We start from the raw sequence: 72,089 nt of genomic DNA on the forward strand, positions 1-72,089 counted from the left end.
ATAACATCATTGTCAGTAAACAATTAAGGATATTGATACTCATTAGCTTACTACAGCAACAAGTTCTTAACTTGAGAAGTATGTTGCAATATTAATAGCAACAATAAATTCCACCTGCATTGTCTGCTAATGTTTGAGAAGTTGTGGAAACATATTAATTTCTTTCTTCCATCATTGCTAAAGTATGTAAAAAAAAGCAATATTTATTATAAGGATGGATACTCTGATGGAAATGGAGTAAGATATTGACACACTCCACTTATTTCCACACTGAATGTGTATGAATTATAACACAGCGAGACTTTGACACAATTTTGATAACATCTTTATTTGAAGTGTATAACAGCAACACACGTTCATTTAAGTGTTATTTCAGTGAAACAGTTTGTGCTTGTTACCATAAATTGCTGAACGCTCTGAGTAGCTCCATCACAATTGACATTTGTGTCTATGAATATATGAATTATAATACAGTGAAACTTAGACACAGTTCTCTCAATATTTGAACCTAATGTGTTTGAAGAACAACATATTGTAATTTGCCACTTTAACAGTATTGGACTGAGATTTTATCCACAGCATATACTATGGATTGGAGCTAATTATATAGTGTAGATGTAACCAGGGCCGGATTTAGGACCACATGGGCCTGGAGCTGAAAATGATCAAGGGCCTATTTTGAGAAGTACAGGAGGTGTGACACCTGTGTAGGTGTAGCCAGTGCCATGTGGGAATGTACACATGCTACACTATCAGCCCCAATGTCTTTCTAAATATGTAATAGAAAAAAAAGCTTAATTTTGTGAGGTAACTAGTAGAAAAATAACATTTTACTACTTATAATTTATGGCTGACCTTGTGGACAGCAAATGGCCAGTCAACATCATGCTGTCATGATGATGGGCCTATTTTTATGTTGAGGCCTGGAGCTGTAGCTCCATCCGCCCCATTGTTAATCTGGCCCTGGATGTAACTAGACACTCTTAACCAACAACAGGCTAATCTATAGCTTAATACATAAGTTTGCTATTACGTTGTTCTTGTGCATATATATTATTAGTATTTTGATGAGTACATTTCTATCTTTCATTTAGGTGTATCAATACCCTATAATATGAACAATAAATTAGTGGACCGGACTTTTTAGTATACATGTGTGTTTTGTTTAATAATTATTTTATCCCTTATATTTCACTGTTTATATAATCCCTACATTGGGATATTTTTAAGAAATGATCTAATAAAAGTTACATATTAATATCCTATACCAATTTTTTTGTACGCCCGTAAATCCAACTCCTATTCTCTTTCCTTATACTGTATGATTCAATTTAGTTGAATAGGGCCGCACCCCCAATTTCCAATTAACTATTAGGATTTTGTTTATATAGGGGGCCATATAATTTATTATTCAGTGTGCAGATACCTCTCCTCCTTCCCCTATCCTCTTATTTAAACATATATAATTAATAAAGATATGCAAATTTCCTGGACTCAGGTCTTCCCGCCTTGCTCAGAATACAAATCAAGGCAAAACGTTTTCATCCCGGTGTTGGACTCTCGCAGGTTTTGGATTCTATATAAGTCCCTCCCGCTGTGAGGTGGGAGCTATTTCACACCGACTCTGACTCGTCTGTGCTGAGCTGTGGGCCTGATTCAGAGTTGGGAATAGAGAGAGAGATAGCACTTAACTGTGTACCTGGGCAAACCACGTTGCAATGCAAGGGGTGTAAATCTATAAAATTTTTTGCATGTAGTGTAAATACTGGCTGCTTTTGCATGTAGCCCACAAATACTGCACAGCTTTATTATTACACTGCACTTTAGATGTCAGTATGGAAACACTCCTCCCAAATCTAAATCTCTCTGCACATTTTAAATCTGCCCCACCTGCAGTGTAGCATGGTTTCACCAAGATGATCAGTTGAGAGAGATATCTCTCTCTATTCACAACTCTGAATCAGGCCCTGTGTGTGCTAACATGTCCAGTGGCTGCTGTGCTGAGTCCATCCTCTCCACCTCCAGTGGCTGCTGTGCTGTGTCCATCCTCTTCGCCTTCAGTTGCTGCTGCTGTGTCTATCCTCTCCACCTGCAGTGGCTGCTGTGCTGTGTCCATCCTCTCCACCTTCAGTGGCTGCTGTGCTGTGTCCATCCTCTTCGCCTTCAGTTGCTGCTGCTGTGTCCATCCGCTCCATGAGCTGCGAATTAAAAAAAAAGCAGAAAAAATATTTTCTTATATTGTTTATACTACTCTTGGCACTGTTCCCCAGTGCCTTTGTTCACATACATATAAAAAGCGATGTGACTGCGCGCAGTGTGAGCTGAGCTGCAAATTAAAAAAGTTTGAAAAAATATTTCTTCTATTGTTTCTACTACATCTGTGCGCTATCCCCGAGTCCGTTTGTTCACATATATATTAACGCTGTGATTGCACACAGTGGGCCTGAATTAGACCCGGACGCTATTTGCATCCGCTCGCTGGCTAAAAGGGGCCGGCTATTTAAATCATGCACTCTCACTGCATCGCGTAAAGCCGCCCACTAAGTAATAGCGAGCGGCCGCACTATGCGCTCGCACCTGTATAAAGACACCCCTTTGCCACTCGCAACACACGTCATCTCCTGCAGTTGTAGGATTAATCGGGAACATCGAGAGCCATCGGATCTGTTCGCAGCGCTTGTGGTAGCCTTTTCCCACCACAACATTGCGAGCAGTTCAGGCTAAAATACAACCCAGTCACGTATGTAATGACCCTACTTTGCTAATTATGCACACCCCTTAAACGCCGTTCTGACGGTCAGGCACGCCTGTGATCGCACATCCACACCCCCGTTTACAAGCACCTTCCCCTGTTACCACCCGCAAACGGCACTATCTGTCACTCAAAATAGTGGCCCGACTGTGGGCTACGGGCGAGCACTTCCCCACCACAATGGCTGGTTCGCACACGTGCATTGCGACTCATATGCATGCGCAGATTGTGAAAAATCGCTCAATGTGGGTGAGCGCAGCATAGCGTCCGGGTCTGAATCAGGCCCAGTGTGAGCTGAGCTGCGAATGAAAAAAAAAGTAGAAAAAAATATTTTCTTATTTTGTTTGCACTACATCTGTGCGCTGTCCCCCAGTGTGTTTGTTCACGTACATATAAAAGCCCCGTATCTCCATGCAGTGTGAGCTGAGGGCCTGATTCAGAGCCGGATGCTCTTTAAGAGCGCTCGATCTGAATCAGGGCGTTTTTTTTTTTTCTGTAGTGGCCTCCAGGCCATTCACTAAGCTGTGGGTGACCACCCATAGCTTTTGCGAGCGGCCAGGTGATGGTCGCGATGGTCTAACAGAGCAGGAAGCTCTCCACTGACATCACTGGTGATGTCAGTGGTGCCTCCCACAAACAGCAGGTGTTTCTTCGGGAACGCCTCCGTTTGTGTAGCCACCCCCCTCCCCTCCTACAAAATGGGGCGAGCTGTTGATCAACATCGACAGCCGCCCCTTTTGTAGTGAGTCCCGGAGCGAGAGAATTTCTCTCTCGCTCCGGGGCTTGCACATTTTTGTTGTGCATTATTATCCTTCAAAACCAGACTCCCTGGTGCACCTCATAAGGGGTGTGTTACCCAATTAGAGGGGAGGGTAGTATGGCCAGCAGGACAGCCTCCTAATATTTGTTACTAGACTGATATGGAGTTAGCTGCTCTGCAGTGCAACTATTAATTTTCTTGGCTTCTCTTTTAACCCTTGTGAGGAATCCTTGGCTATTGACAATGTAATCTTATATCAATCAATTATAATTAATTAATCAATGAATCAATCAATTAATTAATGCACCACTTTTGTCAATTTTGGGTGCTTGTTTTGTAATAGCATTTTCCACTTTTCTGCCTTTTTTAGCCAATATAAAATAATGATTATTCAAGCAATCAATTAATCAATCTCTCTTCCACTACATACTCCACCTCCATCTTCCTGTACTGCCCTTGGGCCTCTGATCTAGTTCTTGATTAATTAAAACATTCTCTAGCATTGTATAGTTTATTTTAAACTGCCATCCTGTCTTCCACTGCAGTGCCACTTTGCTTCCTAGATGTGCCATGTTTTCAGTTGAACCTGCCACGTGTTTGTGCTGCCCACTACTGTCGCTTAGCTTAGTCAGCCAGCTAGCTTGGTGCAACCTTTTGGCCTAAACTGGATGAAAACAATATTGTAAACTGTGAGGTGGTAAAAACTGACTGGAAATGACTGGAAATTAATGTTATTGAGGTTAATAATACCGTGTTAACAAAAACAGGCCCAGATTATGTGATTGTAGTTGTTTTTACCAATTTTTTATGAAAATATAGATCCATAACCAAAGACAAGACATGTGAGGGTGGTTTTGACCAAAAAAAAATCCGACGAATTAGAATAAAAAACCAAAACACTGGGGTCGGCACACATCTCCAATTATTAACAATTATCTTTTTTTTTTTAATAAATATACATATTTAATTTAGATAGTACTGCACAGGAAGTATCATCACGTTACCAGAACAGGGAGTATTGTGTCATTACCAGAGCAAGGAATAATGCCACAATACTTGATAAGTAGCTTCTCCAAATGGGAGTTGTCATGGGTAGTGATCCCATCAGTATACATGGCAAATAAACTTTTCAGGACCTTTCAATGGCAAAAACATAAATTTACCCGCCACTGTGTAATATGCATAAAACGTCTCTTATGAGTGAGCGCTGCTAATAGGCCAGTGTTGTTTGCTTGCCGCCAGGCAAAAATGCACTGAAAAATATAGCTTTTAAAGCACTGGTCAATTGGATTGGTTTGTTGCCATGACATAATGAATTCCTTTGACTAGTAGAAGTGAATCTTCACTATTAGGTCACATGGTACAGATGATAATTTTGTACTATTTTAGGTATTTTGTGGTCTCTATCAATTAAAGCTCCAAGGATACTCAGGTAAGCGTATTCAAAATAACTCCATTAAGCATGAGTTAAGTTACTCTGCAGGGATGCTCTCAGGGATTCCCATGAACCCAGTGGCGTATCTAGGGCATTTGGAGCCAAGGGCAAATTGAAAAATGGAGCCCCCCCCACCCCCCCTAGGTGCACATGCCAAAGGCGATTGCGACAAAAAATTGGCGTGGTCACTTAAAAATTAGGGGTGAGCGGGTTCGGATTTCTGAAATCCGAACCCCCCCGATCCGAGTCAGGCTCGACTTTTCCCGCCTGACTCGGATCTGAAATCGAGGCAAAACGTCATCATCCCGCCTTCCGGGTCTCGTGGGTTTTGGATCCTATATAAGGTACCCGCGTCGGCGCCATTTTCTCACTCGGCTGTGGACAGTGAAGAGGGAGGGTAGGAGTTAGGGCTGGCTGGGCTGTGTAGTGTAGTGTAGTGCAGTGTAGTGTTGTGCTGTGCTGCGCTGTGCTGCTGTTGTCCATAAGGGCTGTGTCCACTCCTCCAAAGTCCATAGGGGCTGGCGGTGTTGTGCTGTGCTGCTGTTGTCCATAGAGGCTGTGTCCACTCCTCCAAAGTCCATAGGGGCTGGCTGTGTTGTGCTGCTGTTGTCCATAGGGGCTGTGTCCACTCCTCCAAAGTCCATAGGGGCTGGCTGGACTGTGTTGTGCAGTCAGTTGTACATAGGGGCTGTGTCCACTACAAAGTCCTGTGCAGAGTCCCAGTCCTAAAGAGGTGCTGCAGTGTTGTCCAGGGGGTGCTCTGTCCATCAGGGGTGCTCCTCCCAAATGCAAAAAAAAAAAAAAATATTTTCTGTGTTTGTGAATTGTGTGCGCAGTAGCCGCACGTGCATCAACAAAGTAGTGCCAAGCGTGCGCCTGTGTCATAAGTAAAGGGCCGGCTGGCTTGACCATTAAAGGGTGCTGTAACCCCCAAAGTACACTCCAAACAAAATAAAAAAATATTTTCTGTGTTTGTGAATTGTGTGCGCAGTAGCCGCACGTGCATCAACAAAGTAGTGCCAAGCGTGCGCCTGTGTCATAAGTAAAGGGCCGACTGGCTTGACCGTTAAAGGGTGTTGTAACCTCCAAAGTACACTCCAAACAAAATAAAAAAATATTTTCTGTGTTTGTGAATTGTGTGCGCAGTAGCCGCACGTGCATCAACAAAGTAGTGCCAAGCGTGCGCCTGTGTCATAAGTAAAGGGCCGGCTGGCTTGACCATTAAAGGGTGCTGTAACCCCCAAAGTACACTCCAAACAAAATAAAAAAATATTTTCTGTGTTTGTGAATTGTGTGCGCAGTAGCCGCACGTACATCAACAAAGTAGTGCCAAGCGTGCGCCTGTGTCATAAGTAAAGGGCTGGCTGGCTTGACCATTAAAGGGTTGCTGTAACCCCCAAAGTACACTCCAAACAAAATAAAAAAATATTTTCTGTGTTTGTGAATTGTGTGCGCAGTAGCCGCACGTGCATCAACAAAGTAGTGCCAAGCGTGCGGCTGTGTCATAAGTAAAGGGCCGGCTGGCTTGACCATTAAAGGGTGTTGTAACCCCCAAAGTACACTCCAAACAAAATAAAAAAATATTTTATGTGTTTGTGAATTGTGTGCGCAGTAGCCGCACGTGCATCAACAAAGTAGTGCCAAGCGTGCGCCTGTGTCCCATAAATAAAGGGCCGGCTGGATTGACTGCTAAAGGGTGCTGTAACCCCCAAAGGGCACTCCAAACAAAATAAAAAATTTCTTTCTGTGTTTGTGAATTGTGTGCAATGTGGCTGCACGTGCATCAACGAAGGAGCAGCGCCAAGTGTGCGCCTGTGTCCCATAAATAAAGGGCCGGCTGGATTGACCGCTAAAGGGTGCTGTAACCCCCAAAGGGCACTCCAAAGAAAATAAAAAAAATTTTTCTGGTGTTTGTGAATTGTGTGCACTGTGGCTGCACGTGCATCAACAAAGGAGCAGCGCCAAGCGTGCGCCTGTGTCCCATAAGTAAAGGGCCGGCTGGCTCATTTCATAAAGGGTGGTGTAACCCACAAAGTGCACTAGTCTCCAATAAAAATAAAAAATTATTTTCTGTGTTTGTGTGCGCCTTAGCCGCACGTATATATCAATATAACATAAATGGAGGACCAAACTTTCTCCGATAAAAATAAAATAGAGAAAGATCAAGAACCACTTCCTCCTAGTGCTGAAGCTGCTGCCACTAGACATGACATAGACAAAAACATGCCATCAACGTCGTCTGCCAAGGCCGATGCCCAATGTCATAGTAGAGGGCACATACAATCCCAAATGACAAAGTTCAGGAAAATTACCTTGAAAAAACATTTAAATCATCTGAAGAGAAACGTAAACTTGCCAATATGCCATTTACGACACGGAGTGGCAAGGAATGGCTAAGGTCTTTCCCTATGTTCATGACTAGTGGTTCAGCTTCACATGACGATGGAAGCCCTCCTCCCACTAAAAAAATCAAACGAGTTAAGCTGGCAAAAGCACAGCGAAGAACTGTGTGTTCTAAGAAGATATCACAAATCCCCAAGGAGAGTCCAAGTGTGGTGGTGGTTGCGTTGCCTGACCTTCCCAGCACTGGACGGGAAGAGGTGGATCTTTCCACCATTTGCATGCCCCCTGCAAGTGCTGAAAGGAGCACCCACAGTCCACTTGCTGATATGCAAATTGAAGATGTCACTGTTGAAGTTCAACAGGATGAGGATACTGGTGTAGCTTGCGCTGAGGAGGAAGTTGGCGAGGAGGATTCTGATGGTGATGTGGTTTGTTTAAATCAGGCTCCGGGGGAGACAGTTGTTCTCCGTGGGATGAAAAAGCCCATCACGGTCATGCCTGGGCAGAAGACCAAACATTCCACCTCTTTGGTCTGGCAATATTTCTATCCAAATCCGGACAACAACTGTCTTGCCATATGTACCATATGTAAAGGTGAAATAAGTAGGGGTAGGGACATTAACCACCTAGGAACATCCTCCCTTACACGGCACCTGCAGCGTGTTCATAAAAAGTTACTGTCAAGTTCAGAAACTTTGGCTAAGACCGTAAGCAGTCCAGGGACACCTAAATCCCGTTGTCCTGTTGTATCCAAGCGCCTGCAAACCACACCGTCAACTCCCTCCTCATCAATTTCCTCCTTAGTCAGGATCGGAAGTAGTCCTGCAGGCCATGTCACTGGCATGACTGACTCTCCTATCCGGGATTCCTCCGGAGGATCCTGCATTGCTACACCTCCTGCTGCCGCTGCTGCTGTTGCTGCTGCTGGGAGTCGTTCATCATCCCAGAGAGGAAGTAGGAACACCACTACTTTTACTAAACAATTGACCCTCCAACAGTCCTTAGCGAGGAGGATGAAGTACGACAGCAGTCATCCTGAAGCAAAACATATAACTGAGGCCTTGACTGCTATGTTGGTGTTAGACGTGCGTCCGGTATCCGCCATTAGTGCAGTGGGATTTAGACAATTGATGGAGGTAGTGTGTACCCGGTTCCAAATCCCATCTAGATTCCACTTCACCATGCAGGCGATACCGAGACTGTACAGAAACGTCAGAAAAAGTGTCCTCAGTGTCCTGAAAAATGCCATTGTACCCAATGTCCACTTAACCACGGACATGTGGACAAGTGGAACAGGGCAGACTAAGGACTATATGACTGTGACAGCCCACTGGGTAGATGTATCACCTTACGCAGCAACAGCAGCAGCGTCACCAGTAGCAGCATCTCAGAAACACCAGCTCGTTCCAAGGCAGGCTACGCTGTGTATCACCGGTTTCAGTAAGAGGCACACCGCCGACAACCTCTTAGAGAAACTGAGGGAAATCATCGCCCAGTGGCTTACCCCACTTAGACTCTCCTGGGGATTTGTGATATCTGACAACGCCACCAATATTGTGCGGGCATTACATCTGGGCAAATTCCAGCACGTCCCATGTTTTGCTCACACAATAAACTTGGTGGTGCAGAATTTTCTGAAAAGCGACAGGGGCGTGCAGGAGACGCTTTGGGTGGCCCGAAAAATTTCTGGCCACTTTCGCCATTCAGCGACTGCGTGCCGAATACTGGAGCACCAGCAAACACTCTTGAACCTGCCCCGCCATCACATGAAGCAAGAGGTTGTGACGCGGTGGAACTCAACCCTCTATATGCTTCAGAGGATGGAGGAGCAGCAAAAGGCCATACAAGCCTATACATCCACCTATGACATAGGCAAAGGAGGGGGTATGCACCTGACTCAAGCGCAGTGGAGAATGATTTCCATGTTGTGCAAGGTTCTCTAGTCCTTCGAACTTGCCACACGTGAAGTCAGTTCAGACACTGCCAGCTTGAGTCAGGTCATTCCCCTCATCAGGCTTTTGCAGAAGCAGCTGGAGAAAGTGAAGGAGGAGCTAAGACGGAGCGATTCCGCTCGGCATGTGGGACTTGTGGATGAAGCCCTTCATTTGCTTTGCCAGGATTCCAGGGTGGTCAATCTGTTGAAATCAGACCACTACATTTTGGCCACCGTGCTCGATCCTAGGTTTAAAGCCTATGTGGTGTCTCTCTTTCCGGCTGACACAAGCCTGCAGAGGTGCAAAGACCTGCTGGTGAACACACTGTCAGCTGAAGCGGAACGTGACACGTCAACAGCTCCTTCTTCATTTTCTCCCGCAACTGGGGCTGCCAGGAAAAAACTTAGGTATCCTAAGCAACCCGCTGGCGGTGATGCAGGGCAGGCAGGACCAAGTTTGGACATCTGGTCCGGACTGAAGGACCTGGCAACAATTTCTGACATGTCTACTGTCACTACATAAGATACTGTCACCATTGACAGAATGGTGCAGGATTACATCGGTGACAGCATCCAAGTAGGCATGTCAGACAGTCCATACCTGTACTGGCAGGAAAAAGAGGCAATTTGGAGGCCCCTGTACAAACTGGCTCTATTTTACCTGAGTTGCCCCCCCTCCAGTGTGTACTCCGAAAGAGTGTTTAGTGCAGCCGGGAACCTTGTCAGCGAAAGGCGTAGGAGGTTGCTTCCACAAAATGAGGAGAAGATGATGTTCATCAAAATGAATTATCAACTCTTCCAGGGAGACCAGCCTCCAGAACGTACAGAGGGACCTGTGGTGGTGGATTCCGGTGGGGACGAGTTAATACTCTGTGAGGATGAGGATGTACACAACACTGAAGAGGGTGAGGAATCGGTGGATGAGGAGGATGAGGACATCTTGCTTCCGTAGAGCCAGTTTGTGCAGGGACAGATTAATTGCCAGCTTGTTTTGTGGGGGCCCAAACGAACCAGTCATGTGGCAGACCCTGGCGCTGAAATGATTGTTTTTTTAAAGTGTGCATGTCCTGTTTATACAACATATCCAAGGACAATTCCATCTTGCACCTCTTTTCTTTCTTTGCATTATGTACTGTTTGGGGCCTAGTTTTTCAAACTGCCATCCTGTCTGCCACTGCAGTGTCACTCCTAGATGGGCCACGTGTTTGTGCCGCCCACTTGTGTCGCTTAGCATAGTCATCCAGCTACCTCGGTGCAACCTTTTAGACATTAAAACACTATTGTGAGGTGTGAGGTGTTCAGAATAGACTGGAAATTAGTGGAAATTAAGTTTATTGAGGTTAATAATAGCATAGGAGCAGAAAAACCCACAAATTCTGTGATTTTAGCTGTTTTTATGCTTTTTTTCAAAAAAATCCAGATCCAAAAAAATCCAGATCCAAAACACAAAACCCAGAACCCAAAACATGGAAGGGTGGTTTTGGCAAAACCAATCCAGATCCAAAACACGAAGAAAGATCCAGATCCAAAACCAAAACACAAAACACGAAAAGTGGCCGGTGCACACCCCTAGTTACTACAGAGATGAGAGTGGAAAATGTGCTACTACACAGGTGAGGGAGGGGAATGTCAAATGTGTTCACAGGGTGAATTAAGGGAATGTGTTAAAACACGGGCGAGGGAGGGGAATGTGATACTATAGGGGTGAGGGGGGTAATGTATTACTACAGAGATGGAGGGGAATAAGTTACTACAGGTGTGAGTGAGGGTAATGTGTTACTATAGGTGTGATGGATTGTATTTCTACAGAGGTGAGGGAGGGGAATGTCGAATGTGTTACAACACGGGCGAAGGAGGGAAAGGTTATTACAGAGGTGAGGGAGTGGAATGTGCTAGTACACAGATGAGGAAAGGTAATGTCTTACTATAGCAGTGATGCAATACTATAGAGGTGAAGGATTCATGTGTTATTGGTAAAACAGTGTACATCTGCTAGTAGCCTATACAGTATCACTGTTTTTATTTTACTTTAATTGATAAGCTCTCGATTTGCTTGTGTGTATAGCATGCCTAGAAACTTTGCCTGCAGTACAGTAGTAGTAGTAATAATAATAATAATAATAATAATAATAATAATATGTAGCTATAACCAAAAGACTCAAGGCGCTTTAAAGAAATCATGAACATAACACAAAGGTTTAAAACTGCAGAAAATACAGAAACAATGAATATAAAACAGAGTTTTAGGTTTGCAGAAAATTCAGAAAGCCATGAGCATAATACAGAGTTATGGCAGGCATTTCAGTTAATCGGTTCCAAGAATTATTCATCCTACACTCAAAGGTACCAAATGAGGTAGCCATCTTGGGCACACTACATAGATTACACTGGGTGGAATAGGCAACACTTGGAAGAGATGACACAATCACAGAGCTACAGAATACTGAAGAGATATTACACTATCCTTACAAAATCATAAATTCCATGGAGAGTTTATCCTACCCGCAAGAGTGCCAGGTGAGGCAGCCACCTTGGGACTACATTGTTTACAATGTGCAAAATAAGCAATACACAGAAATAAGGGTAAAATGGACAGACACTAACAAGATACTTACTGAATAAATAGTTCCACTTGTTGTTTATCCTCCCCATGAAAGTGCCAGACGAGGCTGCCGTCTGGGGAGGACACTACATAGTTTACAGTGAGCAGGATAAGCATCTCAGACTATGGGCCTGATTCAGAAAGCATCGCGACTGCGATTACGCACTCAATCAGGACAGCGATCACAGTGACTACGCAGACCCATCGCAGAGTGATTGACAGGAAGTGCCGTTTGTGGGTGATGACAGGGGGGTTGTCAGCAAAACGCAGGTGTGCCAGTGCATTCGAAAGCCATTGCAGGGGCGTACATAAATTATCCACTGAGACGCCATATGCAGCTTGAGTACTCATAGCGTGCGATGAAATTAGCAATTCCTGTGTTTGCTGAAAGTCTGTGTATTATGACCAAAAATGTAAACAATTTAGGTTTTAGATACTATAATTGACAGAACATGCAATTAACATTATTGGAGACAAATGGGTTTTAATACTTTCTGAATAAAGTAACCTTATTCTTATTTATGCAACCATAGAGATAGTTTGTTACAAAATACAGTGGTATTCTAATACGACTCATCCATTATAAAACAGAATATCATCATATTATTGCATAACTTGTTACAGCAAATACATATACTGTATATCCATTTAATTATGATTAAGTAAATATGAGGATAAGAAATAAGAGGACTTTTAATTATTATGTAAATAAGTTATGCAAAAGCTTCAATATTACTAAGAGAGGATAATATCTATCTAATTTCTTAAGTCATGTAGCCAAATAATGATCTGTTTCTATAAATGGCCCAAGGTCTTAGGATTCAAATGGTAAGAGGATTGGGGCAGTTTTAACAGGACACAATGGAACAAGGCATGAGCAGCTTAATGTGAGATTCGGCACTCCTCTTTAAAGTTGTAATGTACAGAGAATATGATATTCTGTGAAACTAAACAGGAATGTGTGAATCATGTAGAATCAGTGGCAGAGACTCAATTATCTGGCAATGCACAGTTTATAAGGAAAATACTCTTCATTTGTTGTATATGACATTTTTTGGTATGTCTGTACTTTTTGTTCATGAGTTCCAAGGATTATTCACCCTATCATGTTCCAGTGTTAATTGTGCTACTGAAATTGTAGACTTTGTCCTACAAATTGGAATAATGAAAAAAAGGTTATCAATTTTAGAATCTTCAGGAAGCCCCATTATTTTATACATTTTCTGTGACTGTTTTACTGGGGATACATTATCAAGTTACTCTACCCAAGTTAAATTTATTTTGATTTTCAGGACAAATAGCGCTATATTTGGTACCATAATTAAATACTGTAAATACAATTTTAATTTCTTGATATTTTATTAGAAATAATATAAATAAAATGACATACATTTTTAAAATAGAATGTTGGGGAACATTTGTAAAAATTTTCTATTTGGTGAAATAGATTAATTGGCTTCCAAGAAAAATTAACCCTAGTGTATATATGTGTGAGCATGTGGGAGGGAATATGGATTGCAAACTCCACTGGTGCAGGGACTGATGTGAATGGCCAAAATATTCTCTGTAGAACACTGCGAAATATGTCTGCGCTATATATAATTACAGCCCCAGCTGGTTCAGCCTGGTGCTGGGTCATGGAAAATAGGGAGAATCCCACAAAATTTTTTCCCTCAATCATCCATGACCAGATCAGGCTAAAAGGCTTGTTAAGGATTTAAGGTAGACCCCACACCTTTTTTTCATAGTGATCTGTGCGTGCTTCTCCCAAACACAAATGTCTCAGGCAGATCTATTGTTTGGGTGCATTCAAAGTTGATTTTGCGTCTACTTTCAAAACAACTGTTAGTAAATGGGTGCTTTGTATAGAAGACTATTTAAAAGTATTGATGTTTGGGTCGATGGTCTATTGTAATCTAAAGTCAGTTTTGCTTTTAGTAAATGTCCAATTTGCAAAATCAACTCAAAGTAGACTCAAAAAACAATTTGACCCTTAGTACATATACTTTCTGATCTGGATTTTCCGGACCAGAATCTCCCTTTCCTGCATAAAAAAAAAATTATAACAATTATTTTATGAGAAAACTTGGGGGTCAAATGTGTTTTTGTAACGTCACCACAATCATCCTCACTTGTATGTATCAAAATTATCCCAGAGCGAATATTTTTGACTCCAGTTTGACTGTTTTGCCTTCAATTTCTCGGCTCCTTTACATTTGGAGCAAGGTTCATCAAAGCCTTCGGAAGGTCTCTCTCCGGTCCAAGGAGTCTGCTGATAGGCATTGGAGGTCATGTGTGTTTAAGAAGGGCGATTTGGTTTGGCTTCCTACGAAAAACATCAAGCTTCATCAACCTAATCAGAAATTAGGTCCTAGGTTTATTGGCCCATTTCGCATCATTGCTCAGGTGACTCTGGTAGCTTTCAAGCTTCAATTACCCAAGTCTCTCCGCATCAACAATATCTTTCACTCTTCCTTATTCAAACCAGTCTTCAGCTCTGTCAAATTCAAGCCCAAGTTTCCATCCAGACCTGCTTCGATTGTGGTCCACAGTCAACATGAATTTGTCATTGAGAAGATCTTGGACTCTAGGATTTCCAGGGGTCATTTGCGGTTTTTGGTCCACTGGAAGGGCTATGGCCAGAGGAATGCTCCTGGGTCCCTGAGAGTGTCCTACATGCTCCTAGGCTGAAGAGACTTTTCTTCCCAAATTTTCCTGACAAACTTGGTTATGGGGCTTCTTCAACACCGATTCCAGGGAGAGGTACTGTTACAATTCACGGTCACGACTTGCTTCCCTCTAGCAATTTACCTCTTTCTGGCAGTCTGGTTCCAGTTCCGTTGGTTGCTAGGCGATCTGGACACCACAGAATGTCACGTGCTGTCCACACCTCGGCATGATTGGTTCCTTCTCCTTTTTGTATACGCTGGCCTTTTGCTGCCTCGCCGACTATAGCATTCCTTGTGGATTTCTCAACTCTGCTGCATGGTCAGCGTTCTCATCTTTCCTGGTTGTAGCTCATGCTGTTTCCCCGGCTTTCAGCTGCTCCGTCAGCCTCCTAGCTGCTACTGGCTTCCAAGCCGCCCCACTGGCTCTCCAGCCGTTCCTTCAGTCTTCAAGCTACCATCGGCTTTCAAAGCTGCATCACTGGCTTCCAAGCCACTACATCAACTCTTCAAATTGTACTACTGGCTTTAGCCACACCATCGGTGTACAGTGCCACAATGTCGGCTCCTAAAGCCGCCTCACTGGCTTCCAAGCCACTACATCAATTCTTCAAATATGTACTACCAGCTTTAGCCGCACAATCAGCGTACAAAGTCGCAACATCAGCTCTCAAAGCCGCATCACTGGCTTCCAAGCCACTACATCAACTCTTGAATTGTACTACTGGCTTTAGCCACACCATCGGTATACAGCCCCAGAATATTGGCCCTTAAAGCCGCCTCACTGGCTTCCAAGCCACTACATCAATTCTTCAAATTGTACCACCAGCTTTAGCAGCACCATCAGCGTACAAAGTCGCAATATCAGCTCTCAAAACCGCATCACTGGCTTCCAAGCCACTACATCAACTCTTCAAATTGTACTACCAGCTTTAGCCGCACCATCAGTGTTCAAAGCTGCACCATCTGCTCTCAAATCTGCATCACTGGCTTCCAAGCTACTGCATCATCTCTTCAAATTGTACTACCGGCTTTAGCCACACCATCAGCGTACAAAGCCACACAATCGGCATACAATGCCGCACCATCAGTGTACAACACCGCATCATTGGCTCTCAAAGCCACATCAATGGCTTCCAAACCACTTCATCAATTCTTCAAATTGTATTGCCGGCTCTCATAGCCGCACCATGGGCTTCCTAGCCGTACTACTGACTTTGTTCCCAGTATCCAGTATCTCCTGATATTCTCTGATTTTGAAGGTAATCAGTGTAAACCTCTACTACCCCAAGCATTAAGTCCAGGCGGGCACTTAAGTACCGGTGAACATCTTCCAGTTCTAAAAGAACAGCGGGTGGCTGTTAGTGGCAGAAGACCTCGCTAGCCTGGGTTCTAGGGGTTTAAATGATTGAAGCAGCAGACTCTGTGAAAACTAGGGATGTGTGCTGGACCATTTTTGCCGGATTTGGTTCTAATTCGTCATCCGGCTTTGGATTTGAATTTGCCAAACTGTGGTGACTGGCTTTGGATTTGGATTTGGATTTTTTTTACAAAAATTGACAAAAAAAGCTAAAATCACATAAATTGGTCCTTTTTTTCTTCTTAGAGTATCATTAACCTCAATAACATTAATTTTCAGTCATTTATAGTCAATTTAGACCACCCCACAGCTTATCATATAATTTTCAACATTATTGGCCAAAGGTTGCAGTGAGCTGACTGGTTACTAAATGACAAAGCAGTGGCGCAGCGGCACAGACACCACAATTTAAAGCACATCTAAGCAACATTGCCACACAGCAGTGGCAGAAATGAACAGTAGTGCACCCACCCAGTGGGGTACGGCCAGCTGAATCACAGTACTTGTTACATAGTGGGCTACGGCCCTAGGAGTCACAGTGCACAATCTTATTCACATCACACCGCACATAGGCCCTGATTCACATTACAACATAAAGTATTGTTTTATTTATGTTACAACACACAGCAGTGCCCCTTTTTCACAATGCCCACAGTAGTGCCCCTTTTACACAATGCCCACAGTAGTGACCCTTTTACACAATGCCCACAGTAGTGACCCTTATACACAAAGCCCACAGTAGTAATGCCCCTTATACAATGCCCACAGTAGTAGTGCCACTTATACAATGCACCCAGCAGTGGTGTCCCTTACACAATGGCCCCAGTAGTGGTGCCCCTATGCAGGACCCCTTAGTAGTAGGGCTCCTATGCAGTTCCCCCAGTAGTAGTATGCCCCCAGTAGTAGGCCCCCATTAGCATGCCCCCCAGTAGTATGCCCCCCCGTAGCAGTGCCCCCATTAGCAGGCCCCCAGTAGTAGTGCCCCCATTAGCAGGCCCCCAGTAGTAGTGCCCCCATTAGCATGCCCCAAGTAGTATGCCCCCCAGTAGCAGTGCCCCCAGTAGTAGTGCACCAGTAGTAGTGCCCCCAGTAGTAGTGCCCCCGTTAACATGCCCCCAGTAAAAGTGCCCCCATTAACATGCCCCCAGTAGTGGTATGCACCCCATTAACATGCCCCCAGTAGTGGTATGCCCCCCATTAGCAGGCCCCCAGTAGTAGTATGCCCCCCCTTAGCAGGCCTCAGTAGTAGTAGTGCCCCCATTAGCAGGCCCCCAGTAGTAATATGCCCCCCCTTAGCAGGCCCCCAGTAGTAATATGCCCCCCACTAGCAGGCCCCCAGTAATAATATGCCCCCCTTAGCAGGTCCCCAGTAGTAATATGCCCCCCCTTAGCAGGCCCCCAGTAGTAATATGCCCCCCCTTAGCAGGCCCCCAGTAGTAATATGCCCCCCCTTAGCAGGCCCCCAGTAGTAATATGCCCCCCCTTAGCAGGCCCCCAGTAGTAGTAGTGCCCCCACTTAGCAGACCCCCAGTAGTACTATACCCCCCATTAGCAGGCCCCTAGTAGTAAATATGCCCCCCCACTAGCAGGCCCCCAGTAGTAGTATACCCCTCATTAATGCCCCCTTACACACACGCATAAAAAAAAAAAAAAAAAAAACTTACCTGAATCCCCGCTCCCGCCACCATCCGCTCTGCTCTGCTGTCACGCGCTGAGGAGGGAGCCGGAAGACGGAGCTCATGAGTGAGCTCCAACCGGCTCCCTACATACAGCAGCCAATGAGAGTCCTACTGACTCTCATTGGCTGCTATTACAAACACACAGCTGCCGCTGGCGGCTGTGTGTTTGATCTGTGTAGGGCAGACCGCTATCACAGCAGTCTGCCCTACACTAGAGGAGCCCTGACGTCGGATTCTCTTGCGAGAATCCGACATCAGGGAGCTACGGCTCATCCTCCAACGGGGATCCGAGTCAGGCGGGAAACACCCGAACAGCATTGGATTCCCAACATTGGATTCCCAATGTTCGGAGCGGTTCGGATTCCACAGAATCCGAACCGCTCATCTCTAGTGAAAACAAATACTTGTGTCATTCTCAAAACTTCATTGTGACAACTAATTCTGTTGCTGAAAAAGGGAGAATGGTTTTGAAATTACCTTCCCTTAAAGTCCATTTCTTGATTAATGGAATAGAAATGTAAACAAAACACTTTTTTTGGGGAGGAAATAAAGCGGAAATCTTATTTGATTGATTTCTGCGGTTGTTAAAAACCTGGAGAAATCAGGATACTAAAAATTTCCCATACATCGATGTGACCAGTCGCAGATGTCTTGGCTTTATATATATCTTCAACAATTAGAGGCAATACGAGGCTCATATTTTATTTTGTTTGGTTTCCTAATAGGTGCTGGGAACTTATAATAACCATGAGTGGAGTGCTTACACTAGTTGGTGTTATAATTTCCACACAGTGGATATTTAATACACATTTTCCTGCATGAGAACACATGCACGTATATATCAGTTTTACACTATTTGTGTTGTTTTATTTTGCTTCCATGTTTCCACATTGCACGAATATAGTATGAAGATCCCCTGAATTCACAAACAGGGAGGCATAGGAATCTCAAGGAACAAAATTTTGTTTACAGTCAAAGGCCCTCATTCAGAGCCGGACGCTCTGAGCAGAGCGCTCGCTCTGAATGAGGGCCGTCCTCCATAAAAATGGAGCGTCCTCCTGGACGCTCGTATAGCTGTGGGTCACCACCCACAGCACATACGAGCGTGCAGGATGATGGTCGCGATGGTCTTGACCATCGCGACCATCGCCAGTGCGACCAGAAGCCTGTGGTCGGGTTTTTCGACCACAAGCTCCGGAGTGATTTTGGCTCTATCAGAGCCAAAATCACTCCCACTGACATCACTAGTGATGTCAGTGGGCCGGCTTCTGACGGTAGGCGTTCCCTTGGGAACGCCCCCGTCTGGGAGGCACGCCCCCGGCACGCCCACCAAAGGGGGCGTGCTGTCAATCAACATCGACAGCACGCCCCCTTTGATCAGACACAACGAGCTAAGGAAAGTCCTTCGCTCGTCGCGTCTCGCGCATGCGCACGACGGAGCTCCCTCCGTCGTGCGTATGCTCAGTGCACACCATCGACCCACTTGCGAGCGGACAGCCGCTCGCGAGTGGGTCTGAATCAGGCCCAAAGTTCTTTTAAGATATTGAAGTTCTTTTGATAACTGGACACTTGCACTGAAGGCGCTATTTATTCACTCTATATATATATATGTAACACGGGGTATAGAAATGAGGACTCCAGAAAGGCAGGTACTCGGTGAAGCAGTGTCTTTTTAATGGCAGCAAACACAGCACCCTAGCATATGTGGGCATAGGCCTGGATATACAAAGGCACATAACAGAAAATAAAAGAATTAACATAAAAGTAAATGACCCAGCACTCCTTGTGCTTAAAAGTCAGCAGTTACAATATCTGTGGACCTTCCAGGACCTGGCACCCTAATGCTAACCACCACCCCCTGGCCTGGCCAGCTTATCCAGCATCAGGAGCAAGGAGCGACAGGTGTGTGAGAGTTTTAAACCCTTCCTGTGTTCCGATGATTATTCCAGCCGGGTCTGTGTAAATGTAAAAACCTGGAATTCTACACCTCCACTGCTAATGCAGAACGCACAGGTTTCACTCCAGCCTCCCTTAGAGAGGGCTGATCCCACCAGAATGTGGGTAATTCAGGTGAGAGACAACCCCTCTCACCACAATATATATATATATATATACACTCAAATATGCATATATTTATATACTGTATATAGTTATATATAGTAAGAGCTGGACAGGCTAGGATTTATTTTTATGATTTTGTTTATTTTGCTACACAAATAAATGGATACTTGTTCCAAGGCCCTGGACTGGTGTGATACTGATAGGCTGCTGCATGCAGAGTGCGGCCGTTTACCCCAGGAAATGACACTCTGGTGGAAAATTTAAGAATTGTACTTAAACTGCAACCATAAAAATGTATGTGAAGAATTTTTATTTTTTGCTGGTTCGGAAAGACTGTTATGCTGTGAAATACCTGGTGCTGTCATTGTCAGATGCTTAGGAAAGCCAGATTCTGCTTCCCACCAACACCATGAGATAAGATGGAAGTAATTGTTAAGGCGCCCCTATGGGCTACAGAGACTCAGCAGGAAGTTAACAGGGTTTAGCAATTGGCCATTGAGGAGGCCTGGTGGCAACTGCAATTGGAAGATGGGATCTGGAGGCAACAGCAGTTGGCCATTGATAAACTTCGGAAGCAACAACAAACAGATGCTGAAGAAAAATAGAGACAGCAGCAACAAGACTGCAAAGCCTTAAAAGAGGTGATGCAGCATCTGACAGCACTGTCTGGAAATGCTTCCACAGAAGTCACAACTTGCTCCAGCTCCATGCAGGCTGTTCATGTTTTTGCAAAAGACGATCAAATGTTATAATGTTGAAGACTATTTAACAACTGTTGAAAGAACAGCTAAGAAGTTGGCCTAAAAATCAGTGGGCAGGCCTTTTCGCACCCTTCCCATCAGGGTAACCACAAAAGGCATATTTTTACTTGAGTCTTACTAATACCAAGGACTATGACAAACTAAATACTGAAATTTGAATCTGCTTAGGTGTAAAGATGTATGTTACAGCATAATGATGTTGTTGAAAGAGCCATGGGTACAATAAGCTTAAGTGTGGAACAACATGTGTATTCTATTACACATGGTAAAAAATGTCAGCAAAGGATATTATTTGTACCAGACCTTGGAAATAACTTAATCGCCATCAGTATCCTTGAGAAGAAAACTACAAAATCAACTTCGTAGAAGGCAAGTGTACTGTGCATAAAAAGAAAGGGACAATAATATGCCAGCAAATCTATGTCTTAGATACGGACCAGTGTTATGCGATGGCTGCTGCTGACTGTAGTCAAATTATGGAACTGTGGCATAGGCGATTGAGATATTTAAGATATGAGTGTGACAGTTCCATCAAGGGTAAGCAAACCCGATGTACCTTTCCAAAATCAGCAACTAGAGCTGAGGCACCACTGTCATTGGTGCAATCAGATGTATGTGGTCCTATGGAACATTAATCGTTTAATGGATTCAGGTATTTCATGACACTAAGAGACGATTTTACAAGGATGACCCATGTGTACTTCCTAAGAGCAAAAAGTGAAGTGATACACAAAATTGCAGACTACAAATATTTAGTAGAAACTCAAATAGATTACAAACTAAAGATTTTATGATCAGACAATGAAGGAGAGTACCAGAGCAAAGGTTTTTTGGACTTCATGAGAAAGTATGGAATGCAGCATCAGCTAACCATGGCATATACGCCAGAGCAAAATGGTGTATGTGAGCGTGCAAATCGTACTACAGTATAGTGAAAAGATCCTGTGTAATGCTGAATAATGCTGGTCTTGAAAATACATTTTGGGCTAAGGCAGTTCAAACGGTTGTTTTTTCTAGAGAACAATGCACCCACTGGGCAGCGAAAGGGAAAACACTGATTGAAGGGTGGACTGGTAAGATACCTGACATAAGACTATTTGGTTGCAAATCACAAGAATGCATGCAGATTTGCAGTTGCGATCGTTGCTGAATCAGGCCCTTACATCACAAGCACTGAGTGCATTTCGTGAAAATGTGGTGATTAATTATGCTTGTTGTTATTATTGCTTGAAGCTTTTATTATGTTTGATTACAGGAAGTTTTGAGAAAGTTTGAGATATTTAAAACTCGTAACAAGAGACATCTTGAAGCAAGGGAGGTGTTCACACAAAGTTAAATAGTTACAAGCTGTCTTTTAACTGAGTATAATTCATCTGACTCAACAAAATAACGTCTGTGTTATTGACTGTGCATAACTGCTCAGCCACAATAACATCACATGTCTATTGTACATAACTTGTCACCAGACTTAAAGGTCAACCCAATTAGACTTCAGGTGCAATACTTGTTTACTTGGCTCTATTAAAAGATTTGCATGTGCCCTAGCCTGTCACGTCACAGTGCTGTACCGCTGCACAGTGCTTAGCCCAAGATAGATTAATGCCTTATCGTATTTACTGCTGTTTCTCTTCTATCACCTATATCCTATTATCTTCAATAAAGCCTACTCTGGTTTGGAATCAATGTGTGAACTAACCTTCTTGTTCACATCTGCTACGCACCTACCAACTTATAGGCATCTGCTAATAATTGTAACAACAGAATTAATGGAACTCCAGTGGGTATATGGAGAAAAAGAGTCTCTAATTTTCAGGGTATATGCCAACATCTTAAGAGTTATGCTTACATAAAATATGATTATGATGCGCAGTTAGATATAGCTGGTCAGCTAATATTTATCAAACTTTGGGCCTCATTCAGACCCGTTCGAAAGCGCTGAGCGCTCGCAAGCGGTTCGATGTTGAGGCCCTGCGCATGCGCAGTGGCCGCACTGTGCGTGCGCAAGCCCCGGAGCGAGAGAAATTCTCTCGCTCCAGGGCTCACTGCAAAAGGGGTGGCTGTCGATGGTGATCGACAGCTCGCACCATTTTGTAGGCGTGGTGTGGGGGTGGCTGGCCAAACACAGGCATTCCCGAAGGAACGCCTGCCGTTTGGGGGTGGCCCTACTGACATCACTTGTGATGTCAGTGGTGAGCTTCCGGCTCTATTAGAGCTGAAAGCTCACTGGGGCTTGTGGCAGATGAGACCCTACCACAAGGGTCTCGTCGCAAGCTCCGATGGTCGCGATGGTCTTGACCATCGAGACCATCAACCTGGCCGCTCGCTAAAGCTGTGGGTGGTCACCCACAGCTTAGTGAGCGGCCAGGAGGCCGGCTCTTTACAGAGAAGCGTCCGCCCTCATTCAGAGAGAGTGCTCGCATTTTGCGAATGAGGTCCTTTATACACACGTAGGACTCCACTGAATTCTCATAAAATTATGATAAAATACTGCAGAGTGTGTTATCTTTATAAGCAGAATTGTAATAAAACATGTGGCAGGATGCATCAAGCTCACAATGCAGTCAAAACTCTGAAAACTGCTGTTTTCAGAGGTTTGACCCCTTTTCCCATATGCATCAAACTCCTGAAAGCTACATCTTCTGGAGATTGTACCCCATAGGCAACTCCTTCTCGTTGCCTAATAGAAGCCTATGGGCTTCTCTCCACTGCATTCCAATTGAATCCCTTCCAGTAGCCCTCGTGGCTTGCGCATGTGCTGTGCACCAGCCCAGCCTCTGGGAGATTCTTGGACTCTTCAGGGAGTCAGGGAGATCATCACTATTTCAGGGAGTCTCCCATTCATGGAGAGTTGGCAAGTATGCCTTACAGTCCCCCTAATACTCTATACATAATAGAATTGGCTACTTAGCCATACCTTACTGCGTATCATAATCATATTTTATGTAAGCCCTGTAGCCCCTAGGTAAAATCTGCCACTGGTACTGAACACTCTAAAAACAACAATCCAATAGATAGCTGCTTCAAACAGATAAATAAGTTGCTGAAATCCAGACCCAATGACAGGGGGTACAAAGGGTACACCCATCCCAGGCCCAGAGATTCAGAGGGGCTCCGAGGTTCAGGGGCACAAAATGGGGCTATGGCGCCTAATAGTTATTTATGAACTAAATGGTGCAGCGCAAGTAGGCAAAACAAAATTGTTAAGCCACCCCAACACCCTCCATTTACCCCTGTCAATTGGTACGGTCCATTCTGGTATGGCGTATTATAAGAATGACAGTGATGTGCGATATCATTGCGCACAATGCTGAGCCGGGCTCCGGTGTTACCGCCCTTCTCAGCCCAGTAAACCCAAAGAGGAGCACTGTAGCCGAGCAGGGAGCAGGAGTAACAGACACTCACCAGGCACAGTAACAGTAAGGCACCATCGAGCATCAAACTGCACGCCTGTAGCACCACCACTCTCCCTCTACAGACACCCACCCATGAGACAGAATGACTCTGGGGGGTAAATTTAGTAAAGTGAGAGTTTTTAGAAGTTAGTTTTAGAAGAGATGATGCCAATAGCAACCAATTAGATTCTTCTTAACATTTAACTAGCACCTTCTAGAAGATAATAGCTAGATTCTGATTAGTTGCTATGGGCAACATCTCTTCTAAAACTCACCTCTAAAACACTCACTTTAGTAAATTTATCCGAGTGAGACTGCACCAAAAGATTGTGTGGTAAGTCAAATCAAGTATATGGCTATTGTTCCAAATGCAGCGTGTGTGTAAATAAATATGTATGTATGTATGTATGTATGTATGTATGTATGTATGTATATATATATATATATATATATATATACACACACACACAGTCAGGTGCAGAAATATTGGGGCATTGACAGAATTTTCATATTTTGGTCTCTATTCACCACCACAATGGCTTTGAAATGAAACAAACATGATGTGCTTTAACTGCAGACTTTCAGATTTAATTTGAGGGTAATTACATCCAAATCAGGTGAACGGTGTAGGAATTACAACGGTTTCTATATGTGCCTCCCACTTTTTAAGGGCTAACGCCTTAATGGAAGTGTTCCTTGCGTAATACAGATATGGTATGCCATGACGCCACGTGGTTAACTGCAGATTCAGCATTCTCACAGAGTGAGACTGCTGTCACACTCAAAATGAGAGCTGCTAATTCACAGAATTGTGTGCTCATTTAAATATATTAAAATAAACTGACACCGATTTTTTAGTTTTTTAAATTTTATCTGCACCTTCACCTGGGGGGCGGCCTTTAAGCTAATTTTCATGGCCGCCGCCACCCCAGGAATCGGCGTCTTCACCTGGCGGGCACCAACCCTCCAGGGCTTCGGCGTCTTCGCCTGGAGGGCACCAACCTGCCAGGCTTCATCATCTTCGCCTAGTGGGCGGCAGCCTGTGTCAGCTCTTTTGCATGGCCACCACCCACTAGGACTTCTGGCGTATTCACCTGGCGGGCACCAACCCGCCAGGGCTTTGTTGTCTTCGCTTGGTGGGCGCCAACCCGACAGGGCTTCGGCATCTACCCCTGGTGGGCGCCAACCCACCAGGGCTTCAGCTTCTTCGCCTAGTAGGTGGCAGCCTGTGTCAGCTCTTTTTCGCGTCTGCCACCCACTAGGACTTCCGGCGCCTTCGCCTGGCGGGCACCAACCCGACAGGGCTTCGGCGTCTACGCCTTGTGGGCTCCAACCCGCCAGGGCTTCAGCATCGTCGCCTAGTGGGCGGCAGCCTGTGTCAGCTTTTTCGTGTCTGCCACCCACTAGGACTTCCCGCGTCTTCGCCTGGTGGGCGCCAACCCGCCAGGGCTTGGGCATCTTTGCCTAGTGGGCAGCAGCCTGCCAGCTCTTTTATGTTGCTGCTGCCCACTAGGACTTCTGGTGTCTTCGCGTGGCAGATGCCAACCCGCCAGAGCATACGGTGTATTCACCTAGTGGGCTCCAATACGCCTGTGTCAGCTCTTTTTTGTGGCTGCGCCCACTAGGACTTATGGCATTTTCACCTGGCAGGCGCCGACCTGCCAGCGCTATGGTGTCTTCACCTAGTGGGTAACAGCCTGTGTCAGCTCTTTTATGTGGCCACCGCCAACTAGGACTTCTGGTGTCTTTGCCTGTTAGGCGCTAAAACACCAGGGCTTCGGCATCTTTGCCTAGTGGGTGGCAGCCTGTGTCAACTCTTTTTCGTGGCTTCTGCCCACTAGGACTTCCGGCATCTTCGCATGGCGGGTGCCAACATGCCAGGGCTTCGGCATCTTCACCTTTACATATACTGTATATATTTATATACAGTATATGTAAAGATTTTTTGTTAAAGCCACTCTCTGCTTTGCCCTATACCAGTGTTTTCCTTACCAGACCAAAATAAAACGCTAACAAAAGTATTCCTTACATTTTTGTAAGCACCAGAAATCCACTGCTTGTAAAATGTAAATGTGACACCAATTTAAATTTAAAGCAGATTGTTGCCCCACTTAATCTCTGTCATCAATTTTACTTTTGTTCTTATGTTTTCAAAACAAGAGATCCATTACATAGCATGCAGCATTGACCCTGGAACTTTGACCCTTTTAATCTTTTATTTGGATGCTCCTGATTGTATGTTAATAAGGTACCATGATTAGCATTCACAAAGTTTTTTACTTGTTCAATAAAGTAAAGTGAGGCTATATAGCATTAATATGCTAAACTAGCTGCTTTAGTTTTAATATCAAGGCTTGTTTTAAAGAGCTATTTAATGGTAATATATTCACTTTCATAGTCATGCAGGACTAAATTAATGTGATGCAGTTGTATTTGTCAGTCAGCTAGCTCAACAGTAAATAGTAAATCTTCAAAGATTTCTTAAGGGAATAAACTCAAAAAAAAATTTCATTTTGGGAAAACAAATCAAATCTGTTGTATAGAAACAATCATTGTACAGTAATTTTTTGGAAACATCACTCCTTCATTTACCATGTAGGTAATCTAGGAACCACAGCACTGTCTGGGGCAGGGGTGAGCAATAAGCGGCCCTCCAGCTGTTGAACTACAAATTCCAGCATTCCTTGCAACAGTTTTAGCATGGCCAAATAGCAAAACTAGGGCATGCTGAGATGTGTAGTTCTACAACAGCTGGGGGGCCGGTTATTGCCCACATCTTGTCTAGGGGTATTGAAACTAAGGCCGGGTACACACCTGAATGACCAGCAATCTTGCCGATGTTCAGGGCGATTTGCCTTCACCCTGGACATCAAGTGATTGCCGCTATACGCTACATTATTTAATGAATGACGGAACGATTACTTGTGCAGCACGGCCAATCACACGATATGACATGCGACCGCGGGAGCAGTGTAGTGTGTATGCCCGATTTGTCGTTCTGATTTGGCCATATGGTGCAAGTGTGTAGCCGGCCTTACAAGGGGGTTAGATTCTGCACCCGCAAAGATAGTTATATGTTAAATATCCAAAGAACCAGCAAATGTTACACTCCTATGAAATTATTAGGTGTCTTTACATTACTGGCAGTTCACCAGGAAATGTTCAATTTGCAAACATGAGGTCATATGGCAATGGCTATATGCTAACAGGACACCCCCATTGTGTTTCTAACAGCAGCTTCACTATACTTATCTTTTCCATATCAGGGGCATTAAGGTACATGCACTCACCTACCTGTTCACTGCATCACACACAGGTGGACAGTAGTAATATATCAATTTGCACTAACCCTGATATCTGTGATTTCTCTCTACATATGATTTAAAAAAAAAACTAAGCTTTTCAGAACGTGTTAAATAGCTGTCGCCATAAAAAACGATAGGCTGCTGCAGAAAAGCAAGAGATTTATCCAATATCTCCTGCTTTACAGCTTTGAAACTTAATTATACCTAAGAACAGAATTAGTTTGATAAATAGAACCCCAAAATAAGAGTTGGAGAGGTGCGGCTAAGCCAGCAGGGCAAGCTCTACCATTAGATGAATGTAGGCTATTTTCTTGGTGTCAATGTATAGGGAGTACCTAAAACGGAATCCAGTGAAGATGCTAGTAGACGGGATGCTGGATGACAGGATACAGACGCAGGAATCCCAACGTCCGTCAGAATGCCGAAGCTGGCATCCTGACCGCCAGCATCCCGAAGATAAGTATGCGGGTTAGGCTTAGGGTTAGGCCGGGGATGGGGGGTTAGGTTTAGGGACCTGCCGTGGTGGGTTATGCACCAACCGGGGAGGGTTAGGTTTAGGGTGCAGAAAGGAGGTGTTAGGTGTAGGGTGTGGAAAGGAGGTGTTAGGTGTAGGCACCACTGGGGGAGGGGGGTTAGGGTTAGGTACCACCCGGGGGAGGTTAGGCACCACTGGGGGAGGATTAGGGGGGAAGAGGGGGAGGGTTAGGTTACTTACTGGCCCCTGTTGGGCTCTTCACCATCGGCATGCCACTGTCGGCCTTCTGACCGCTGGCATCCCGTCCGCCGATATATCATTCCGATTCCCCTAAAACAAGTGTGTGAGTACTTTGAGCCCCATTTAACATTGTAGGCAAAGGGTACCCAGCAACAGCCTTTCTGGCTTTAGAGAAGCCTTCCAGGTATTGCAGAGTTCCCACCGAGTGAAAGTATCATGCACATGTGCAGACTGGCCATCACACATGCATATGACACAACAGCAATAGGCTGCCAGCAACAGAGTGGAGAATGCGGCTGTGGAGGGGGATGTCACTGGACCTCGTAGGAGGGATAAATAATGTTAAATGCCATATGCATATACGGTAGTATCACTGTGATACTAAACAAAATATGCCACTGGTAATAAGGATCCTTGTCAAATGGGGCTCTTAATGAAGACAGGCTGTGCACGAAGTTCTGCGCATGCTCAGTAGAGAAATCACTGGGAACATGGCACAGTCTGCTCCTACGAACAGTCTGCTTCTCTCTAGTATGTGTTGGAAATGATGTGTGTGTAAAGGTGTTGATGTTGCAGAGTAGCTAGGCACACACCAGCGGATGACACCAGCGGATGACTCAAACTGTGAGCAGCCAAGTTACTTAACAAGTGATGATGGTTTATTGAATATAGAACTGGTACAGTTGTATTCACTGTATTCACGGAGTTGAGCAGAGTAGGGTTACACACAGCTCAACAGCTGGTCAATGATGCTAGTGGGTAGCGGTGCAGGCTTGCTGGAAGAGCATTTCTAACTGCAGGTAAACATACAGTAGATCTCTATATGGAGATAAGTAGGAAGACCATTTCTATGGTTGAACTTCCCCACTGATAGTTTCTGACTCAGACATCCCCAACTGCTGGTATGTCCAGTGACACACACTCACTCTGCATATGAACTTCAAGCTTTTCTTAAATTTTTATTGTTTCTTTAAAGATAACATCTCATGACTTCCAGAAGTTGTAACTTTTTGTAGGGATATATGTGATGTGATGTAAATATAAGTAAATATGTGGAAATGTATGTACCCTGCACATGTTAGATATCTATGATGCCAGTGGACTTTAGTGCTTCATGCTGCAGATATACATTTCACAGACATTGGTGATAGTTGCAGAAGGGGGCGGAGTAATATAGGTGGGAGTGAATTGGTCCCTGACAGGAAAAGAGGATCCGGTGAGAGGGAGGATATATAACAGCTGTTAGCATCATCTGTCTCCTGATCCCTCCCTCCAGTGCCTGCCCTCCTGTGACCCGGGCAGCCAGTGAGCAGCGATATGCTGCCGGGCGCAGGGGGGCAGAGCCGGAGAGGGAGCCCAGCCAGAGCTGGGAAAGAAGGTGGGACAGCGGCACCCACCCTGTCTTGCCGATGATGCCAGAGAGGCGGCATCATGGGAGGTGGACCCGCACCGATCGGGGCGTTCCTTGGTGAGAGGAGGCTGGCTCAGACAGCAGGCCAATGGTCGCAATGGGACTGCCGGCGTCATGGAGCAGGAGCCAGCTACAGGTGGCTGTCGGGAGTTCCCCTGTGATGGAGGTCTGAGAGGCAGGTCCTGGGCAGGCAAATCAGCCTAAATTCAGGAGGCTGGATCTTTATACCGCACGGCTGTGAGTACAAATACAAGCACCACACTCACAATAATCACCAGCTGCCCTTCAAACATTACTCAAAGGATTAATTTCTGCCCAATCATATAACCGACTTACTAGCAAGCTGAGGCAACAAAGAGGAGGGACCAAAAGGGATAGATAACTCAATATCTATAACAGACTGGGACTTAGAGAAAAAAAAGCTATTCCCTCAGGGAATACAGGAAGAATTCGCAGCCTGAGGCAGATATGTCAGGGGGAGTTGGTGTATGCATCTACTATCTACAATAGTGCCAGTTAAATTTATAATCCACAGCACACAGCACCAAACTCGGGTTTTTGCATTGGCAGGACTGCTGTATAAATATAATTATTTTGGAGTATGAATAGTTATGTTCATTGTGACTGTGATGGAATAACCCCACAGGACTATATTTGTTGATATTACAAGGCTTATATACTTACCAAGGTACCAGCATAAGCACATTATATGGACTTACCTATATTGTGGAGGGGAGTCCAGTTATACTAATTTATGGCATGACAAAATCTATAATACGACCAAGGAAAAGTGAAGGCTTGCTAGAGGAAAAACCCCATAAGGATAATTAACAAAGACAATATCTACACTTCAGAAACTGAACTGGGATTATAAACTCTGGATTGGAACTATTTATAAATATAGTCTCCTAACTAATGTTATAACATTGTTTAAGTTTAAGGGTTTTGTATATCAAGCATTGTATTGATGTAATACATAGAGTTGTGTTTATCCTCTGTATATTAACAGCAGTTTATATGCAAAGTACAAGTGAAGATCCTTTACTTATATTCCTTATAAAAGTAACTTTAATGTTTTTTAACTACTCTGTGTTTACTTACCCGGAGTGATTACAGTGGGAGTTCCATTACTGCGGAATCCGTGGAAGGAAAAGACATTGATGGTAAATGTGAAGTGAAATGATACAGTATTGTATTGTGATTACGCATTATCTATTCACCACACTATATATTCTATCACTGGGTTCTCCCAGGTGAGCCCTTTTGACATTTCAAATAATTAACTTGGGTGGAGGCACTGACAATGGGGATGTACACCACTTAGAGGAATGCTAAGGGTGGGTACATTAGGAGTAACAAAGGAGTTAGTAACCTGGTGACCCTTTAGTGGTAAAAAGGGGGTGGATACGCATTGTCAAAACTGTAAAAGTCTACATTGAACATTTATACATAGTTAGGTAGTCAACCAGACGTCAATGTCTACAGTCAGAAGGTCAACAGCTATTAATATCGACAGGTGTTATTTTACTGTTGACTGTCATAATTTAGGTGTTACAGTATTTAACTATCTACACTCAGGAGGTTGACAACTATTACTGGAGTTATGTAATGAGTTAGGTAGTACAGTCTTTGATAGAGATAATGTGGAGAAGTTGCCTAAAATATTTTGATAGATTACTGTCAGTTACATGCTGATTGTCTGCTACGAGCCACTTCTCCACTTCTGAGCTATCCAGATGCCATCTGACTGTCTGCACATGTGCGTCAGCATCCTTACAGCACTTAGGAAGCTGTCAGATATATTTATTACAGTACTTTTAAGTGCATGTTTATATTAACTAGATGTACACTGTGAAAAAACAGGACTCCCCGTGTACTTTCAGTATTTCAATCAACCACCGCTGTTTAAAGTATGTCTACCTGTCTAAAAGTGTTAGAGGCGAATGTCTAATGTCCGCATTCATGTCTAAAACTGCGCAATATTATTCATACTTGATGTCCAAGGTCCCTTCTAAAACTGCTCCACGTCCCTGTTCGCATCTTGAATTGTGCTATATCCATGTTTCCTGTCCAAACTACCAAATGTTCACAATATGCTGATCATCTTTAAGCTATAATACTTTTGTTTATGATGAGATGATAGTCATTGTCTATAATTTTTCACCCATTCTGCTATGTATTAATTAGACCTTGTCATTCAAGGTTGGTGGTGCCACAAAGCCAGCCAATTAGAATACAAAATCACATGCAGGAGGAGCCGTTATTAGCGCCTTTTTCACCCCAACTCAAAGTTCCCTTTTTAGTCCCTGACTTAGCCACCATTTTTCATAGACTAACTCTGACATCGAGTGACAGGTTTCAATCCAATTAGGTGCGAAAGGGCAACAGCACAGCAATTCGTCCCCCTTTGTGGCCTGATCTCACCCTGGACTCACATATTTTTGGTCTCTGCAAACATAAATGTGCCAGTCCAGAGGTTTGGGAAGTGCACCATACAGCCATACTTACTCATGGGAGGGAGGAACTCGTACCTAATTGGACTGACCCCACAGACACAGAGTCTTGAAATCTTGGTTTTTGGAATTGGTCCCTGGTAGACTGAGGGCATGATTCCGCTTCAGACGGAAGCAGCTTTGCAATTCCGTCTGTCCTGCTGCATTACGTATCCAAGCTGCATTGTCCAACGCAGGATCGGATACTTTGCGGGACATCGGCCGGCTAAACTGACCCATGGGGTCACGCAGCCGGCAACCGCAGCTGAGATGAAGCCAGGAAATGGCCGTCAGCCGACTGAGATCCTGGCTTCTTCCCTCCCCCCTAACAGCAGCGACACGCCTCCGTTTCGGGGACCGGAGGGCATTGCTGCCCCCTTCCCATCCACAAACAGCAGCAGACTGATAGTCTGCTATCAGTTTACGTGCGGCCTCGCAGACCCATTCTGCAGAACGGGTCATGCGTCTACGCAGATTCCTGAACATAGGGAATCTGCTGAATCAGGCCCTGAGACCAGGGCTGCCATCAGAAATTCTGGGGCCCGGGACCCATAAAATAGGCAGCCCCCCTCTTCCAGTGTTTCTGTAACTTCAGCCCGCAGTGCTAGCCAGCACCCTTCTGTCTCTATTCTGCCCCTTACAGCCCACAGACATTTACCTTCTCCTGTATCTTCTGGCCGTTCCTCTTCTCGCTGCAGCCGGATCCTCTGTCAGTGGTGCAGCATGCATGATGTAATGGCGTAATGCATGCCTTGCCTCAATAAAAAAATATAAAAAGTTTATTTCACTCTCTCAGCGATCCCATTTCCCTCTCTCAGAGATCGCCCCGCATTTCCTCCTGTCTCAATGACAGCCCCATACTTTCCTCTCTTTCAAGGATCCCCTCCACATTCCCCTCTTTCTCCCAGTGATCCCTCCTACATTCCCCTCTCTCAGCGCCCCCCCCACACACACACACACTCTCCTGTCTGTCAGTGACCTCCCTTACACACACACTCCCCTCTGTCTGTCAGTGATCCCCCCACACACACATCCCCCTGTCTGTCAGTGCCCCCCACACATACACATTCCCTTCTGTCAGTGACTCCCCCCCACACACATTCCCCATCTGTCTGTCAGTGCCCCCCCACACACACACACACACACTCCCCTCTGTCTGTCAGTGCCCCCTCACACACTCCCCTCTGTCTTTCAGTGATCCCCCCACACACACATCCCCCTGTCTGTCAGTGACCCCAACACATACACATTCCCTTCTGTCAGCGACTCCCCCTGTCTCCCCCCCACACACATTCCCCATCTGTCTGTCAGTGCCCCCCCCCAGACACACACACTCCCCATCTGTCTGTCAGTGCCACCCCACACTTTCCCCTCTGTCTGTCAGTGACCCCCTCATACACATTCCCCTCCTTTTGTCAGTGCTGCCCACACACATTCCCTTCTGTCAGTGACTCCCCCACACACACATTCCCCTCTGTCTGTCAGTGCCCCCCCCGAGACAATCACCTCTGTGTCAGTACCCCACCCCCCGTCTCTCAATTGTGCACGTCACCCAGGGCCGGCGCAACCTGCTCAGCAGATCCTGCAATGCAGGAGCCAGTCTGCTGTTACAACTGCCGGCTGCCGCTGCGCCTGTCACACTATGTGGTCTGTTTACTAAGCAGTGTTAGGAGACAGAGTGAAAAGTGATAAGGTGCCAGCCAATCAGCTCCTGTCATCTAGCAGGCTGTGTTTGAAAAATGACAGTTGGGAGCTGATTGGCTGGCACCTTATCACTTTCTTATCACTTTTCACTCTGTCTCCTAACACTGCTTAGTAAATAGACCCCTATGACAGGCAGCCTTCTGCAGAGCCTCTCTCTCTGCTCCACTTACAGTGTTACTGTCTCTGCCTGCAACCCGACCTGTCCAATGTGTCACTGACACTGTAGATATACTTCCTCCGAGTCCTATCTGTTTCTGCACTGCCGGGGTTGGAAGTCTCCGCCCCCCTCCCCGAGTCCCCGCTCTGCCTGCTGTGCCTGGCATGTCCTCACGAGCAAACAGCTTGAGGTCCCATTTCCCTACCCCCTTCCAGTCCCTTCCCAGAGGTAGGGGGGTACGATTGTGTGACGACGCCCCTTCCCTGTGACACCACACACATTTTTTGTGGTGCTCATCGAAGGCGCGCACTATCCCTTTATAAAAGCTGGTAGAGAGGGCGCTAATTTATAGTTTGCAGGGGGGAGCCAAACACCCTAGCACTGGCCCTGTCCTCACCTCCCCTCCCCAATTAACTAACCTCTGTCAGTGCCCTGAGATGCCTTCACTGCCATCTGTTGCAAGGGGGAGGAGTCAAACTGTCCAAGAGTACTGCAGTCCGAGTGGACAGACTGGTGTGTTCTGGTCACACTGCTCAGTCAGGCATATGCTGATCAGCTCTGTGCTTATTGTCAGGTGGCTGGTCTGGGGGAGGGACCGCCACCAAGAAGTAAAGGAAGGAAGCTATGTTCTTCATCTCTGTCACTGACAGATGCCCGGCACTGCGGTGCGGATCCTCAGTGATAAGGATCTGCTACATGCCGGGGTACCTGCAGGCCATTACTCCCAAGGGGCACCTGCTGCATAACTGGTAGGTCTGTCCCTGTGCGGGCCCTCCTCTCTGCCCGGGCCCGGGACTCCATACCCGGCAGTCCTCCAGTGATGGCGGCCCTGTCTGAGACCGCTATTGCTGCCAATCAAAAAATTTACTTTTTTAAATGCAAAATATCTATTTTTCTTCTTAAGGTAAGCACTGAACTCACTATGGGGCCCATTTATCAAAGTAAATTTGAGGTAAAACACTTGTTTTCGGGGGTTTACCTCAAATACTAAGTATCCCCCGGATGTATGAAGGAGGGACCGCAGCAGCTATCTCCGATACCTGCTGCAATCCCTCCATTGCCGCCGGCAGCCACCTCCCCCATAGGTTTCTATGGGGGATGCGATGCTGCAAAATGTATCAATATCGGGAATGCAAAGCATTCCCGATATTGGCCCCAGCAGCTAACGCTATCTAAAGATAGCATTAGCCGCTGTAGCTTATGGGGACTTACCGCATATCAGCCGGCGGAGGAATCTGCCAGATCCCTCCGCCGGCAATGGGCGGCGCTCATGTGCAGAAGCCCCGACTGCCCTCCGGAGACATCACAGGGACGGGCTCTTTTCGGAGCCCTTCTCCCTGCATGTCCCGGATAATACATCCGGCAGATAGGATCGCATTTTGCAATGCGATCAGGGGCGGTACTGCATGCCCTGATCGCATTGCAAAATGCGATCATTAATAAATGGGCCCCTATATCATGATGTCTTCTGCTGGTTTGGGTACATTTCTTAGTCAAAATTTAGACAGTCAAAACTTAGACACCAAAATGTTGACAGGGTCAAAAGGTTGATAATCAAAATGTCGACAAGGTCTGTATGTCTAAAAGATGGATTTTAGCAAGAAATTGGGGGCATACTTGTATATGTATATGAAGTAATATAAGGTTAAATTTAAATCATTATTCAAAATCAAAATATATTTATAATATTGATGGGAAATTTAATTCCCTAAAGTAGGTGAACCGTAGTGTTCCTCACTTCCAATACACACAACAATAAATATATAGTGATGGTGAAATATCCAAAAGTAATAAGTATGTGCAGTGCCAGAATAAGGTCCATGTGGGCCTGCAGCTGAAATGTATAAAGGGCCTATTGTGTGCCGCTGCGGCAGTGTGACTAGTGTGATGTGAAGGCATGACCAGTGCTGTTTGTGTGGAGTCAGAATAGGTGGTGTGGCTAGTTCCATTGAGGGCATAGACAGTGCCTACCTTCAGACAGTTTACTTTATAGTGGAGCGATAACAAAATGTATTTTTGTGAAAGGTATGAACTGTATTGTCTGCCTTTACTTGAGTGCTAGAATAGTTTAAATTAATAAAAAAGAAAAAAAATCTAAAATTGTTAATTGATTACTGCCATATTTCTATCAGTTTTTATCCCAGATTCCTAGACACTGCAGTAATAATACGTTAATCACTTTAGCTCTTACCTTTTTTAAAAAAACTAAAAAATTGCTGCAATGACAATGGTCCAGGACAACTGGGTTAACTTACCAGGGTTTTAGACATGACCAGGTCATCAAGATGGCTGAACCTTCTAGTCAAGGTTAGAGCACCCAAGCTACTGTACCATTTGGGCGCCCAAAACCAGGATTTCTGACACATTTCTGATCGCCTCTTCAGTAAGGGGTGAGCAGAAATTAAAAAGCAATTGAATCGCCCCCTCTGTGTCAGTCTCTTGTACCCTTCCATGTTAGCATTGTATCAGCTGGAATGTTAGTATTGTATATTAAATAGCCCACCATCATAAATATATATATATATATATATATATATATATATATATAATATTTTTTTTTTTTTTGAGACATGCATATAGGCAAATTTCTAATTGGCTGTACATCCACTTTACAAGTAAACAATCTGTAGCACTAATTTGGTGGTTCGTGCATCTACAAGAGGAAACAAATAGGCCCTCATTCAGACCCACTCGCGAGCGGCTGTCCGCTCGCAAGTGGGTTGATGGTCCCCACTGCGCATGCGCACGACGGAGGGAGCTCCGTCGTGCGCATGCGCGAGACCCTACGAGCAAAGGACTTTCCTTCGCTCGGAGTGTCTCATCAAAGGGGGCGTGCTGTCGATGGTGACTGCCAGACGGAGGCGTTCCCAAGGGAACACCTACCATCTGAAGCCGGCCCCACTGACATCACTAGTGTCAGTGGGGCCGGCTTCAGTGATGTCAGTGGGAGTGATGTCAGTGGGAGTGATTTTGGCTCTGATAGAGCCAAAATCACTCCTGGCCTTGCGGTTGAAAAACCCAACCGCAGGCTTTTGCTCGCAGTTTCGATGGTCGCGATGGTCGCTCGTATATGCTGTGGGTGGTGACCCACAGCTATACGAGCGTCCAGGAGGATGCTCCATATTAATGGAGGTGGGCCCTGATTCAGAGCGAGCGCTCTGGTCAGAGCGTCCGGTTCTGAATCAGGGCCATAGTGCCCGTTGGTTTTATGCCAACCTCTGCAACTGTCATAATTAGTATCTGCACTTGCACCGGATACACGCCCACAACATTCTAACACTCCCATATATCAGTGAGGTTACGTGCATTATCACTGCTTAGTTCCTGCCCTATAACACCCTATTTCACAGAAAGACAGCTAAGTTCGTCTGACTCAGTATATGATGGGATACGCAATAAAGCATAAATTAACATATGCGCATGCACTGCAATGCAAAAACTCACCACAGAGATCCATCTTGTCAGGCCTTTCATGTCATCATGTAAATTATATCGACATTGACCAACTTCGAGCGTCCATCTTTTTTGAATATACAATCTAAATAAATATATTGGAGCCGGACAGAGGAAGTATATGTGTGAGCGTCTGTGTGTACATATATACATATACACACATGCATATGCTCACACATACTGTACACACACACACATATATATATATATATATATATATATATAAATATATATATATACAGGGCTGGTGCTAGGGGGTATAAATGGACAGTGCGTGCAAAAAAGGGGTGTGGTCTCACAAAGAAGGGGCATAGCCCAATTCAAATTACACCAAACTGTAGCACATTCTTATTCACATTACACCACATAGGTAGTGTCCGTTATTCATGTCTCGACACTCAGTAGTGCCCTTTTTAACATTATGCTTAACAATAGCAGAGACACAGCCACCATGTTCTGTCCTTTGTGCAAACCGGGCCAGCTGACGTCAGGGCCTGGGTAGTATTTGGAACCCACCTCACAGGTGGAAAAGAGAAGTAGCTGGGGGTGATGATGGGAGGGGACTGCCTCCTCCACCAACTTTGTTATTGGCTGTGAGGGCGGTACGGGGCTCCACGAAAATACCACCTAGGGCTCCATAAATAATGTATATTTAAATACATACAGCATATAAAATTCTCACACAGCGCTCCCCCCTCACATAGCTCTCCTCCCCTCACTGAGCTCTCCTCCTCTCAAACACAGAATGCACCCCTTTCACTCGGTACCCCTCCCCCCCTCGGGTCATCTCCCCTTAAAAAGCTCTCCCCCTCACACATACACAGATCTCACTTAGACCAACCCACAGCTCTCTCCTTCCCTCAGCTCACCTTCCCTATTCAGCTACCCCCTCACACACAGCTTCCTCACTCAGCCACCCCCTCACACACAGCTTCCTCACTCAGCCACCCCCTCACACACAGCTTCCTCACTCAGCCACCCCCTCACACACAGCTTTCCTCACTCAGCCACCCCCTCACACACAGCTTTCCTCACTCAGCCACCCCCTCACACACAGCTTTCCTCACTCAGCCACCCCCTCACACACAGCTTTCCTCACTCAGCCACCCCCTCACACACACAGCTTTCCTCACTCAGCCATCCCCTCACACACAGCTTTCCTCACTCAGCCACCCCCTCACACACAGCTTTCCTCACTCAGCCACCTCCTCTCACACAGCTTTCCTCACTCAGCCACCTCCTCTCACACACACAGCTTTCCTCACTCAGCCACCCCCTCTCACACACACACAGCTTTCCTCACACAAAAAAATCCCCCCTTACTCAGATCCCCTACTTCACACACAGATCTCCCCTCCTTATACATACCCGCGCCTCCTCCCCTTAACAGACTCCCCTCCCTTCTCTCTCACCTCACTGTAGCAGGGTGCAGGAGATCAGCCGTGCTGCTGAGCTGAGCACTGAAGCACATGACAAGAAATCAGAGTGCCTCCATACTGGGGCGTGTCGTGGGCGGAGCCACAAGCGCTGCTTCGCCCACACCTTCAGGCTTTGCTCAGCAGATACTCTGCCCTAGTCGGAAGGCTGTTTTCCAGCACCCGGACGCTGACTGCTCTGCATGAAGTTGTCTGAGTGGAGACTGGAGGAGGCAGAAGCTCGTAGCTCAGTGCTCTGCGGGCGGGCGCTGACCGCAGGCTGCCTCTCATGAGGGTGACCTGCTACACGGGGCGGGGGCCACGTGCATCAGACAGCCGCTCAGCCTGACCCTGCCAAACATTCAATTTGACAAGTCAGGTCAGGTGCAACACAGCACAGTGGGGTGAGGGGAGGAAGCAGGGGACCCGGCCAGGGGGAATGGCAAGACACAGAGGCGGCTGCGGTGGGCTGGGTCTGTGTAAAGAAGAGCTGCTCAGCCTCGCTTCCCTGTAGGATGCGGCTGCCTGTCATACAGCCGGCACCAGCAACAATTGTCTCAGCAGTAGCTGCGGGGAGAGTGCCTCTCCAGCCTGGCGCCTCCCTGCAGTGCAGGCTTTACTGAGTGGGTTGCGCCGGCCCTGTATATATACATACACATATATACTGTATAGTTTACAAACATTACACCGACCTGTAGCTGCCATGTGTCCATATGTCCTTTTGCCTGGTATTTCCACCAGCAGCTCAGCCTATGTGGCTCCAATAATAATTTTAGTGTCCTGCTGCCAAGGTTCAGCGCAGTTGCCTGCCAAGGTGGAGGTAGGCGGGGCTTCGGGTGGCCACGGGGCGGGGCATCGTTTGCCGCGGGTGGGTGGGGCTTCGGTCAGCAAAGTTGAGCAGCTGAGGCTTGGGACTTCCGTGAGGTGAATGGGCAGGGAATAAGCTGAGGACAGCTGGGGTTGGTGGGTTGAATGGGCGTGGCTAAGGACTATTATTGGGGGAGAAGGAATGAGACTTTGTAATGCTGCTAAAGCCGAAGGGACAGAAAAAAATAAACTGTCAGCACTGCATTTTCGTTCATATGGGCCTATTTTCATTGGGGGCCTGGAGCTGTAGCTCCACCCGCCCCATTGTTAATCCGGCCTTGAGTATGTGCACTACTGAACACAGATTCCTGATGGTTGGGAATCTGCGCAGGCGTCAGACCTGTACTGCACATGTGCACGCAGAGCGGCAGCAGACTATCAGTGATTGACAGTCTGCTGCCATTTGCCATAGAGGGTGGCGACAGCCTCCATTTCCCAAAATGGAGGCGTGTCATCGCCATTGGGGGGGGGAGGGGAGGGAAGAGGCCAGACTTTGCTTCCTGGCCTTTTTGTTGTAAATGCTTCGGCCAGCTTGGGTGACACCATGGGTCACTCAGCCAGCTGATGTGATCACATATTATCTGATGCTGCATTCTTGAACACAGCACAAATAAGTAATGCATGCAGGAGGTACTGCAATCGGGACGTGATCGCAGTGACTATGCAGACCCATCGCAGAGTGATTGACAGGAACTACCGTTTGCGGGAGGTTATCGTCGAAAAGCAGGAGTGCCAGTGCATTTGAACGCCGTTACAGGGGTGTTCATGAATTAGCCATTGCAGCCTGAGCTCTCACTGTGGCCCGGAAGGTTAGCAATTTCTAAATAATGACTGACCTTGTACTCGATGTTACCGATGTTTCGGAGACTTGCAAAGTATTACGGATGTGTGTAAGGTAAGGTGGGCATCCTTATGTTGTACTGCGATTACATAGCGATTGCAGACATTAGCATATCTTCGCAGTGAGACTGTGTGCGTAATCGCAGCGGCGATCACACTTGCGATGTGTACTGAATCAGGCCCTATGTTTGTACTGTTTTTTTACTCTTTAATTTATTTTTTTAAAAGCTTTTAAATCTTTAAAATGGTTTTTAAACATGGGTATTGTTTGAATGAATTATATATATTTTTTAAATGTATTATGGTTTAAATGTGTGCAGTGTGTATTTGGTATGCATTCTTTGCAGGAACTGTTTGCAGAGATTATTGGCTATGCATTATGGATTTATTGTGTGCAGGAATGGTGCATTGTTGTTTTTTTGGCTATCCATTATACTAAAAAGTAAATACAATTTTTCACTAAAACTGATAACATAGTTAAAATGCTTAAAAAACAGAAAAACATAATCACAGTATTTTTCAGGATGTCCACAGAGCATAGGAACAGATAGATCTTCATTCTGCAGAGGAAGATACAGTGCAGGCCATGAGGACCAAGAAATGCAGACACTACAGCAAGATCAGAATCTGTGACTGGATCACAAGAGCAAGAGGATGACCATGATGATGATTTGGTGGAAAGAGGAACCAGCAGTAGAGCACCCAACTTCACATAAGAAGAAAGTGAGACCTTATCGATCAGGTAATAAACTATAGCCATCAGCTTTTTGGTTCACAGGCACGCAAGCTGCATCACAAGATCAAGAGTTCCACTTGGGACCAGATTAGACATGCCATTTTCTTGGTGTTCATGACCGAACGTAACCCTAAAAGCTGCAAGAAGAGGCTTCGCAGTTGCAAGAGGATCACCAATAAGAAGATACAACCTGGCCAGAAAAGGACGAAAGTATATGAGCAGAAGATTTGTGACTACTTCAATATGGATGTGGATTAAAAAATGCCAGGTCCCAGCGCACAAGGTAACATTTTGGAAGAAGCATTTATTATGTGTTTGTGATAAAGGTAGAGAGGGTACCTAATTTTATGTTAGGTGTCATGAACCTCAAATATTGTCGCTATGGTTGATAATACACAACAGCGCCTATTTCGTTAGGGCAGAGGTTCCCAAACTTGGTCCTCAAGTCACCCCAACGGTCCAGGTTTAAAGTATATCCATGCTTGACCACAGGTTGCTTAATTAGTACCTCAGTCAGTTTGATTTAACCACCTGTGCTCAGCCATGGATATCTCTAAAACCTGGGCAGTAAAACTTTCGGCAAGTAACCTGATGAATTTTTATTGCTGTGTTATTGAAAGTGTATTTACAGTATCTGTTGCATCCCAGTTTGGTACGTGAACAGCTCTAAAGCAGACCGTATGCTTTTGGAGAGAATAGTGAGATTGGCTGAATATGTTATTGGTACTAATCTGCACCCCATTGAAGAATTTTATGTTACATTGCTTAAGGAAAGAGCTTTGTTAAAGATTGTAATCATCCAGACCACCATGTGTTCTATTTGCTACAAAAAAGATGGTTCAGGTGTATTAAATCATGAACCGCGAGGTAAATTTTTTTCCATCCATCATTGTTAAACTGAATTTAGAAAATTGGACATAGATCCATTATAATGTTTGTGTTTTGCTGTAGCGGGGCTGTGGGAGCTTCGGAAATGTATTTTGATGTGAAGACATTGTGTTTGTACAATAACAATAAGGTATTTCATACATTCATATTATTCTGTTTTTCTTTTCTTCAAAAGTATTGAGGGTTTTTTTTTTTTGGTGGTGGGAGGGGGGTTAGTGGGGTTGTGCTACAGTTACACAACAAAAGAGCAAGTTACTGAAATGGTGGACCCGTTACAGTCAACACAACGACAATACAGTGACCAGATGTCAGCATCTCAAGTGTGATTTTCATTTTTAGCAAACCAGATGTACATGTCCTTCATGACATGTTGGCATGGCAGTAACAATCAAACAGTACCACTATGATGATTGTGATTAATCTGTAATTGATAGCAGAAGAATTAAGAAGATGCTCATCACAAGAAGATTGGCCATTAGGAGTGACCAGAAGAAATGAAGAATTACCTGGAAGTTCAACTGAGAGTTGGCAACGTCAAACAACATTTGATGAAAATATACTCCTTCAGGTGCAGCTAGAGCATGAGAGGATGTGAAATTACCAGCAGCCTACAGGAGACTATGAAGAAAGACCCAGTGAGTCCTAAAGACATTGTTATGATATGAAGTTAGACCCCCGCAATGCCCAAACCTCCCACTCAAAAATAAAATTTTAGTTATTATTTTTGGTCCTAAAGATTGTTGTTCTTCACCCATTTTAGTATGTGCTTATAATGTTTACCCTTTTCTCTTGTAATACACAGAAACCACCATCTTCATCACCAGGGGTAGTGTTCTTCAAGGAAGTCTATTGCTGGTCCAGTCTGCACTGAGGGGATGAGAATCATATGCCATATGTGGCTAGCATAGAGCTGTATGGGTGTGTAGCAGCTTATGTATGTACAGACGTGTCCTTTCTCATCTAGCCTCAAAACGGCATGCAGTGCGCACGCTCGGCGACGGGGGTACAAGGGGTACACCCCTGCCGGGCCCCGAGGTTCTAAGGAGCATGAAAGTCACCTGCAGAGAGCCCCGCATAATAAAATATAATATAAATTATAAAAGTAATTTTATCATTATAAAATAACAATAATAATAGCATAATTATATAATTATAAAAGTAGTTATAAATTATAAATAATAATATACAAATATAAATAATAAATTGTCTGAGCCGCCGGTCGCCTGTCTAGCGCAGGTATGAAAACAAAAAAATATACCCCATAAGGTAACCTGGCCCCGTCACCGGGTCCATACTGTGCAGCTGATTCAGACCCGCTAGCTAGGATGCGGTCGCTCGTAGATGGACAATATTTGCAATCTGCGCATGCGTATGCATTGTAATGCGCATGCGCAAACCACTGCGAAAGATCGGGAAGTGCTTGCTCGCCCAGAATAGGCAGCCCGGTTTAATGAGTGAGAGGAGAGGCCGTTTGTGGGTGGTAAAAGGGGCAGGCCACTAGAAACTGAGGAGTGAAGGTACGGACGCAGGAGTGCCTGAGTGTTTCAACGCCGTTTCAGAGGTGTGCATAATTTACAGGCAGCGTCATAGTACACATCACCTGGTTGTATTTTACACTGAAGTGATCGCAGTGCTTGTGGCAAGGTATAGTCAAACTCAAGCGCTGCGAGCACATCCGATGGTGCTCGATGTACCAATTTTTCATGCACTTCCAGGAGATGACGTGCGCAAGTGGGCGTCTTATGAATTGCTGGTGGGCATCTACAAACACAAAGTGATCGCACGCCAAGACATAGTAGGTGTGCTAATGCCTTGCCGTGCGATCGCCTGCTTTGCTGGGTGTGCGCTGGATTTGCATATGCTGGGAGCGAATGAACGCATCTAGCATGTGGGTCTGAATGAGCTCCAGTGTGCGGCGCATATCACCGTAACGGGCCCCAAGATTTCTGTTGCCGGCTCTGGCAGTGTAATATGCCTGGTGTGAGTGAGCCATTAGGTCCTGTGCAACTCTGCTACATACTTGCCGACATCTCGCTCCCTACTTCCGGGAGGGAGCTGTCGGGCATTTTCAGAGAGGGGGCGGGCCTGAAAATTACATGAATTTGGGTGCTGAGCTTGAGGCGTGACAGCACGATCGCGTCATCGTGGCCCCGCCCCCTCTTCACAAAGCCGATACTAATGGCATTGTGAAGCAGGGGACGGGGCCACGATGACGCGATTCAGCGCGAATCTCGTCACCGGCCCCCTGTTGCCAGGAATTTACACTGTAACCGGGGAGAGGGCGGACAGGTTGCCGTGGGCCGAATCTGGAGGGTTGGCAAGTATGCTCTGCTAGCGTCGGGCATCTTTATATGACACTTGTATATCTGCATGATTCTGAGACTGTAAAAGGAACATGACGTGGAAAAAGCTGTGGCTGCTGCGTTGTAGCACTTCACATTCTGATTGAGAGACTCAGTTGCACACAGATATACAACACATATCAAACTAATCAGCACAGTCTTCTAGTGCATCCTAGTTGCATACAGGCCCGCCGAGAGCCGTGGCCTAATCGTGGGAGGTGTGGCCACGCCCCCTTCCTGAAAAAAACCTTTGCAGCGCCGCTGCTCACTGGGGAGGGGGGCGCTCTGAGCCCCCTCAGCGCTGCTCAAAGCCAGGGGGGGCGCGATCAGTGTGATCGCTCCCCCCCCACAGGCATAGGAGATTGCCACGAGCAGTCTCCCACTGCAGCTCAGCACACGCTGTGTGCTGGGCTGCTGTGAGGGGGGGGCGGAGCAGGCCTGGACTCAGGCCCCCGCCAGGCCCCTCAGGAAGCCCGGGCCCGGAAAATCTGTACCTGCTCCCCCCCCTCTCGGCGCCCCTGGTTGCATAATATTGTGACTTAGGGCCTGATTCACTACCGATCGCAACTGCAATTACGCATGCAACTGGCCGATTGGTGCGTTCTGCGCATGTATCGCAGTGTGCATGCACGAAGACTTCACTGTCAAAATAGAAGACTTGGAAGCAAAAAGATAAATAGCATACTGTACTGTGGGCCTGATTCAGAGCCACTCGCATGCTGTGTATGCAAATTGCGTAGGCAGTGCCATTGCACAGCAATGCATTAGCACGCCCAGTATATCTTAGAAAGGGATCATATTGTATGCATAGTGTATGCAGACACCGACCAGACTATTTTAAGACGCCCACTTGTGCACATCATGTCCAGAAAGTGTATGCAACCATCGGTACATCGGATGCTATCGCAGCGCTTGAGGTTGACCATACCCTGCCGCAAGCACAGCGAGCACTTCAGTGTAAAAACAAGCCAGGTGACGTGTACTATGATGCTGTCTGTTAATTATGCACACCTCTAAAACGCCATTGAGATATTCAGGCATGCCTGCGTTTGCACCTCCACTCCCCCGTTTTTAATGGCCAGCCCCTATTACCACCTACAAACGGCTTACCCTGTCACTCACTCTGCTGGGCTGTTTATGCGCTGCAAGCGACTGCATTGTGAACTTTCGCTAAGGTACGCACACTCATGCGCACTGAGATGCATACACACTGCATACCATTGGAAGCAGCGAGAGTATGCATCTTAGCGAGCAGGTCTTAATCAGGCTCAGTGTTCATATATTGGGCTATATTTACTATAATCCACATTTGAAATGCAAATCCAAAGCCAGACGACGAATTAGAACCAAATTCAAATCCGGCAAAAATGGTCCGGCGCACATCCCTAGTGCTTGTATACACAGTGGGCTAAGGCCCACGGAGTCATGTTGCTTTTATACACAGAGGGCTTGTGCCCAAGAAGTCACAGTGCTTGTATAAAAACAGAGGGCCAAGGCCCTTGGAGTCATGGTGCTTGTATACACAGAGGGCTAAGGCCCACGGAGTCACAGTGCTTGTATACAAAGAGGGCTAAGGCCCACAGAGTCACAGTGCTTGTATACACAGAGGGCTAAGGCCATGGAGTCATGGTCCAGCCAGAATGCACAGTTTCTTGATTGGCTGCATGATCCTGTCACACAGGAATGTTGACCAAATGTCATGAGGATGTGAGAGAAAGACGATGTGTGAAATTGTGTGTGGACTGTAAAAGGGGATGTAATTAGATATGGAAGCAATGAAGTTTATGTGGGAGGTTCTGGAATCTGATAAGTTTGCCTGAAGAGGTGAGTTTTCAGGGAACGCTTGAAGGATTGGAGACTAGAGGAAAGTCTTACTGTGCGAGGTAGGTTATTCCATAGAGTGGGTGCAGCGCAAAGAAAGTCCTGTAACCGTGAATGGGAGCAAGTAATGCATGGGGATGAGAGACGTAGATCTCGTGCTGAGCGGAGAGGTCGGGTTGGGAGATATTTTGAGATGAGTGAAGAGATGTATGTTGGTGTGGTTTGGTTAATAGCCTTATGTCTAAGTGAAAGTATTTTGTATTGAATACGGTAGAAAACCAGCAACCAATGGAGGGACTGACAGAGCGGGGCAGCAGAAGAAGAACGTTTCGCAAGGAAGATGAGCCTTGCAGCTGCATTCATAATGGATTGTAATGGTGATAGCCTGTTTTTGGGAATACCAGTAAGGAGGCTATTGCAATAGTCAATGCGGGAAATAATAAGTGCACGGATTAGAGTTTTTGCAGTGTCTTGTGTGAGATATGGCCGAATTTTGGTTATGTTTTTTAAATGTATGTAACATGGTTTTGAGACAGATTGAATAAGGGGAACAAAGGACAGTTCAGAGTCAAGGATGACACCAAGGCAGCGAGCTTGTGGGGCGGGGTGGATGGTCGAGGTATCAACAGTGATAGAGAGATCAGGTTGGTAACTGTTATTGGCCGGTGGAAATATAATTAATTCTGTTTTAGAAATATTAAGTTTCAGGTGGCGAGATGACATCCAAGATGAAATTGCAGAAAGCCATTCAGTGACATGGACCAATACAGATGGAGATAAATCTGGAGAGGATAGGTATCATCCACATACAGATGGTACTGAAATCCAAAAGAGCAGATTAGTTTGCCAAGAGAGGTGGTATAGAATGAGAATAGTAAAGGACCTAAGACAGAGCCTTGTGGTACTCCAACTGATAGAGGTAGCAAAGAGGAGGCAGAATCAGAAAAACGAACAGTAAAAGAGCGATCAGATAGGCAGGAAGAAAACCAAGAAAGAGCTGTGTCCTTAAGACCTAGGGATTGCAATGTTTGTATGAGAAGAGAGTGGTCAACAGTGTCAAAAGCAGCAGAGAGATCTAGAAGAATTAGGAGTGAGTAATGGCCTTTAGCCTTGGCAGTGACAAGATAATTTACTACCTTAGTCAGTGCTGTCTCTGTGGAGTGTTGGGAACGAAAGCCGGACTGAAGTGGGTCCAATAAGTTGTGTGAGTTAAGAAAGTGTGTGAGGCGGGTGTAGACAAGTCTCTCAAGTAGCTTGGAGGGGCATGGGAGCTGGGAGATAGGACGGTAATTTGAGAGAGTATTAGGGTTAGAATTTTGTTTTTTCAGAATGGGAGTAATCACTGCGTGCTTGAACAGTGATGGAAAGTTGCCAGTAGAGAGAGAGAGATTACAGATTTTAGTTAGGGTTGGGATAAGCACAGGAGACAGAGCTTTACTGATTTGTGAGGGTATAGGATCTAGAGGAGAGGTAATAGAGTAGGATGATGAGAAGAGGGTAGATACTTCATCTTCGTTTTTGTGAGATCAAATGAAGAGAATGTGCCAGAGGGTTCAGGTAGGGAATTGAGCAGGTCACTAGCTGAGGAAGAGTCTACCATTTCATTTCGGATCTTATCAATCTTGTCCCTAAAATAGGAAGCAAGATCTTGTGCACAGATAGTAGCAGGTGGTTTGGGTGATGAAGGGGTAAGAAGCAGTTTAAATGTATTCAAAAGTCGCTTGGGGTTAGAAGCTTGAGCAGAGATTAGAGATTGGAAATATGTTTGTTCGGCAGTGTCCAGAGCAGTACGATAAGAGTTGTAGATAGTCTTATATGTGACAAAGTCACTTGGTGTATGAAACTTTCGCCACTGACGTTCAATTTTACGCTAGAGTTTTTGTAGATGCCTTGTTAAGCTAGAATGCCACGGTTGACGTCTAACTCTACGTGGTGTGTGATGGGTAGCTGGAGCTACTTCATCGAGGGCTTTTTCTAGAATCTGGTTTAGGTGTGATGCAGCAGTCTCAGGAGAAGTGAATGTAGAAATTGGTGAAAGTTGTTGTTGTAGAGAGGTAGATAGTTGTTGAAGGTTAATGGCATTAATATTTCTACTGGTTTTAGGTTTGGTTGATTTCAATGATGTTGATGTAATGGAGGAGAGTGTGCAGGTGATAAGGTTGTGATCTGAGAGAGGGAAAGGAGCATTAGTGAAATCAGAAACTGAGCATAGTCTGGTGAATACAAGATCAAGACAGTGGCCCTCCTGATGAGTAGAGGAGTCAGTCCATTGGGAGAGGCCAAGAGATGATGTTAAAGAGAGTAGTTTGGAGGCATGTGGAGATTGTGGACTGTCAATGGGGATGTTGAAATCACCCATAATGATGGTGGAGATGTCTGAGGATAGAAAGTGAGGGAGCCAGGCAGAAAAGTGTTCCAGAAATTGTTGAGGTGGCCCAGGTGAGCGATAGATAACAGCAACTCGCAGAGAGAAAGGGGTGAAAGTCCTGGTAGAATGTACTTCAAATGATGTAAATGTGAGTGAAGGTACCTGTGGGAGAATTGTGTATGTGAAAGATTGGTAGAGTAATATTCCTACCCCACCTCCTTTACAATTACCAGGCCTGGAGGTGTGTGAGAAGTGTAGGATACCATGTGAAAGTGCAGCAGGGGAGACAGTGTCTGAGTGTGTAAGCCATGTTTCTATTATTGCCAGAAGGTTGAGGTTGGTTGAAATAAAGAGGTCGTGGATGGATGTTAGCTTATTGCAGACAGAGCGTGCATTCCATAAGGCACATTTTAGTGACTTGGATGTTGAAGGGAGGCACGCAATCTTTATGAGGTTAGCTGGATTTATAGTTTGTTGTGGGCGTGGAATGTGGGTTGGGCCTGGATTTGGTGATATGTCACCAGCTAATAGAAGCAGCAGGAGAGAGATATAAATATAATTGTTGGATTTGTCAGAAAGATTTTTATGGCAACAGGTTGTGGATGTTATTGTCAGTGTGTATAGATAAGTTAAAAGCTCATGTGTGTTCATACTATTACAAACTAGTAAATGACTATTAATAAAATTAGGCTTATTACAGATCAGTTTTATATATTTTTTTATTATTTAATTTATATTACCTACTAGTATATACATTCATGCACTTGTCTCATCTGAAAAATTGCACAATTACAACAGACAACATGCTATGGATGCTTTATTATAGTATACTGGATGGAATCTGCTACAATAGAGGTATTAAAAAATGCGGCCCTCCAGCTGTGGGACTACACTTCACAGCATGCTATGCCACAGTTTCAGTATTCTGTAATAGAAAAACTGGGACAGGGTTTGCTGGGATATGTAGTTCCACATCAGCTGGAGGGCCACATGTTTCATACCCCTGGCCTTCATAGTAATGGGTGTACATGGCAGATCATCAACAATGTAAACAATTTGAGAAATGTTGATTACCCACATAAGATTCACTTATCATATCATAGACAGATGAAGGAACAGATTGAGAAACATACAAGAATTTCAATCATGCATTATTTAAAAATACACTACAGAAATGTCTTATAGCGATTATGTAAAATGTAGATTACATAGCTCTCAATGTCTCAAGGTAAAGCTGCCAAAACTTACACAGCTATTTAGTATAAAAAAGTAAACTAGCGACAATGCGTCAAAGCGTCAAATCTTATATATAAAATCTATTGGTCTGTCTGTTTGTCTGCCTGTCCGGTTATGCATTCGAACACCTCTGCACCAATTGGGATGAAACCAATGCGATGTAGTTCAGTTGGCTCCTGGATAGGATTTAGGGGGGATAAGGGTCCCGGTCGGATCTCCAGTTGGTGTACGCTGGGCAGAAATTTGATGCGGAAACGGTGGGCAGAACTTTGAGCCTTAGAGCCTATGCTGGGCCTTTCACTGGATGAATTTGCTGAAAACTTCACAGAGGGGTGTCAATTGATCTGGCATTCATAATGAAGTGGTTGTGGTCCCAGTCAAACCTCACGGCGGAGTGCACTGGGAAAAACTTTGACCCGGGAAGCCTGTTCTGAGCCTTCGACTGGATGGATTTGGACATAAACTTCACAGAGTGGTAATATTGTATCCCAGAAGACATACTAGGGGGTTGAGGTCCCAGTCAGACCTCTCATTGGTGTACGCTGGGCAGAACTTTGACCCAGGGAGCCTGTTCTAGGCCTTCCACTGTATGGATTTGAATGATAACTTCACAGGAGGAGTGGCAAATGGTCTGGGATGCCTAATGGAGTGGTGGAGTCCCAGTTGGACCTGACGGCGGAGTTCGCTGGGCAGAACTTTGACTCAGGGAGCCTGTTCTAGGCCTTCCATTGGATGGATTTGGACGACATCACATAATAAAACTTAATAACTTGAAGATACATGCCTGCACCAATTGGGATGAAACAAACACGAGGTGATCCAGTTGGATCCTGGCCAAGCTTTAGGGGAGTTAGGGCCCCGGTTGGACCTCCTGTTGGTGTACGCTAGGCAGACCTTTGACCTGGGGAGACTGTTCTGAGCCTTCCACTAGATGGATTTGGATGACATCACGTAATAAAACTTAATAACTTGAAGATTTAAATCCTGGCAACGCTGGTTACTTCAGGTAGTATATTTATATTTAACAAGCAAATTAAACAATTTTAATCTTATTAAAGAGTACAGTGCTAACTTTTTGTTAAAATTATTAAAAGGAAACTTACCACACAGCCAGCAGAAAGCCTTGAAGCACAGAATTCCACATTTCTGAATTAATTTTAGGTGCGGTTTCCTTGGCCATTTTAGTATATAATTACCAATGTGATCTTTTTTTATAGTCCATTTTAACTAAAACAAAAATGCTTCTTCAAAAAATATATATGCAGAAAGTGTGTTTTAAAAAATAAAACTTAACCGTGGAAACATTTTTATAGTAATCAAATCGGATTATCTTGCATTCTATCTCTATTTTATCATTATTTAACAATTAATAGATAAATTGTAGGCTATTGCACAAAAGAAGTCCATTACATTGTTGATATTAAAATGAAAGTCTATATACCCCTGCCTGTACCTTCTAAAATGCTTCCTATAAACCTCTAAGGATGACGCTAATTTGCGTACGCAGTCATACAATAAATAGAGACTCCAGACTCAGAACATGTGGTTCCGAAGCACAAAGTATTATTCAAGTAAAAGTACAGTCAGTTACACGCTATGATCTGTGTGTACAATTTAGCGCAAAGGAATTATACAGACCCAAGTACAGTATACATACGGAGCGCTCTCTGGACCAGATCCCGGCATTCAGAAAGAAAACCTCCATCAATCAGCATTCAGCAAGAAGACTAAAGACCCAGTGTTTGAGCACACATGTTTATACCCCCCCAGAATAGACAGGACAATAGAGAAGTTTCTTGCTTATGCCATTGGTTCCCAGGGGAGAAGCATATGTTACAGTGCATTTAACAGGCTGGTTCAAATAGACTCGCCCAGCCTCTAACAACTGAGGGTCTTTTCCCTCCTGCCTCCCCATGCTGCATCCTAACAGTTGTTCATAAAATATACATTTTGTTGATTGTAGTTTCTGCGGTCCATAAGTTGAGATTGCCTGATGCGATCTCCACACCAATAGTACCGGAATTCTGTTGAAAGAGTACGCATCAGTTCGAAACCAAACACGGCTGTCTTAACATGTATAGAACCTTAGTTATCAAATATGTTTATTTCTCAGCATTTAAACCAACTGAACCAACTTAAATGATATACTTTAAAGCTTATTAAACCTTATGTGTGAATATGTAATGTGTGAGTATTCGGGGTTTGATATAAAGACATATTAATGTGTGTATGAGGTAGGGTGCACTTAACTCTCACTAAGTGAACATCTTAGCAGTGTGACATGCTGAGCCAGATAGTTCCACATGCCCACTCTGTCAGCAGCCCCCACCTTTCCCAGGCTTCAAAAAAAACTCTTTATTCTCCCAGTCTCTTGTGTTATATGCAAATAGCCCAGCTACAAGAGACAGACCTAAGATGACACTCTAGTCTTTGAAATCATGTAATTGCAGGAAGCTTGCTAATGTAAGGTGTGTATTCGAGCCAGACCACCTGTAGTGAGGGCAGACACTGTCCACTGTCCAGGAAGCTTATCTACACAAGCTAGTTGTCACGTAGCCATTTGCTCTGTTCATCTAATGCAATCCAATTTTTTTACATACTGTAAAGCCATTTCTGAAATATATCCTTTATAATACGTAAAGTCATGATATAGGCTTCTGGTGAATCGCTGTAACTTATGGCGATGGTCACAGATGCATTCGCATGATGCTCATAGTATTATCGCCACATGTACTAAAGTGTGCGTTTAACTAAAATGGCGCTTAGGCGGCCATTTTGCAAAATGGCATCTTGCGGCCAGTCGCAAGATGGTGTCGCTGCGATTCAATTTTAAACTGATCTTGTCTCAGCCAATAATCCAGTTTCGACAGTCCACCATTTGATAGCGAACAACATGCTATCACAATCTGATCTTAAAATTTAATTTAGGCTTACATTTATATATTATTTAGTGTTATTATGGGATGGCACAAGGTGGTTCTTAATCCATCAATAATGTGTCTCTGGTTGGGGACATAAAACTACTATTATACGCACACCGCGGATCTTGGAAGATCATGAGAAAGGTGTGGGGATGCACCAGTCTTATAAAAGCAGTCTTGAAGGGGAATTTAGACTTTACATTATCTGAGGTGTTTTAAAAATAACATTTGAATAATACATTTTTATGCATGGCTAAATATAATACATTAAATGATGGTATTTCCTAGCTCAGGGTTGTAATGCAGTTCTGTATTTACCTCGGTATTCATACTGGCCACTATCATAATTTCATTCTTTCGTTTTACTCTATTTTTACATTTTCCACACTTCAACACAATAGGAACACACCGGACGCATATGCCAATTATTATGATGACAATCAGTATAAGGATTAAGAATTTGCCTATGCTGGCAATCACTTCCTGGACCCATTCCCCTAGACCTGAGAACCATTTTACTGGGTTCAGCCATGAAACCCATCCTTCTATCTTCTCCCCTACTTCAGCCACTGAAGCGTTATGGTTCTTGTACGCTATTCATCTAATGCAATCCAATTTTTTTACATACTGTAAAGCCATTTCTGAAATATATCCTTTATAATACGTAATATCATGAAATAGGCTTCTGGTGAATCGCCGTAACTTAAGGCGATGGTCACAGATGCATTCGCATGATGCTAATAGTATTATCACCACATGTACTAAAGTGTGAGTTTATCTAAAATGGCGCTTAGGCGGCCATTTCGCAAAATGGCATCTTGTGGCCAGTCGCAAGATGGTGTCGCTGCGATTCAATTTTAAACTTATCTTGTCTCAGCCAATAATCCAGTTTCGACAACATCCATGCTCCCCAACTGTGAAACACAATATTGAAGTGTATTTTATTTTCTATTTCGGGTGGTGTACGAGCAAGGTTGGGATAGGCCTCCATCAAATGTTTTTTTCCATTTGATGGAGGCCTATCTGTTGCTCTTGTGGTATACAATTTATTATCCTGTACACCCCCATTTTTTTCTGTCCAAGAATGGTGTCAACCCTCCAATTTATTTTTTATTCTTGAAATACCACCCACTATGTTTTCGTGAACTGACCACATACCAGGTGGGAATATTGAGGGTGACTTGACTGACTTCTTATCTTGTCTTTTAGATGACCTAATGCATTGATCTCCTCAAAATATTTTTCAACTGGTACAACATTAGGTGGTAATTGTATTTTTAATAGTTCAAAGGCTACAGGGATGTCATCTGCAGGCAGAAAAGTAAGGGAACGCACGGGCCTCGTTTTCAAAGCAAAATTACTGTCTATTCCATATTATGGGGGCTAGACCTGCTGATTGGATTTGCCTCCAGAGATTCTGCCCAAGATGAAAAAGGCAACATTTGTGGGTGCTTATGGGAAATTACTGTCTTGAGGTTTTAATTGCTGCCAAATCAGTCAGGCTGAATTGAGGGGCAATCTGTATGTTGAAGTCTTGCTCATAATCCTGCAGGTCTTGCAAAATCCTGAAGCAAAACTCCTAATTTTTGCTGCCTAACAATCCATACACCAGTGCGAGAAATATTTGACTGCTTTCATCTAGAGATGTGTGCTGACCCCCACCTTTTAGTTTTGGCTCTGGATTCATCTTTGTGTTTTGGTTTTGCAAAACCATACTTAAGGGCCGTAAGTGTTTTGCTTTTGGCTTTGGTTTTGAAATCTGGATTTAAAAAAAAGAATAGATAAAAAGATTTTGAAAATCATGTAATTTATGCAATCGAAAACCTGAAATTCAGATTAAAATCCAAATTTCGAACCGCGAAAAGATCAGAACCACGACTTGGATTTACCCGGATCTTCCCATGAGATCAGAACCGCAACTCGGATTTATCCAGAGTCACAAAATTCAAGTGGATTCGAATTTCTAAAGAACCAAACTGCACATCTCTACTTTCATTCATGCCAAACATTGCATGTATTGTATATATTTGTCTGAACAACATGGGACAGTTTTGAAAGTACCGTCCATTATCCATTACAGGGACTCCTGGGGGAATATTTACTAAAGTGCGGGTGTTTAGAAGTGGAAATGATGCCAGTAGCAACCGATCAGATTATAGCTATTATCTTCTAGAGGGTGCTAGATAAATGTTAAGTAGAATCTGATTGGTTGCTATGGGCATCATCTCCACTTCTAAAAACCTGCACTTTAGTAAATATACCCCCTGCAGTTTCCTCAAGTTATCTTCTGTACTGAATAAAAGGATTTTCTCATTGTGAAAAATGCTGTCAGTGGCCCCCCAGCTGAAATCATTGCCTACCCCTGCCTTAGAGTCCTGGGAGGGTTCTAAATACATTAACATAAAAAGGTTTGTGCTTAGCTGCCCTGGTGACATGATAACAATGGGCTGTGGATGTGTTACATGTGTGTAGACACATGTCTGCAGGGAGAATGTGGCTCAGACCTTTTATAAACCTTCTGTTACTACTACTACCCGCCTCAGTCAATATCCAGGGTAGAAGTGCCATGTGTTTACAGTCCATCATTACTGTGTCTGATTTGAGTCAGGTACAATGGTATTTATGGCCCTGTGGCTAGGGTTATACGTCTAGAAATCCACACAGCATGGTGACCTAGCGGCAATAGTCTGTGGCCGGGTTAGATGTGTAGATACTGTACAAGTCTGAAGGAAAGCGTGGTCCAGACCCTTTATGAAACATGCTGCTACTACCCCTCTCTGTCAATAGCCAGGGTAGTAGTACCATGTGTTCGCAGTCCATTAGTACATTGGCATCAGGGGACAGCATCTAGGGGTATGTGTGAGGCTCGTGACTTAGAGCAGCATGCAATGCTTGAGGTACATGTGTACATGAGGGGTGAGCGGGTTCGGATTTCTGAAATCCGAGCCCCCCCGATCCGAGTCAGGCTCGACTATTCCCGCCTGACTTGGATCTGAAATCGAGGCAAAACGTCATCATCCCGCCTTCTGGGTCTCGCGGGTATTGGATCCTATATAAGGTACCCGCGTCGGCGCCATTTTCTCACTCGGCTGTGGACAGTGAAGAGGGAGGGTGGGAGTTAGGGCTGGCTGGGCTGTATAGTGTAGTGCAGTGTAGTGTTATGCTGTGCTGCTGTTGTCCATAGGGGCTGTGTCCACTCCTCCAAAGTCCATAGGGGCTGGCTGGACTGTGTTGTGCAGTCAGTTGTCCATAGGGGCTGTGTCCACTCCAAAGTCCTGTGCAGTGTCCCAGTCCTAAAGGGGTGCTGTAGTGTTGTCCAGGGGGTGCTCTGTCCATCAGGGGTGCTCCCCCCAAGTGCAAAAAAATATATATTTTTTCTGTGTTTGTGAATTGTGTGCACAGTAGCCGCACGTGCATCAACAAAGTAGTGCCAAGAGTGCGCCTGTGTCGTAAGTAAAGGGCCGGCTGGCTTGACCGTTAAAGGGTGCGGTAACCCCCAAAGTACACTGCAAACAAAAAATATATATATTTTCTGTGTTTGTGAATTGTGTGCACTGTGGCTGCACGTGCATCAACAGAGGAGCAGCGCCAAGCGTGCGCCTGTGTCCCATAAGTAAAGGGCCGGCTGGCTTGTCCGTTAAAGGGTGCTGTAACCCCCAAAGGGCACTCCAAAATAAAAAAATATTTTTTTTTGTGTTTGTGAATTGTGTGCGCAGTAGCAGCACGTGCATCAACAAAGTAGTGCCAAGCGTGCGCCTGTGTCATAAGTAAAGGGCCGGCTGGCTTGACCGTTAAAGGGTGCTGTAACCCCTAAAGTGCACTCAAAACAAAATAAAAAATATTTTCTGTGTTTGTGAATTGTGTGCACTGTGGCTGCACGAGCATCAAGAAAGGAGCAGCGCCAAGCGTGCGCCTGTGTCCCATTAGTAAAGGGCCTGCTGGCTTGTCCGTTAAAGGGTGCTGTAATCCCCAAAGTACACTCCAAACAAAATAAAAAAATATTTTCCGTGTTTGTGAATTGTGTGCCCTGTGGCTGCACGTGCATCAACAAAGGAGCAGCGCCAAGCATGCGCCTGTGTCCCATTAGTAAAAGGCCTGCTGGCTTGTCCGTTAAAGGGTGCTGTAACCCCCAAAGTACACTCCAAGCCAAAATAAAAAAATATTTTCCGTGTTTGTGAATTGTGTGCACTGAAGCTGCACGTGCATCAACAAAGGAGCAGCGCCAAGCATGCGCCTGTGTCCCATTAGTAAAAGGCCGGCTGGCTTGTCCGTTAAAGGGTGCTGTAACCCCCAAAGTACACTCCAAACAAAAAAAATTATATATTTTCTGTGTTTGTGAATTGTGTGCACTGTGGCTGCACGTGCATCAACAAAGGAGCAGCGCCAAGCGTGCGCCTGTGTCCCATAAGTAAAGGTCTGGCTGGCTCATTTCTTAAAGGGTGATGTAACCCAGAAAGTGCAATAGTGTCCAACAAAAATAAAAAAAATATTTTCTGTGTTTGTGTGTGCCTTAGCCGCACGTATATATCAATACAACATAAATGGAGGACCAAACTTTCTCCAATAAAAATAAAATAGGGAAAGATCAAGAACCACTTCCTCCTAGTGCTGTTGCTGCTGCTGGGAGTTGTTCATCATCCCAGAAAGGAAGTAGGAACACCACTACTTTTACTAAACAATTGACCCTCCAACATTCCCTAGCGAGGAGGATGAAGTACGACAGCAGTCATCCTGAAGCAAAATGTATAACTGAGGCCTTGATTGCTATGTTGGTGTTAGACGTGCATCCGGTATCCGCCATTAGTGCAGTGGGATTTAGACAATTGATGGAGGTAGTGTGTCCCCGGTTCCAAATTCCATCTAGATTCCACCTGCATCCTCAAAGCAGCGACAAGCGTGCGTCTGTCTGTTAAAGGGTGATGTAACCCTCAAAGTGCGCTCCACAAACAATAAAAAAATTCTTTTTTTTCTGTCTTTGTGAATTGTGTGGGCTGTAGCCGCACCTGCATCCTCAAAGCAGCAGCGACAAGCGTGCGTCTGTCTGTTAAAGGGTGATGTAACCCTCAAAGTGCGCTCCACAAACGATAAAAAAATTCTTCTTTTTTTTTCTGTCTTTGTGAATTGTGTGGGCTGTAGCCGCACCTGCATCCTCAAAGCAGCAGCGACAAGCGTGCGTCTGTCTGTTAAAGGGTGATGTAACCCTCAAAGTGCGCTCCACAAACAATAAAAAAATTCTTCTTATTTTTCTGTCTTTGTGAATTGTGTGGGCTGTAGCCGCACCTACATCCTCAAAGCAGCAGCGACAAGCGTGCGTCTGTCTGTTAAAGGATTACATCGGTGACAGTATCCAAGTAGGCATGTCAGATAGTCCGTACATGTACTGGCAGGAAAAAGAGGCAATTTGGAGGCCCCTGTACAAACTGGCTCTATTTTACCTGAGTTGCCCCCCCCCCCTCCAGTGTGTACTCCGAAAGAGTGTTTAGTGCAGCCGGGAACCTTGTCAGCAAAAGGCGTAGGAGGTTGCTTCCAGAAAATGTGGAGATGATGTTCATAAAAATGAATTATCAACTCTTCCAGGGAGACCAGCCTCCAGAACGTACAAAGGGACCTGTGGTGGTGGATTCCAGCAGGGACGAGTTAATAGCCTGTGAGGATGAGGATGTACACAACACTGAAGAGGGTGAGGAATCGGTGCATGAGGAGGATGAGGACTACATCTTGCCTCCGTAGAGCCAGTTTGTGCAGGGACAGATTAATTGCCAGCTTGTTTTGTGGGGGCCCAAACGAACCAATCATTTCAACCACAGTCGTGTGGCAGACCCTGGCGCTGAAATTATTGGTTTGTTAAAGTGTGCATGTCCTGTTTATACAACATAAGGGAGGGCCCAAGGACAATTCCATCTTGCACCTCTTTTTTTTCTTTGCATTATGTACTGTTTGGGGCCTAGTTTTTCAAACTGCCATCCTGTCTGCCACTGCAGTGCCACTCCTAGATGGGCCACGTGTTTGTGCCGCACACTCGTGTCGCTTAGCATAGCCTTTTGGACATAAAATCATTATTGTGAGGTGTTCAGAATAGACTGGAAATGAGTGGAAATTAAGGTTATTGAGGTTAATAATAGCATAGGAGCAGAAAAACCAACACATTCTGTGATTTTTATTCTTTTTAAAAAAAAAATACAGATCCAAAACACAGAACCCAAAACACGGATGGGTGGTTTTGGCAAAACCAATCCAGATCCAAAACACGAAGAAAGATCCAGATCCAAAACCAAAACATGAAAAGTGGCTGGTGCACACCCCTAGTGTACATATATTTCTGCCTGAAGAAACTGTGGCACAGGCCATTCATGCAGCATGCTGGTACAATCAGGTTGGGGTATCGAGTCCTCATTGTCATACTCCGGACTATTAAAACCACTTTCTTACCACTACGGTGCATGTCCAGGGTAGCACAGAGGTCCGCTCACGCTGCACATTGCTCCTGGCTGGTGCTGAGGTCTGTCTGTGTTGCTCCTGCCCCATCCACTCAGTGTACTGTTATTAAGCATAGAGAGAGATGGCTCTCAGCAGCCTCTTGCTCACAGCATGTCTTTCTAGCTTTATGGCACACAGGCTGCATGTCAGAGTTCCCTCCTAAGCAATAGTATGGGCGCAGCCATGTTGGACTATGTCACCTGATGCTCTTCCTCCACTCAGAGCGCTGCCCCCAGATCAGATGATCGCAGCATCCAATCCCTGGGGATCCTCCCCTATAAATTCCATTTCCAGACTGGCCTGTTGCCAGTACACCATCACTTCTTGCTGGAGTTACAGCTCAGTGCTGAGCTCCCAGATACTCTGTGTCTGAACGGTCCCAGGGCCTGATTCAGCAGTGCACTGCTGAAAGCAGATTCCCGATGTTTGGGAATCTGCGCAGGCGCCAGACCTGTTCTGCACATGTGCAGAATGGGTCTGCGAGTACGCTTGCAAACTGACAGCAGACTGTCAGTGATTGACAGTCTGCTGCCATTTGCGGGTGGTGAGGGGGCGGCAACAGCCTCCGTTACCTGAAACGTGCAGCTTTGCAATTACGATCCTTACAGAATCAGGCCCCCAGTCCGTTAGATCCAGTTCCTATATCTGGTAAACAAGTCTCCTATACCATCTTGCACACCAGTCTGGTTTTTACCACTGAGAATTGTTCTTACAACCACCATCAGTTCCAGTCGATACCTCTAAGCATCGGACTCATCTGATGCTTCCAACATTGGACTCATATTAATTAAGTTCTTCAATTCATCAACATCAGTCCCAATCAATCAAGTTCATCTGACTCATATCAAGTAAGTTCTTCAATCTTCAACATCGGTTTCAACTCAAACCGATCAAGTTTATCAATTCTTCGACTTTGTGCTTGTCGACCATTATCCTGTTGACCTCATTGTTATGTCAACATTTTAACCCAGTCAACGTTTTGTTGTTGACATTATGAGTGTCAACTTTCTGACTGTAGACTACCTGACTGGATACCATTTCAAACTAAAGATGACAGATGAGCATAAGTTACTTAACAATTTTACTGAGTTTCTCAATAAGAAACTAAGACCAGGGCTTAAAGTGGGCCGGAATGGGGCGAAACTGCTTTCCGTCACCTCTATTTGGAGACGGAACCACTTCCGCCTCCTCCGACCCACCTAACCCCCTGCGCTGCAGGGAGGCTTAATTTGCCGGGCACCCGCTGAGATTTTTAAACCAGCGGCCTCCCAGCTCCCTCCCCGCTGCACCAACGGGGAGGGAGAGGCTGGAGCTCACTCATGAGCTCTGGCTTCCGGGTCCCGCTGTGTGCAGTGCACTATGGGAGAGACGTCATGACAAGTCTCTCCTATAGTTCAGACTGAGGAGCAGTCCGGCGGACCTGGGGGACCAGACGGCAGCGGACGGAAGAGCCAGGCTTAATATAAGTATTAGTTGTTTTTTTGTTGTGTAAGCGGCTTCACCCTAGGGGATATTACTACAGGGGGCTATACTCAGGGGGCACTACTACTGGGGGCATTACTCAGGGGGCACAACTACCGGGGGCATTACTGAGGGGGCTCTACTACTGGGGACATTACTCAGGAGGCATTACTCAGGGGACATTACTATTGGGGGCATTACTCAGGGGGCACTACTACTGGGGGCACTACTCAGGCAGCACTTCTACTGGGGGGGAATTAATAAAGAGGGGCATTACTATTGGGGGCACTACTACTGGGGGTGCTACTACAGTGGGCATTACTTCTAGGGGCACTATTACAGGGGGATTACTAATGGGGGCATTGCATAAGAGAACCACTTCTGGGGGCACTACATAAGGGGGGCTCTGCATAAGGGGCACTACCACTACTGTGGGCTCTGTAAAGGGGCACTACCATTGTGGGCACTGCATAAGGGACACTACCACTACTGGGGGCACTACCACTGTGGGCACTGTATATGGGGCACTGCATAAGGAGTACCACTACTGAGGGCACTGCATAAGGTGCACCACTACAGTGGGCATTATGTGTAAGGGACACCACTACAGTGGGCATTATATGTAAGAGACACTACTGCTGTGGGTATTGTATAAGGAGCAAAACTACTGTGGGCATTGTATAAGGGGCACTACTACTGTGGGCATTGTGTATAAGGGGCACAAATGTGGGCATTGTGTAAAAGAGGCACTGCTGTGTGTCATACTTGAATAAGAGACACTACTATGTGGTGTAATGTGAATCAAGAATGTGCTACTGTGTGGCATAATTTGTATAAGGAATACTATTATGTGACCACACCCCTTTTTTTTGAGACCACAGCCCTTTTTCCGATGTGTGCCTACGACGAGCACTGTCCCTTTAATGACATTGCACCGAGGGGGGGCAGTGGGTTCCATCACTTCTCTAGGACCACTTTAAGCATTGCTTTTGATCTAGGGGTGCTGTGAGAAAAATGCTGATTCTCTAGTGCACCGTGATTCAAAAAAGTTTGGGAACCACTGCAATAAGCAATATATGTAAATATAGAGGCAAAATATATTTTAGTGGTCAAAATGATAACACAAAATAATATTTTATTTCTGTATTCAATTAGATCTAATGATTTACTCATCCAATTCAGCATTGCACGCGAGTCCGCTCTGTAGATGGATCACGTGATTTTTAGCAAATACACATTCAATAAAGCCTTGATTCGCAACTTCAATAAATACAGGCGATTCAGAGACACACACATCTCAGACGCAACTTCACCTGCATGGGGTGTGACTGGACTGCAACTGTGCATTCACAACTAGGAGAAGTATATATGGTTGCGCCGTGGGTACGTGACTATTCAGAGGTGAGTGTACGCAGGGGATGGGTACGGGATCCCGGCAGTCAGAATCCTGACACCCAGCATTCCGACAGGGTTAGGATACCGACACTTGTCGGTCAGTACCATAACTCTCCCTCCCCCGATGCCTGACCCTAACCTCGCATGCTGGTGCATAAACCTAACCTCCCCCTCCCCGCACCCTAAACCTAAGCCTCCCCTTAGTGCCTACCCTAACCCTCCCCCTAACTTTGATGCTTACTGTCGGGATGCAGGCGCCTGGATCAGGGCTGCCATCAGAAATTATGGGGCCCGGGACTGACAAAATAGGCAGGGCCCCCAAACCCCCCGTGTTTCGACAACTCCAGGCCTGCAGTTTCTCCAGCCATCCCCATTCTGCCTCCCCAGCCAGCACCCCTTTTCTACCTCCCCAGCCCGCACCCCCTTTCTGCCTCCCCAGCCAGCCCCCATTTTATGTTACCAGCCAGTCAGCCCCTTTTAAGTTACCAGCCAGCCCTCTTGTGTCTCTAGCCAGCCCCTGCCTGTGTGTCTCCATCCAGCCCCAGCTCGTGTGTCTCCATCCAGCCCCAACCTGTGTCACCAGCCAGCCCTCCTGTGTCTCCAGCCAGTCCTCCTGGGTCTCCAGCCAGCCCCATCCTGCGTGCCTCCATCCAGCCCCAGCCTGCGTGTCTCCATCCAGCCCCAGCCTGCGTGTCTCCATCCAGCCCCAGCCTGCATGTCCCCGGCCAACCCCAGCATCAATCACTTACCTCATTCCGGGTGGCAGCTGCTTCTCTTCATCTGCGGCTGTGGCTCCTCTCAATAGGGCGATGTGATGCTGCATTAAAAAAAAAAAAACTTTATTTCCCTGTCAGCCCCTGTTGTCACCAAGCATCTAGAATCAGCCCAGCACGGGGAAGCTAGCGGCTGTGGGCCTGGCAAGCAACTGAAGGGAGCTCCGGGAACAGTCTTGAGCTCCCCATGGCCCTGGGCAGTAGGAGCCAGGGGCGGGCCCTCCTTTCTATCTGGGCCCGGGACTCCAGTCCCGGCAGTTCCACCCTGATGGTGGCCCTTATCAGGACACACCCGCAGTTCACATAGGAAAAACATTGCTCCACTGTGCTGGATTGACCTCAGAATCAGGCCCTGCAACTCCTAAACATGTTTCTGGGATGGGGTATGTATCTCTATGTGTGCTGGGTGGACCCCATACGTGCACCCCAGGTGCACTCCATAAATGAACAACTGAAGGTTAAATATTTTAATGTAGCTTTATAGTTGGCTGACATACTACATAGACAATATAGGGATCTATTTACTAAGCAGTATTAGGAGACAGAGGCCCTGATTCAGAGCCGGACGCTCTGACAGAGCACTAGCTCTGAATCAGGGCCGTCCTTCTGAATTTTTAGAGCGGCCTCCTGGCCGCTCATAGCTGTGGGTGACCACCCACATCTATAGCGAGTGGCCAGGAAGATGGTCGCGATGGTCAAGACCATCACGACCATCTGGCTTGCGACGAGACCCTTGTGGTAGGGTCTCGTTGCCGCAAGCCCTGGAGTGCTTTTGGCTCTATCAGAGACGAAAGCACTCCCACTGACATCACTTGTGATGTCAGTGGGGTCGGCTCCAGATGGTAGGCGTTTCCATGGGAACACCTCCGTCTGGCCAGCCACGTCCCCAGCACGCCCACCAAAGGGGGCGTGCTGTCACTCATCATCGACAGCACGCCCCCTTTGTATCGAGACCCATAGCGATGGCTTGCCCGTCGCTATCCAGGTCTCGCGCATGCGCACGATGGAGCCGGGTCCGTCGTGCGCATGCGCACTGGGCCAACATTGACCCGCTTGCGAGCGCTCAGCACTCGCGAGCAGGTCTGAATCAAGCCCAGAGTGAAAAGTGATAAGGTACCAGCCAATCAGCTCCTAACTGCCATCTCACAGGCTGTGTTTGAAAAATGACAGTTGGGAGCTCATTGGCTGGCACCTTATCACTTTTCATTCTGTCTCCTAACACTGCTTAGTAAAGAGACCCCATAATCAGCAAAGTACACATCTACAAACTGGCCTTATGTCAACGCTACATGACAGTGAAATCACATTTATTTAGAGGTTAGACCAGTCATCAACACTCTATCTAATCAGAGATGGAACAAGCTAGTCAGAGGAAGGATCGCCCAGGGGCATATCTATAATGGGTGCAGGGTGTGCGGGGAACACGGGCCCCTGGGTCCAGGGGGGCCCCGCACCGCACACACTGCACCCATAATAATACTTACCTCTCCGGAGGCCCACGTCGGCGCGGGCGTCCGGCGCTGTAAAACAACTGGAAAATGGCCGCGGCGGCCATTTTCCCGGCATTTGCGCATGCGCAGTACAGGGAAAATGGCCTCTTTTTTTTTTTTTTAGAACGATCTCCTGGCCGCTCGCATAGCTGTGGGTGACCACCCACAGCTATAGCGAGCGGCCAGGAAGATGGTCACGATGGTCAAGACCATCGTGACCATCGGGCTTTGCGACGAGACCCTTGTGGTAGGGTCTCGTTGCCGCAAGCCCCTGAGAGATTTCGGCTCTAACAGAGCCGAAATCTCTCCCACTGACATCACTCGTGATGTCAGTGGGAGAGATGTCACTCGTGATGTCAGTGGGGCAGCCCCCAAACGGAGGCGTTCACATGGCAACGTCTCCGTTTGGGCAGCCACTCCCCCGGCCCGCCCACCAAAGGGGGCTTGCTGTGACTCAACATCGACAGCACGCCCCCTTTGGTACAAGACCCGGAGCGACGGATTGCCCGTCGCTATCCGGATCTCGCGCATGCGCCACCATCGACCCGGTTGCGAGCGCTCAGCGCTCGCGACTGGGTCTGAATCAGGCCCAGAGAACATTCATTTCCGTCGTTACTTACCAAATTTTTTATTATTGTTTCTTTATAAGCAATAGCCACACTGGAGATCTATGATGATTTTCAGAGGGTGGGGCTCATATGATATCGTATTTCCATAAAACATTTTGGAATTTCTATTAATGTCTTCTTTTCAACCATTATAGTTTATGTAAATGCAACTGATACAATATTTTAAAAGTGTTGAGTTAGGAAAGAGAATGCATCACATGCTCAAAGTTGTGGTTTTCTTACCAGGAAATAACAAAGAAAGTAATCTAAAGGAAATAGGTGTGCTATATTTACAGTATTGTGTCTAATTTTATGTTGTCATGTCAAATCTGGGCTTTGACTTGTCAAACACCATTTGTACATTCCTTGCATCTGTTGCCAGGTTACCCCAGTTACTTCACACTTTCTTTCCCACCATGAAACTTCAAGTTGTACTGTGACACTTTCTATGATTAGTTAATTACATGATTCTTTATCAAGCAAAGTGACTATTTACCTGATGTGTTAAATAGGCTGGGTACACACCTAAAGATTTTCTGTCCAACCAGCCAACTAGTTGATTGGTTGGAATGAAAATCTGGTAACGTATGGGAGTAAATGATGATCAGCAATTTACTCCTAAATGCCAGAAAACAGATGAAAATGGTCGTCAGACAAGTTTGTTAAATGTTTGATCAAAACAATTTGTTCAAACAACAGTTTTTGTCCATTTTCCGACATTTGGGAGCAAATTGCTGATTGTCATTTGCTTTCATACCTTACCAGATTTTCATTCCAACCAATCAACTAGTTGGCTGGTTGGACAGAAAATCTTTACATGTGTACCCAGCCTAACTCTGAACAGTGCTGAAAAAACTCATTACTGTATGTTACACTCAACATGTAGAAATCTATTCTATTCGGAGATTGTCCCAACTAAGGGCCTGACGCCTGACTCTGAGTTGGATATATTTGCGTCTGCGTTCCCTGGTGTGAATCCATGTGTCCGAATGTGCAAGGACTGAGACGCCCACTTGCAGCACTATAGGTGCTGTATTTCTGATTATTGGGTCTTTCTTTGCACCATCGAAACTTCCACTAGCCAGGGGCATATTAATAGAGGAGGGGGCCTGTGTGCAGTCTCCGCCCGGGGCCCCCTCCTCTTTGCCTGGCTGCCGACAGTGTAATGAGCGCAGCAGACTTCGGGCACTAGAGTAGACTTTGGTGCTATGCCGGAGTCTACTGCACATGCACAGGTCACCGGGAAAATGGTGCAGCAGCCATTTTCCCGGTGATCACCTCACTGCGCCTGCGCAAAACGCGGGGAATTGGCCGCAGCAGCCATTATCCAGGTGATTTGTAGAGGGATGGTACTGCCGACTCGGGACTTCAGAGAGGTAAGTATTGAATAAATGGCTGCAGGGCGTGCAGTGTGGGCCTCCCCTCGACCGTGTGCACCGCACACCCTGCACCCATCTTCTATGTGATCGGTTGAGCGTCTCTATACACAACTGTTTTCAGCAATATGTCTGCAACATTCCCATGAAATGCAACATCTCTGTGCATCTTTTTATCCACCCCCTTTGCCGTCAAAGTCACTGCCCAGGAATGCACCATATATATCTGTTACAATGCATCTAAATATGTACTTTGATTCTGTATGAACAAAATCAGGATGCATTTGCAGACAAGAAACATTGCTCCACAATGGCCAACACATACTTGAAATACAAAAGAAATGATGTCCAAGCGCTCAGGAACAGGTTTGATGTTGTTTTAGACGATCCAAAAATTAATGCAATCAATAATAAATAAAATGGAATAAAATTAAAAAGTCATATAGTCACCCTTCTGCCATCCAAATATTGATCATAGGAAGGTACTGCTTAATAGGGGAAGCATTAAGGCCTTCATTCAGAGGCGGCCGTACGGTCTACGACCACACTGCCGCCTCGATGTTTGTCTAGTGCGCATGCGCACGAGGGAGCCGGCTCCTTCGTGCGCATGCGTGAGACCCGCTACGACCGACAGCGCCGGTCGTAGCGGGTCTCTTTTCAAAGGGGGCGAGCTGTCGATGTTGATTGACAGCTCGCCCCATTTGGAAGGCGGGCCGGGGGGGTGGCAGCCCAAACGGAGGCGTTCCCATGGGAACGCCTACCATTTGGGGGAGGCCCCACTGACATCACTAGTGATGTCAGTGGAGAGATTCCGGCTCTGACAGAGCCAGAAGCTCTCCAGGGCTTACGACAAGTGAGACCCTACCCTAGGGTCTCGTCGTAACCCCCGACGGTCGCGAGGGTCTCTGACCATCGCGACCATCACCCTAGCAGTTGTTAGACTAACGACCGAAACAGGCGGGCGGTCAGGATGCAAGCGGCCGCCCAGTTTCTGAGCGACCGCTTGCATCCTCCGACCGCCTCTGAATGAGGCCCTAAGACCCCTATTGTGCCTTTCAAAAAAGGTTATTGATGGTACAGGACCATTTTTTACTGATTGTTATTAATTTAATAAATGTTATGTAACACTATATGTGTTTTTCCCTGCTTTGTTTGTATACATCACATCCGTGAGTACATCGACGCAGAGGGGTAAAAGTGTGAACCTACAATCTAAATCATCGGAGAGACCAGGTTATTAGAGATCCCCACGGAGATGCTCAAATAGGATTTGCTGATATAGCCAATAAGGAACTTTTGATCTGCAGAAGGGTGACTATATGACTTTTTAATTTTATTCCATTTTATTTATTATTGATTGCATTCATTTTCGGATTGTCTAAAACAACATCAAACCTGTTCGTAAAAGAGAGCGCTTGAAACCTTTTTATATTGTGTCCAACACATACTTGCCCACTCTCCCGGAAGGTGTGGAAGGCTCCCAATTTTCGGGCAGTCTCCCACACTCCCGGAAGTGTTGTCGGATCTCCTGCCCACTTCCTAGTGAAGTGAGCATGATGGGGAGATAATACCACCCCGAATCAGAGTCCGTAGGGAGGGGGCTAAAATGACACGATTGCATAATTTAGCCCCCGCTTACGACCCGCAAATTGCAGAGTTTTGCTGTGATGGGGGTGGGGCCTAATGACGTGACCTGTCAACCAAAGTAGCCAGCTGCATCCCCTATCCAGGCTTCTCCTGAGGGGAGATAAAAAAAAATAGGCAAGTAGGGCCTGATTCTGACCCAGCAGGAATGCCAGCATAAGAGAGTGCATGTAGAGTGCATCACCCTCAAAAAACTGCATGCAGGAACATGTTAGAGTATTCACATATTAGCCATTGATACATTTTTTGTGCACATTTCACTATTACTGCACTAGGAGGATTGGAATTCAGGTCAGGGTCCCTAAGGCTAGTTGTGGCAACTAGAACGTTAGTAAAGCTAGATGGCCATATAATACTACTCTTCAATCAGACTAGAATTAGAAGCTAGGATATTATGACTGATAGGAGATGACAGTAGCCATGTATTGTTGGGCAAGTATAGGCAGCCAAAGTTCACAGATATACAAGGTGCAGGAATGCAGAATCCTCGGAATAGGATATAGAATACAAGTAACAAAAGTACAGTACAGGTTTGCAGGAGTGCATATAATACTGAACAGGATACCAGGACAGCATAATGCAAGTATAAGTGGATAGCTCAGTAGTATATCAAGATTTTACATGACAGGGCAGCAGGATTGCCCAGCAGCATATCAAGATTACACAGAGCAGGTGTAGCATGATTGCCCAGCAGGATATCAGGATTGAAAAGAAAAGGTTAGCAGAATTACCCAACAAAATAACAGGATTGTACAATGTAGATTAGCAGGATTGCCCAGCAGGATATCAGGATTGCACAGTGCAAGTTTAGTAGGGTTGCCCAGCAGGATTACAGTATTGCACCATACAGGTTAAGCAGGATTAGTCAACAATAAATCAGGATTGCATGCTGCAGGTTAGCTGGATTGCCCATCAGAAAAACAGGATTGCACAACAGGAAGACAGGATACACTATGAAGCACGCAGGAACCGGAGTCAGTACTGAGGTCTCTAGGAGAGAAGTTGAACTGGCTACCTATTGGCAACACCTGAGAGATTTAATATGGTGCACTAGCCAGTGATTGGCCCAGATGATCATGTAGTCAGGACCTGCCATTATAGGATTGGTTGGATGTCTGAGTGATGTCAAACTAAGATAGCGGCACCTACGGACCAGAGGAGAGGGAACTGCCAGTGAAGACACCAGGCCCACAGTCGAGGATGGAAGCTGCACAGGTGAGGGGGCGGAACACAGCTCTAGACCTGATAATGAGGTGGGATGGCAGGAGGATAATTGATCCCAGGACCAGTCACCCCTGTATTAAGAGGGTCATGTGGATCTTCCTCAAACTTATTGTGACACCTTGTCAATTTATGGAGAAATTGCTTGTACTAACCGTAGGGGGATGCAGTCATATTGCCGGCAGACGGAATGCCGGGCATCGATATACCAATGCCCAAATCCCGCCGCCCGGCAATATGCCGACGCCAATATCCCGATGGTGAACAGGATACCGACGTCCGCATCTCAAAGCGCTGAATTCCCGATCGTCCGCACAGGTAAGTAACTGCTCTGTCACCAGGGGGGAGATTAGGGCTAGGCTCCCCCCCGGGGAGGGTTAGGGTTATGCTAGGGGAATTGGGGGTTAGGGTTAGGCACCTCCAGGGGAGGAGGTTAGGGATAGGACTCCCCCGGGAGGGTTAGGTTTAGGGTGCTGGAAGGGGGGGTTAGGGTTAGGCACCACCAGGGGAGGAGGTTAGGGTTAATCACCACCAAGGGAGGGTTAGGGGGAGGTTAGGGTACTTACTTACCGCTGTCGGGATTCTGCACCATGCGGGCTTGAAGTGTCGGGATTTGTACTAAGCCATGGAAAGAGATAAAGTAAATCAGCTCCTAACTGTCACTATACAGGCTGTGCTTGAAAAATTATAATTAGGAACTGATTGGTTGGAACTTTATCTTTCTTCACTTGCCTACCCTCCCGATTTGGCCGGGAGCCTCCCGATTATCGGGTGCCGCTCCCTGCCCCCCCGGGAAGGCAGACAAGCCTCCCGCAGGCCGCCATCCCTCCCTACCCCCCCACAGAGTTACTAGCATAACCCCCGCAGCGGGGGGCCCGGTGACGCGATTCGTGCTGAATCGTGTCATCGTGGCCCTGCCCCCCGCTTTACAATGCCATTTACTCCGGCATTGTGAAGAGGGGGCGGAGCCGCGATGACGCGATCTCATGGCCACGCCCCTGGCCCGCACTGGCCATGCAACAACATAAACATGTTGCCACGCCCCCCGCTGTAAGCTGACATTCAGCCCCCTCCCGGAAGGAGGGAGCTGAATGTCGGCAAGTATGGTTAATAGTTCCAAAGCTTATCCGAGCAGAAGGACACTGCCTTCTCATATGTGTATGACATCGCTTACCTGTGTAAAAATCGGTAACATCGAAGCACATTGAGCGGCCATCTTGCCCTTGTGGAAGGTCTGACCAGCTGCAGACCCCGCAGCTCTCCTGACACGCAGAGAGCTCTCATGCTGCGTAGGAGAATGCAAGGCCTAATTTATGCACGCGTATGTAACAGTGATTAAATGATTATAGACACCTGTGTTTTATTAACCACCCCGTTACCTCCCCCAAACGCTGACTACCTGTCACTCACTCTGCGAATGGATCCTCTGCATGCGAAATCGTAAGGCAAGCGCAGCTCGCGTGCAGTGCAGCTTATACACATGCGCAATGACAAACAACTGCTCGATCTGTATAAAAAAACGCATTAGCGTCCATCTCTGAATCAGGCCCTTCTACCCCAGTATGTGATCTAAAACATTGATTTGAAAATGATGTTTTGCCTGATGCTTGTCCATTGAAAGGGACAGCATTGAGAGAAAGCCCATTGCTTGGTCTCATTGCTACTGTTTACAGTAAATGGGCAATATTGACACAATAAGTGTATGACAGCACTGTAGCTGCTTTCCAAGACTTTACTGTACTTGCAGGGCTGCCCTAACCACCATATTCCCCCGTTTCTCTTCAGGGTGTTTAAAACCCCACATACTATTATTCTGCTTTATTCATTACACTTTTAAGGGGATCCAGAGATTCATTAACACTATGGGCCCCATTTCACATTGAGACATAGGGCAAAATTTACTAAGCAAAGGGTTCTAAACCCCGGCGGTTTGACAGCGGGTTCTATTCTGTTCTAAACCAAGGGGGGTATGGTGGCGGCTTTGCAGCAGTTTCTAAATGACAGCCCTGTTCTATTCTAAAATGTGTTTTGACAGCAGTTTTGCAGCAGTTTTGACCGAGGTAAATCTGCAGATAGCAAAACCGCCGCCAAACAGCAGTCAAAACACATTTTAGAATAGAATAGAACAGGATTGTCATTTAGAAACAGCTGCAAAACCGCCACCAAACCCCCGTGGTTTAGAACAGAATAGAACCCGCCGTCAAACCTCTACCAGACTGCCGGGGTTTAGAACCTGCGGCTTAGTAAATTTTACCCATAGCCTCTTTAGCACTCGCTCAAGGGGCATAGGCAAACACAGGAGGAGTTACGGATGCCTGGAAACCACTCTCCCCAGCACATATCATGACCATAATAGAAATATTAATAGAATAGAATTTTACTAGTGCTGCATGTTCTTATCAGTATAACAAATTAAATAATTACGTGGCACCACCTGTGGATATTTTAACATGTGTCAGCCAGTAATAAATACGGCTGTGCACCAACTAGGAGATCTACAAAACATGTACTGTTAGGGGTGCACTGCTATATAGACCATCAATAGGGTTAATTATAATTATTATTACTGTATAATAATACACAATCCAGTGCATAAGGAGACCAATATGTACATGTATGTCCAGGGCAGTGCTAGGATGCTTTTCCCCCAGTCTCCCGCTTTGCTCCCATGCTCTGGAATGGTGCCCAACATTCAGCTCATGCAGAACAGCTCTACTGCCACAATGAATGGTACCGTGATTGCTGGTCCTGTATATGCTGAAATTATGACACAATAACTTTGTATGATGCATATTAAAGCTGGTTAAGTGCTAATTATGCCCTCTTTATGGACTGGCCACACTCGCTCTAAATCAAGCATTTGGAAACCACCCTCTAGAAGTCCTGTGTTTGTCACAGAGGTTATGTCCTCCTTTCAGTATTTAAAAACAGTGGTAAACTAAGATTACCACTGTTTGTCACTGTATAGCTTACGCACTCTATAGATGGCAAGAGGAACATGATCCCCAGGACCCAGCAACAGCCTTTCCGGCTTCAACTCAGACTTTTAGGCATTACTGGGTCCCTGCCGGGGAAACTGTCATGCGCATGTGCAGACTGGCCATCGCTGGCAGGGTAGGCCCCCGGCGACACCGAAGAGGATGGTTTCGCTGTAGAGGTAAGTAATGTTAAATACCAACAGCATATTCGTTAGTATCACTGCGATACTAAACGAAATATGCTGCTGGTA

At 45.7% G+C, this 72,089-nt stretch overlaps 1 protein-coding gene across 7 annotated transcripts; it reads right to left on the bottom strand.

The window, feature by feature from the left end:
• Window positions 1-309: 309 nt before the first annotated feature.
• On the bottom strand, window positions 310-39,265 carry LOC148521248 (uncharacterized). Of its 7 annotated transcripts, none has more exons than XR_015878856.1 (4): window positions 39,089-39,265; window positions 36,973-37,048; window positions 32,326-32,423; window positions 310-2,198 (listed from the first exon to the last, which is right to left on the bottom strand). XR_015878856.1 is itself a non-coding variant. In XM_088475460.1 (4 exons), exons 1-4 carry the CDS (start codon window positions 38,450-38,452, stop codon window positions 1,961-1,963), a joined length of 489 nt encoding a protein of 162 aa, XP_088331586.1. In that variant the 5' UTR covers window positions 38,453-38,502; the 3' UTR covers window positions 310-1,960. The 7 variants fall into 7 exon arrangements, 1 of the variants encoding a protein (XP_088331586.1); XR_015878851.1 differs by having other exon boundaries at window positions 36,973-37,066; XM_088475460.1 differs by lacking the exon at window positions 39,089-39,265 and adding an exon at window positions 38,394-38,502 and having other exon boundaries at window positions 36,973-37,066.
• Window positions 39,266-72,089: the final 32,824 nt, after the last annotated feature.

Source organism: Taudactylus pleione, unplaced genomic scaffold (assembly GCF_031769625.1).
Source record: "Taudactylus pleione unplaced genomic scaffold, aTauple2 ptg000172l, whole genome shotgun sequence".
Classification (NCBI taxonomy): Eukaryota; Metazoa; Chordata; class Amphibia; order Anura; family Myobatrachidae; genus Taudactylus; species Taudactylus pleione.

What these genes read in the sequence shown, in the direction of transcription:
- LOC148521248 (XM_088475460.1), bottom strand. Translation starts at nt 38,452, where the DNA reads ATGTGCTTCAGTGCTCAGCTCAGCAGCACGGCTGATCTCCTGCACCCT. An exon ending in CTGCACCCTGCTACAGTGAG is followed by an intron (nt 37,067 to 38,393) that starts GTGAGAGAGAAG and finishes ATATTTATTTAG; the next exon opens with ATTGTATATTCAAAAAAGAT. An exon ending in GCCAGAAGATACAGGAGAAG is followed by an intron (nt 2,199 to 32,325) that starts GTAAATGTCTGT and finishes TTTAATTCGCAG; the next exon opens with CTCATGGAGCGGATGGACAC.